This window comes from Cherax quadricarinatus, chromosome 35, assembly GCF_038502225.1.
Source record: "Cherax quadricarinatus isolate ZL_2023a chromosome 35, ASM3850222v1, whole genome shotgun sequence".
NCBI lineage: Eukaryota > Metazoa > Arthropoda > Malacostraca > Decapoda > Parastacidae > Cherax > Cherax quadricarinatus.
Window position 1 is genome coordinate 5,580,164 of NC_091326.1, and position 72,089 is coordinate 5,652,252.

General features: G+C 38.1%; 3 protein-coding genes across 7 annotated transcripts in view; 1 reads left to right on the top strand and 2 right to left on the bottom strand.

Moving 5' to 3' along the window:
• Positions 1 to 10,366: 10,366 nt before the first annotated feature.
• LOC128695165 (uncharacterized) lies at positions 10,367 to 27,120 on the bottom strand. 3 transcript variants are annotated; one of them, XM_053785647.2, is made up of 5 exons: positions 26,975 to 27,120; positions 24,201 to 24,293; positions 21,786 to 22,532; positions 20,727 to 21,683; positions 10,367 to 16,228 (listed from the first exon to the last, which is right to left on the bottom strand). In XM_053785647.2, exons 2-5 carry the CDS (start codon positions 24,279 to 24,281, stop codon positions 15,494 to 15,496), a joined length of 2,520 nt encoding a protein of 839 aa, XP_053641622.2. In that variant the 5' UTR covers positions 24,282 to 24,293; positions 26,975 to 27,120; the 3' UTR covers positions 10,367 to 15,493. The 3 variants fall into 3 exon arrangements, with proteins under 3 accessions (XP_053641622.2, XP_053641624.2, XP_053641623.2); XM_053785649.2 differs by having other exon boundaries at positions 24,201 to 24,297; XM_053785648.2 differs by having other exon boundaries at positions 24,201 to 24,297; positions 26,981 to 27,113.
• A 13,419-nt stretch (positions 27,121 to 40,539) lies between these two features.
• Positions 40,540 to 47,056, top strand: Tcs5 (TP53 regulating kinase). Of its 3 annotated transcripts, XM_053785654.2 has the most exons (3): positions 40,622 to 40,637; positions 40,769 to 40,824; positions 46,222 to 47,056. In XM_053785654.2, exon 3 carries the CDS (start codon positions 46,222 to 46,224, stop codon positions 46,891 to 46,893), a length of 672 nt encoding a protein of 223 aa, XP_053641629.1. In that variant the 5' UTR covers positions 40,622 to 40,637; positions 40,769 to 40,824; the 3' UTR covers positions 46,894 to 47,056. The 3 variants fall into 3 exon arrangements, with proteins under 3 accessions (XP_053641628.1, XP_053641627.1, XP_053641629.1); XM_053785653.2 differs by lacking the exon at positions 40,769 to 40,824 and having other exon boundaries at positions 40,540 to 40,700; XM_053785652.2 differs by lacking the exon at positions 40,769 to 40,824 and having other exon boundaries at positions 40,584 to 40,637.
• Positions 47,057 to 53,793: 6,737 nt separating this feature from the next.
• Pp2C1 (protein phosphatase 2C) overlaps positions 53,794 to 72,089 on the bottom strand; it is a 19,294-nt gene continuing 998 nt past the window's right edge. Inside the window, exons 2-6 of the mRNA XM_053785655.2 lie at positions 68,323 to 68,457; positions 64,309 to 64,521; positions 63,637 to 63,857; positions 60,135 to 60,269; positions 53,794 to 56,853 (exon numbers count right to left, since the gene is read on the bottom strand). Coding sequence (XP_053641630.1) covers positions 55,648 to 56,853; positions 60,135 to 60,269; positions 63,637 to 63,857; positions 64,309 to 64,521; positions 68,323 to 68,457 — 1,910 coding nt within the window. The 3' untranslated portion in view covers positions 53,794 to 55,647. The remainder of the gene's footprint in view (positions 56,854 to 60,134; positions 60,270 to 63,636; positions 63,858 to 64,308; positions 64,522 to 68,322; positions 68,458 to 72,089) is intronic.

Consider the following 72,089-nt stretch of genomic DNA (forward strand, 5'->3'; position numbering starts at 1 on the left):
GAATGGTCATCGGCACCACAGACTGGGCATTCGGCGATAGATCTGCAATACTTCGCTGGATGGCCAAATCGCCAGCAATTTCTACACTGTTGTGGTGTAGGGATCACCTTTCGAACTTGTAACCGATGTCCTGCTATATAAACGGAGGATGGGAGTTCTCGGCTGTCAAAAGTTAAACGAGCCACATTGCTAGGGTATCGTCTCCGCCCACGGGCAGGAAGAACGTAAGTGTCTACCTTGAGGATTGGGAGATCTTGGAGTTCCAGCTGTTCTAGAATGTCGGTGCCACATGTCTGGAAATTTTGTTGAACTATGGTATGGGGCAGAATAACGGTACCACTACAAGAATTGAGGGAATGATGTTTTTCAAGGGTGACAGGAACAGTATCTATATGGGTAAGACGAGAGAGCTCACGAGCCTGGGTAGCATTCTGTACGGTAATGATGCGCGTACCGCTCTTAAGAGCATGAAAAGAAATATCTTTACCAACATGGCGTAGGAGTGCCTTGCCAATACTATGGTCAGAAAGATAGGCAGTAGAGGAAGTTGGTCGTAAAGTGAAGAATTTAGTCCACTGTTCAGTCTGAAACTGAGCGTGGAAAGGTAGTGAAGGACGTGTCGATCGTTTCTGAGAAGAACGAGAAGGTGAAGGTGGAGAAGTATCATCAGCAGGTAATTGTCGTTGACGTTTAGGCGTGGGACCAGAGTTGGTCCGACGTGGAACGGGTCGGCGATTTGAAAATTGCCGCACCGTAGAGGGAGAGGCCGGAAGCATAGTCAGAGGAGAGCGAAGGTCTGATAAATCGAAGGAGTCAGTCGAGGCCTCAGTACCTGAAGCGGGTGAGGAAACAGCACCGGCAATAGGTACAGAGGCATGAGGAATGTCTGAAGAGTGGTCCAAAGACGAGGCGGGGTCAGAACGGGGTGCGGTATCAAGAAGGGGCCCGGGGGTACCAGGTTCATGGACTAGGGCTGCCATGGTTAGGTTACTTCTTTCTTTTTGTTTTTAAGAAAAAAAAAGAAAGAAGAAAAGAAAATAAAAATAAAAAAAAGAAAAAAAAAGGGGGGACCGGGGAGGGATAGTTCCTAGGAGGGATGAAAGGGCCAGAAATCTCCCTCCGCGCCCAAGAGGACTCGACACCGCTAGTAGCGCAGATGCAGCATGGAACCCGTGCCATACCCTACCCTTCATGCCAGTAAACCAGCAATCTGGGATAGCAACCTCACATCTGCCGAGCTACCTCGGTGGACAAAAGAGAGGGCGGCCGGATATCCGCCACAAAGCATACCTCCTTCAGCCACCACCCCCGGAATCCGAAAGGTGGCTTCCAGAGCTACACCCGTCGCCCAAAAGACACCCAAAGCTACTCCGGGATACTGGAGAGGGATCGGGACATCCCTAGGCAATCCAGATTCCACGGCAAACTACGCCACCGCCAAGAAACCTCAACGGAATGGGATGGACCCCGGTGTCCTTTCTCCTACCTAGGAACTAGCGCGCCTGTGGGAGAAATCCCAAAGGACAAAAAGAGGAAGGGCAAAAGGGAGGAGTGGGGAGGAGGAGGAGGAAAGGAAAAAGGGGAGGATGGGGAGGATGGGATAGGGGAGGGGAGATTGGGGGGTAATTAGGTTCGGTCTGAGGAAGACCGATAGGTCTAATTCCTCAGACCAAGAGCCTCTTCACCACGCCAAGGAGCCCCCCTTGAAGAGGAAAGGGTCCTAAGAAGCAAGATCACCACCCATCTAGAAACCCATCAGTTACACAACCCAGGGCAACATGGGTTTAGAACAGGTCGCTCCTGTCTGTCTCAACTATTGGATCACCACGACAAGGTCCTAGATGCACTAGAAGACAAAAAGAATGCAGATGTAATATATACAGACTTTGCAAAAGCCTTCGACAAGTGTGACCTGGAGTTTACCTGGAGAGAGTTCCGGGGGTCAACGCCCCCGCGGCCCGGTCTGTGACCAGGCCTCCTGGTGGATCAGAGCCTGATCAACCAGGCTGTTGCTGCTGGCTGCACGCAAACCAACGTACGAGCCACAGCCCGGCTGGTCAGGAACCGACTTTAGGTACTTGTCCAGTGCTAGCTTGAAGACTGCCAGGGGTCTGTTGGTAATCCCCCTTATGTATGCTGGGAGGCAGTTGAACAGTCTCCGGCCCCTGACACTTATTTTATGGTCTCTTAACGTGCTAGTGACACCCCTGCTTTTCATTGGGGGGATGTTGCATCGTCTGCCAAGTCTTTTGCTTTCGTAGTGAGTGATTTTCGTGTGCAAGTTCGGTACTAGTCCCCCTAGGATTTTCCAGGTGTATATAATCATGTATCTCTCCCGCCTGCATTCCAGGGAATACAGGTTTAGGAACCTCAAGCGCTCCCAGTAATTGAGGTGTTTTATCTCCGTTATGCGCGCCGTGAAGGTTCTCTGTACATTTTCTAGGTCAGCAATTTCACCTGCCTTGAAAGGTGCTGTTAGTGTGCAGCAATATTCCAGCCTAGATAGAACAAGTGACCTGAAGAGTGTCATCATGGGCTTGGCCTCCCTAGTTTTGAAGGTTCTCATTATCCATCCTGTCATTTTTCTAGCAGATGCGATTGATACAATGTTATGGTCCTTGAAGGTGAGATCCTCTGACATGATCACTCCCAGGTCTTTGACGTTGGTGTTTCGCTCTATTTTGTGGCCAGAATTTGTTTTGTACTCTGATGAAGATTTAATTTCCTCGTGTTTACCATATCTGAGTAATTGAAATTTCTCATCGTTGAACTTCATATTGTTTTCTGCAGCCCACTGAAAGATTCGGTTGATGTCCGCCTGGAGCCTTGCAGTGTCTGCAATGGAAGACACTGTCATGCAGATTCGGGTGTCATCTGCAAAGTGCTGCACGGTGCTGTGGCTGACATCCTTGTCTATGTCGGATATGAGGATGAGTAACAAGATGGGAGCGAGTACTGTGCCTTGTGGAACAGAGCTTTTCACCGTAGCTGCCTCGGACTTTACTCTGTTGACGACTACTCTCAAGTATGTATTGGTGTAACCCTTGCCATCTTGAGTAGTTTCGGGAAGGTGCTAGTTTCTAGTGACTTGTTAAAAAGTAATGAAATAGCATGCGAAAGGAGATGGGCCGCTCGCTTGTACAGTAATGGTGGGACATTAGACAGATTCCCTGAGTTGTTTTTAAGTGACACTATAATCTCGGTGACTTCTGAGGGCTCAGTTGGTGCAAGATAGAAGGAATTTGGGAAATTCCCATCTAGGTAGTCCCCGGCATGGGCATTGGTATGTTGGATTTTATTGGCGAGATTAGATCCTATGGTTGAGAAGAAGTCATTTATCTTGTTAGCTGTGTCAGTGGGATATAGTGGTGTTTCATTAGGTTTAGTTAGGACAATATTCTTGTTTTTTTTCAGTTTGTGGGTCCCTAGAATCTGAGAGAGAGTTTTCCAGGTCTTTTTTATATCTCCTCTAGTGTCTGTGAATCTACTGGAGTAGTATAGTTGTTTGGCTTTCTTTATTACTTTGGTGAGAACTGATGAATAGTGTTTAAGAATATCTTTGTGTATTAAGCCCTGTCTATATTGCTTTTCATATTGGTGTTTCTTGTCAATGGATTTCAGAATGGTGCTGGTTAGCCATGGGCAACCAAGCCGTTTGTTTGTGATCTGTTTCGTTTTTATAGGACAATGTTTGTTGTATAGTCTAAGTAATTTGTTAAGAAAAATGTCTGTCCAGTCATCAATACCATTGGCCTTGGAGAATTCTGTAGGCCAGTCAACAATCTCTAGGTCAGCTGTGAACTTCCTTACTGAGGCCTCGTCATGGAGTCTAAATGAGACTTTGTTGTATTCAAGTGGTGGTTTACTAATGTTAGTCAGGAGGAAGGTAGGGTAGTGGTCTGTAGTGCTATCTGTGATTATCCCTAATTTAAGGGGGGCTAGTATATTGGTCCATATGTGGTCTATTATGGTTGCACTTGTCTCAGTGAGCCTGGTTGGTTTAGTTATTGTTGGTATGAGAAGTGTGTTGTTCATATTGTTGATGAAATCAGTTACAGGCTGATCATCTGGTAAGCCAAGGTTGATGTTGATTTTTTTTTTTTTTTTATTATCACACTGGCCGATTCCCACCAAGGCAGGGTGGCCCGAAAAAGAAAAACTTTCACCATCATTCACTCCATCACTGTATTGCCAGAAGGGTGCTTTACACTACAGTTTTTAAACTGCAACATTAACACCCCTCCTTCAGAGTGCAGGCACTGTACTTCCCATCTCCAGGACTCAAGTCCGGCCTGCCGGTTTCCCTGAACCCCTTCATAAATGTTACTTTGCTCACACTCCAACAGCACGTCAAGTATTAAAAACCATTTGTCTCCATTCACTCCTATCAAACACGCTCACGCATGCCTGCTGGAAGTCCAAGCCCCTCGCACACAAAACCTCCTTTACCCCCTCCCTCCAACCTTTCCTAGGCCGACCCCTACCCCGCCTTCCTTCCACTACAGATGTTGAATTATTATAATCAAAAAGAAGCGCTAAGCCACAAGGACTATACAGATGGTTGATGTTGAAGTCTCCAGCTAAGAGGTGGTGGTGCTTATTCATTTGTCTGTTTGTTATTAGTGACTTTAATTTCTCACTGAAATTTGGGATGTTTGTGTGAGGTATCCGGTAAATGGCACCGATTGTTATAGGTGTCTTAAGGTTTTTTACAGTAAAATTAGCAAAAATGTATTCCCCATATTCATCACTAAAGCAAGTGGTGCTAATACAAAATAGTTGGTTAGAGTAATAGATTGCAATACCACCCCCAACTTGGTTTGGTCTGCAGTTGTGAATTGCTGTATATCCTGGTAGTGGGTAGATATCTATTGTGCCCTGCTTAAGCCAGGTCTCAGTAAGAATAATGCAGGAGAAGGGTGTCTTTAGTGATTCAAGGAGTGCTAGGTCATCATAGTGTTTGCTTAAGGACCTGATGTTGTAGTTAAGTACTGATAAACTTTTAGCATTGTTTAGGATAGTGCTGGCTTGTGATGCTGTGTAATAAAGGCAGTTACTTTCCAATAGGTTTTGATTGGGTGTCAGATTATGGAGGTTTAGATCAGGGTCAATGTGATCAATCATCTTCTAGGTTTAAATTATGGTTATTTATATCCTGAGTTGTGTGTTGAGTTCTAGTACTGATATCTGTAGTGGTGGGAAGCTTGGATAAGTATATACCTAGAGTATTTTGGTCATATAGTGTAGTCACTACTACACATAATGAAGTTGATGTTGTCTATGTGTTGTGCTGGAATGAACTAAAGTACAACTAGGTATAAACTAGTAATATAAAAATACAAATTTAAAATAGAACAAGACTCTCACTTGTAATTGCACTAAGGTCTAATATAATGACTTTTGTGGAGTCTATGTTTTGAGCTAGAATGAGCTATAGTACAACTAGATTTAATCTAATAATATAAAAATACAAATTAAAAATAGCACCAGTCTCTCACTAGTAATTGCACTATGGTCTAATATAATGAATTTGGTATTGACTATAGTACAACTGAGTTTAATCTAATAATATAAAAAAGGCACAAGACTCTCAATTGTAATTGCACTAAGGTCTTATATAAGTTGTTTACAAGAATTAGAGTATAACTAGATTTAAATTGACAGGATAAAATATACAAGTTAAGGTAGCAAAAGAATCATAAAAAAAATGATAAAAATAAAAATGGCAATGACTTGGTTATAATATGCTAGTAAGATGGTAGACAGGATAATATAAAAGTTGTAGTTGAAAATACTAGTTTAAAAACGTATAGAATAAAATGGTCAATAAAAGAAGTTTACAATAAGTTTGATCAATATAGTTTAAAGCAAAATTGGGCAATAATAGGGATTTTAGAATAAAATTGGGCAGTTGAGTATTTCTTAAAGTGAGGTAGAATTATTGAGGACAAGTTATGGCTAGTTTATAATAAAATAAGATGGAACAGTGATGCAGTAAGTTGTAAAAAAAGGAGATAGATTCTGTAGATATTAAACAAATTAAGACTGAGGTAGAATGGTCGTTGAATACAACAATGACAATCAAAAGTAGTTGGGGTATTAGAATTTTAGGAGGGCACAAATTTATGACAATATAACACTAACTGTGGAATGTGGGTATTATCTGCACTTTACTCGATTCTGTTAGTCCAGCCTCACTTAGGAATGTTTTAAGGTCATGTTCTGTAGAGATGAAGTATCTCTTCCCAGTGGGCTGTTTCCTAACTGCGATTTTTCCATCCCTCATGAGAATAATACTAAAGCCAGTTAATGCTATCACCACATTCAATTTCAGATCTTAATTATAAAGGAATTGCAGTGTGCTCAGTGTAGATAACTTACACTGACTTAGTAAGTTTATTTAAGTACAGGTACACGAGTACAAATATCATACATCGTTTAACACATGTAAATTACCTAGGCTAACCCAAAAAAGTTTATGCTAAACCCACATGATTTAATACATATGAGTGCTAACACCCGATGTGTACACTTGTAACCATTGTAATTTTTTTTTTAATACATTTTAATGGGGAGGGGCTGGGCATCAAACACGAAGGAGTCATATGCTATGTATTGAGTGTTTCAACAATTATTATAATCAAAACTAAGCACTGAACCCACAAGGGTCATATAATGCTGCAGGGTAGGGTATGCTAAAGGTTTAATATGTTTTATCTGAGATTAGCAAGGGTGAAGAGTACAACAAAGGTAGAGTTAGTAAAGGTGGTGAGGAGTGCTGAAGGAAATACGTATAATCAAAGTTTGTGTAGTAAACCTGTTGCCATCAAAAAGTCAGAGGGAGTCTGTGTCAAAGGTGGAACCGTTAGTGAGGATGGAAGATAAAGTGTGGGTGTTAGAGTGGTGACGACACCGGAGGTAAATTCTGCATGCTTGCTGGTAGGTAAGGCAGTCTAATAGAATGTGGCAAACTGAAACTGGAACTTGACAATTCTCAAGAGTGGTACTGGGCTCCTCTCCATGAGGAGCCAAGAATGAGATGTGTGCCCGGTGCTAAGACAGGAAAGCTTAGTTTCCCAAACACATCAGTAAGACAATGACAAGAATCCTAAACATGGCTTGATAGAATATAATTTATGAATCATTTCAGACCAATGATGTTGCCAACAGTTGCAAAGGTGGCTAGAGATTACAGCAAGTCTGAGAATGGAGTACCCTTATATGAAACATGGAGGTTATGTACCACCGACCGTCTAAGTGAAACCTTAATCTGGCATTTGCTGTTTTTTATTACAATGTTAACTATCCATTCTCTTGACATGCTTGGATCAAAGGGAATTCCCAGATATTTTATTGAAGGTACTGTTGTCATGGGTTCCCCATTACACAGTGGAGCCACCAACATTGTAAGAAGGAATAAGTGTTAAAGCCACCAGTAGTATTGTGTATATAGAATGCCTAATTTGCATGCCTGAATTGCCATCAAGATAAGCAAGGAGGGTGGGAGTAGGAATGAGAATAGAAAATGGGAAATGATTGCTATTGTGGAGGACATTTATTACCATCTTCAAATTCTAGGGGTGTGAAGGAAGAGCAGAGATATCTATATACTGGTGAGTACATGTTTGTGGGTCTGTGTGTGAATGAACGTGTGTTTAATATATGGAGAGGTGAGGAGATTAAATTGGTCACAGTCACAACTGGACCCTCCCCAGTGCAGAGCTGAAATCTCCTAATAAAAGTTATGTAGGTAATGTTGAAATTAAGTACTGCAAATTAGTTATTGACAAGGGGCATCAAGGTAAAAGATATTAAGAGCAGCCCCTATACCATTTATATACTTTTAAGACATGAACGGTTCAAGACATTCAGGGTAACTTTTCAACACAAGTGACTTCTTCAGTCCTAGTCCTGTTTATCTTGTGATATTACTGTTTTTTATTTTGGATTTTCCTGATCAGGGAAGTTGACCCCTTCCCTTTTCCTGACAATGAAGGGAGCTATAATAAATACCATATAAATTTTATGAGATTCTTATATGTGCTTGTCCCTTAATTAAGTTTTTGAAGTGCTGGTTATTACAGTTTATTGTGCATTAGTTAACACAACTACTGTCATGAAATTCTCCAGTGCAGTATTTTTATTTAAGGGTACAATGAAAACAACAACTAAAATGAGAACATTTATATATCATAATGAATAGAATATCAACAAGTACAGTACAAATGCAATGGCTCAAAGTTGTAATAGATGTATGCAGCACAAAATTATTTACTTTAAATACTATCATGGGTGGGCTAGTGCAAAGATGAGTAGTGGGGGGGGTTGAAGAGGGTTGGAATAGTTTTAAAAATGCAGTATTAGAATGTGGGGCAGAAGTTTGTGGTTATATGAGGGTGGGGGCAGGTGGAAAGAGGAGTGATTGGTGGAATGATGAAGTAAAGGGTGTGATAAAAGAGAAAAAGTTAGCTTATGAGAGGTTTTTACAAAGCAGAAGTGTTATAAGAAAAGCAGAGTATATGGACAGTAAAAGAAAGGTGAAAAGAGTGGTGAGAGAGTGCAAAAGGAGAGCAGATGATAGAGTGGGAGAGGAGGACGACCCCTACCCCTCTTTCCTTCCCCTATAGATTTATATGCTTTCCATGTCATTCTACTTTGATCCATTCTCTCTAAATGACCAAACCACCTCAACAACCCCTCTTCTGCCCTCTGACTAATGCTTTTATTAACTCCACACCTTCTCCTAATTTCCACACTCCGAATTTTCTGCATAATATTTACACCACACATTGCCCTTAGACAGGACATCTCCACTGCCTCCAACCGTCTCCTCGCTGCTGCATTTACCACCCAAGCTTCACATCCATATAAGAGTGTTGGTACTACTATACTTTCATACATTCCCTTCTTTGCCTCCATAGATAACGTTTTTTGACTCCACATATACCTCAATGCACCACTCACCTTTTTTCCCTCATCAATTCTATGATTAACCTCATCCTTCATAAATCCATCCGCCGACACGTCAACTCCCAAGTATCTGAAAACATTCACTTCTTCCATACTCCTCCTCCCCAATTTGATATCCAATTTTTCTTTATCTAAATCATTTGATACCCTCATCACCTTACTCTTTTCTATGTTCACTTTCAACTTTCTACCTTTACACACATTCTCAAACTCATCCACTAACCTTTGCAATTTTTCTTTAGAATCTCCCATAAGCACAGTATCATCAGCAAAAAGTAACTGTGTCAATTCCCATTTTGAATTTGATTCCTCATAATTTAATCCCACCCCTCTCCCGAACACCCTAGCATTTACTTCTTTTACAACCCCATCTATAAATATATTAAACAACCATGGTGACATTACACATCCCTGTCTAAGACCTACTTTTACCGGGAAGTATTCTCCCTCTTTTCTACACACCCTAACCTGAGCCTCACTATCCTCATAAAAGCTCTTTACAGCATTTAGTAACTTACCACCTATTCCATATACTTGCAACATCTGCCACATTGCTCCTCTATCCACTCTATCATATGCCTTTTCTAAATCCATAAATGCAATAAAAACTTCCCTACCTTTATCTAAATACTGTTCACATATATGCTTCAATGTAAACACTTGATCTACACATCCCCTACCCACTCTGAAACCTCCTTGTTCGTCCGCAATTCTACATTCTGTCTTACCTCTAATTCTTTCAATTATAACCCTACCGTATACTTTTCCTGGTATACTCAGTAAACTTATTCCTCTATAATTTTTACAATCTCTTTTGTCCCCTTTCCCTTTATATAAAGGGACTATACATGCTCTCCGCCAATCCCTAGGTACCTTCCCCTCTTTCATACATTTATTAAACAAAAGTACCAACCACTCCAACACTATATCCCCCCCTGCTTTTAACATTTCTGTCATGATCCCATCAGTTCCAGCTGCTTTACCCCCTTTCATTCTACATAATGCCTCACGTACCTCCACCACACTTACAGTCTGCTCTTCTTCACTCCTAAAAGATGGTATACCTCCCTGGCCAGTACATGAAATTACCGCCTCCCTTTCTTCCTTAACATTTAAAAGTTCCTCAAAATATTCTCGCCATCTACCTAATACCTCCCTCTCCCCATCTACTAACTCCCCTACTCTGTTTTTAACTGACAAATCCAGTGGTGAGAGAGTGCAAAAGGAGAGCAGATGATAGAGTGGGAGAGGCACTGTCAAGAAATTTTAAAGAAAATAAGAAAAAATTTTGGAGTGAGTTAAACAAGTTAAGAAAGCCTAGGGAAAGTATGGATTTGTCAGTTAAAAATAGAGTAGGGGAGTTAGTAGATGGGGAGAGGGAGGTATTAGGTAGATGGCGAGAATATTTTGAGGAACTTTTAAATGTTGAGGAAGAAAGGGAGGTGGTAATTTCATGCACTGGTCAGGGAGGTATACCATCTTTTAGGAGTGAAGAAGAGCAGAATGTAAGTGTGGGGGAGGTACGTGAGGCATTACGTAGAATGAAAGAGGTAAAGCAGCTGGAACTGATGGGATCATGACAGAAATGTTAAAAGCAGGGGGGGATATAGTGTTGGAGTGGTTGGTACTTTTGTTTAATAAATATATGAAAGAGGGGAAGGTACCTAGGGATTGGCAGAGAGCATGTATAGTTCCTTTACATAAAGGGAAAGGGGACAAGAGAGATTGTAAAAATTATAGAGGAATAAGTTTATTGAGTATACCAGGAAAAGTGTATGGTAGGGTTATAATTGAAAAAATTAGAGGGAAGACAGAATGTAGGATTGCGGATGAGCAAGGTTTCAGAGTGGGTAGGGGATGTGTAGATCAAGTGTTTACATTGAAGCATATATGTGAACAGTATTTAGATAAAGGTAGGGAAGTTTTTATTGCATTTATGGATTTAGAAAAGGCATATGATAGAGTGGATAGGGGAGCAATGTGGCAGATGTTGCAAGTATATGGAATAGGTGGTAAGTTACTAAATGCTGTAAAGAGTTTTTATGAGGATAGTGAGGCTCAGGTTAGGGTGTGTAGAAGAGAGGGAGACTACTTCCCGGTAAAAGTAGGTCTTAGACAGGGATGTGTAATGTCACCATGGTTGTTTAATATATTTATAGATGGGGTTGTAAAAGAAGTAAATGCTAGGGTGTTCGGGAGAGGGGTGGGATTAAATTATGGGGAATCAAATTCAAAATGGGAATTAACACAGTTACTTTTTGCTGATGATACTGTGCTTATGGGAGATTCTAAAGAAAAATTGCAAAGGTTAGTGGATGAGTTTGGGAATGTGTGTAAAGGTAGAAAGTTGAAAGTGAACATAGAAAAGAGTAAGGTGATGAGGGTATCAAATGATTTAGATAAAGAAAAACTGGATATCAAATTGGGGAGGAGTAGTATGGAAGAAGTGAATGTTTTCAGATACTTGGGAGTTGACATGTCGGCGGATGGATTTATGAAGGATGAGGTTAATCATAGAATTGATGAGGGAAAAAAGGTGAGTGGTGCATTGAGGAATATGTGGAGTCAAAAAACGTTATCTATGGAGGCAAAGAAGGGAATGTATGAAAGTATAGTAGTACCAACACTCTTATATGGGTGTGAAGCTTGGGTGGTAAATGCAGCAGCAAGGAGACGGTTGGAGGCAGTGGAGGTGTCCTGTCTAAGGGCAATGTGTGGTGTAAATATTATGCAGAAAATTCGGAGTGTGGAAATTAGGAAAAGGTGTGGAGTTAAAAGTATTAGTCAGAGGGCAGAAGAGGGGTTGTTGAGGTGGTTTGGTCATTTAGAGAATGGATCAAAGTAGAATGACATGGAAAGCATATAAATCTATAGGGGAAGGAAGGCGAGGTAGGGGTCGTCCTCGAAAGGGTTGGAGAGAGGGGGTAAAGGTGGTTTTGTGGGCAAGGGGCTTGGACTTCCAGCAAGCGTGTGTGAGCGTGTTAGATAGGAGTAAATGGAGACGAATGGTACTTGGGACCTGACGATCTGTTGGAGTGTGAACAGGGTAATATTTAGTGAAGGGATTCAGGGAAACCGGTTATTTTCATATAGTCGGACTTGAGTCCTGGAAATGGGAAGTACAATGCCTGCACTTTAAAGGAGGGGTTTGGGATATTAGCAGTTTGGAGGGATATGTTGTGTATCTTTATACGTATATGCTTCTAAACTGTTGTATTCTGAGCACCTCTGCAAAAACAGTGATTATGTGCGAGTGTGGTGAAAGTGTTGAATGATGATGAAAGCATTTTCTTTTTGGGGATTTTCTTTCTTTTTTGGGTCACCCTGCCTCGGTGGGAGACGGCCAACTTGTTGAAAAAAAAAAATATATCAAATCATGGTGTATTAATTATACAAATAATTGTTGGCTGTCAATATTTATATGCCTCCTTAGACTATTACATGTTCACTTTAAAGACAATTATTTTTCCTGCTTCTCTTCAGGAATCTCAACTTTCATATATTTGCTTAGACGATCTTCAACCTGCAGACAAATCAATTTTGTGTCTAAATCTAAATTAATAATAGCATGGTCATCTAATTTAATATTTTTATTTGTCAATGCAAATTTACATGCATACAGTAGTACCTCGGGATACGAACTTAATTCGTTCCAGAAGGCTGTTCGAGTGCCGATACTGAACGAATTTGTTCCTATAAGGAATAATGTAAATTAGATTAAACCATTTCAGACCCCCAAAAACACACATAATTGTTCAAGTTTTGAGCTGTTTGTATCCCAACGTACCATTGTACTGTCTTCCATCCCCTAGGGTGCTGCACGATTCCCTATGGATTTAACATTTTCCCTATGAATGGAATAATACAAATACAATAATTGTACTAAAATTTTGTTAAAGTTGTGATGGTTTACCCCAGAAAAAGAAGACTTTCTTCAGATTACTGACCTAAGCAGTATGGCTTATTTCCAGCTAGGCATTCTTCTTTAGCCCTTGCACTGTCAGTCCTCCAAAATTAAGTTTTGACAATGTCACAATTTAAAAAAAAGTATGAATTGATAAGAGAATGTTTCTGAAGGTGATGACACCAAAAATACAAAATTTGATAAGAAACTTGGGGAATTACACAAATGCAAAGATGACAGTCTGGGCACAATTTATGTACTGGCAATTTTGCCTACCGAGTCCTATTTTAAGCCAATTCCATTGCTCAATTTGACCCATTTCCTAGCTACAGTGGAACCTCAAATTTCGAACTTAATCCGTTCCAGGAGCTAGTTCTAAATTCTAAATTTGAAAAGCAAAGCAATATTTCCCATAAGAAATAATGGAAATACAATTAATCTGTTCCAGAAACCCAAAAATGTTCACAAAAAAATATATTTAATGGAGATTAATTATAGTTTTACATACACACAACAAATATAGTGTACAATTATGTATTAATAAATTTAAATAAACATATAAAATAACATTTTTACTTACCTTTATTGAAGATTGGTGATGGCATCTGGAAGATAGGGAGGAGGGAGAGGGAGTTGGGGGGGTTAGTGTTTGGAAGGGAAATCCCCCTCCATAAGGACTTTAGGTATCAAAGCCCTCTCTGGGGTTACTTCCCTTCTGTCTTTCAATGCCACTAGGACCAGCTTGAGAGTCACTGGACCCCCGTCTCGCAAATTAACTGTCCACAGTCCTCCGTTTCTAGCGCCTCTAAGATTTCCCTAAAATAGGGAAATCACCTTCCTTGATTTGTTCTTTCTTTGCCAGGATAGAAGTGATGGTTGACTTGTTTTTCCCATACATCCTGGCAAGCTCAACAAGTCTCACACCACTGATACTTCTGTATTATTTCCCTCTTCACATCTATGGTGTTTCTCACTTTCTTTACCACAGGAGTACCACTAGCAAGTTTCTTTGGGCCCATGGTAGCTTATTTCACAGTCCCACAAGCACTAAACACAACGAATTAATCATAAAATGTTTGAATGAGAGCGCAGGTTAGTGTTCACTCGAGCATCAACAAAGTCAGACTGACTCATGGCGCCTGCGTGGGGACGCGGACAGAGCTGGCTGGCCGACAGGTCCGGTACCCGGCAGTTCGAAAATAGGGGCGAGTTCGATAATAGGGACAAAGTTGGTTCGAAAAAAGCGGTCGATTTTCAAAGAGTTCGATAAGCGATAAGTTTGAAATTTGATGTTCCACTGTATTTTGCTAGTATGCCTTCCATTCTATCAACTGAGCACAAGTAGCTGCCCATTCGACTATCAAAACCACATGGTAAAATAAACAAGTCGATAATTTGGCAAATTTTACAAAAAATTAAACAAATTCCAATTTAAAAACAAAAATAAACACTATAGGCATTCCAGGCACTAAGGTAATCTTTTTCTGTTCATTATTCACATCCACAGGCATCTCCTATATAATAGCATATTTGAGGCCACTGTCCTTTAAACGTAGATCTACACGAGCTACACTAGCATGTCAATAATGTAAATCTATGTGGAAGACAATGAAAGGGTTAAAGTGAAAGCCACAACAGGCAACTAATTCCTATGTAATTATTTACTTTTTGGTAAACATTACAATACAGAGCAAATACAGTAGACAAGAGGTGATAAGTATAACAATGTAAAAAAAAAAAAATTTTCTTAATTTAAATTTAGATAAAACCAGTGACTCATGACAACAAAGTACTTGTAAAGATGACACACAAAACACTTAGGTTAATATATATTCACTGGTTATAGTCATATTAAATAAAAGTGTATTTTTCATTGTACTGAGATAACATGGCATATAATATGAAATTTTATATAAATATAATAATTATCCCACTGAAATTAAACTAATGTCAACAATTTGTGATTATAAACCAAGTACAAATTCATCAGAAAACCATATACTGTAAATACAACATTAAGAAAAACTCATATATGATAGTCAATTTAAAAAAAAAAAAAGGGCTTTTAAGTGCTGTACAGTATGATGTCTACACTTAAAAATGCAAATAAACAAAATTAATTCTGGAGCTTATAAATTATGAATCATGAAAACAATGATAGACATGGGTTAAAGGATGAGATATAATAATTACTATATCAAGGTTCACTAAAGGTTAAATGAAAAAGTTTTTTGGTATCAGCGAAAGTGTCAAAATTATTTAACTACAAAATAAAAGCATTAATTGATAATGACTGTCTTCAAAGTAATGTAATGGTTAGCCCAGTTTTTCAGGCTTATCCTGCAACCACTGGAAACCTTAAAAATAGTCAAATTAATTATGGAAGACAAGGCACCACAGTCATACATCAACTCTTGTAACTAAAAATAGATAATTACATGAACATGAAAATACTCTTCCAGCATGTTACATACATTTTTAGCATTAGTGACAAATCAGTTTTCCTATTCTGTCAAAATATTAATTTTTACTACACAGTGCAATACAAACTATACTAAACTGCTAAGAAACCATGTACTGTACATGAAATATTATGAAGGAAATGCTTCAGGGTTCTAACTAAATGCTTATTTTTTTTTTAGTAGAGATGTAATTTTTAAACTTTCTTATGGTAAATTCCCTTGAATGCATTTTGCGCTCATGTCTTAGCATGTTATAGTACTGATTTCCTTCATATGAACAAAACCGACAAGAGAAAGGTTTCTCCCCAGTGTGAATCACCCTATGAGCCTTTAAACGGGCATTGGTCTTGCAACGGTAGTAACACTGTTCACAAGCAAAAGGCTTTTCATGAATAAGAGCATGATAAATTAGATCTGAAGCCTTCACTGATTTATAAGAACACTTATCACAAGAGTAAGAATTTTTACCTTTATGAGTAAAATGACTCATTTCTTCATGCGATTCACTGACTAGAGCACAAACAATTGAATGCTCCTTTCTTTTAGTGCAAGCATGTCTATTTGCAGTTTTTAAATATTTTGATGAAAATGAACAAATACGGCATACGTACACATCATCTTTCAAATGAATACAAATATGTTTGTTCAGAGTTTCTTCTGAACTGGATGTATAAAGACAGAGACTACAAGCAAAAGGCTCTTCTTTGTAGCCATTATTTAATCTAGGACCTGGTTCATTAGATACTTCACTTACAATACAAGAGGCACTACTTTCATCATTCTCATTTGTATTCAGCAAGGTGCTGTAGATGGAGTTCTTCTCTAATGACTGATCAGAATCAAGGCAGACATTCTCACAAAGTTCTAGTCTCTTGTCTGCTTTCTCCACAATCTACAAGAATAAAAAAACAGTAAGATATAATCTAACTAAAGCACAAGAAATTTTAATATACAGTATATGAATATTAATAGGCACAGTATTCTACTATCATAACTTTAAAATGTTAATGCTATTGTAGTAATAAAAAAAATTCATTAAATAAAAAATAAAATGTAAAAATATATATACAGGCAGGCCCAACTTATACAGCAGGTTAGGTTCCAGGCTACTGCTGTAAACTGAAACCTTTTTTCATTTTCAAATGCATATAAAAGCTTGGATAAACCATACCCCCGGCCGGGATTGAACCTGCGGTCATAGTCTCAAAACTCCAGCCCGTCGCGTTAGCCACTAGACCTAGCTGGTCTAGTGGCTAACGCGACGGGCTGGAGTTTTGAGACTATGACCGCGGGTTCAATCCCGGCCGGGGGTATGGTTTGTTTGCAATCGTGTCATTACGATTTCTTAAGTCAGCTTGGATAACATGTTTACACTATCAGCTTGGATAACATGTTTACACTATCATATATTATGTGAACAATGCAGCTAGGCCTAAGAAAGGCATATGCAATACACACATTACTCATCTTAAAATATTTGCATCCCTAGCTTACAGTGAGTAGTTACTATATTTATTGTAGGAAGTTTGAATAAATGAAGAATCGGTTTAACTGAACACTGCTACATTAGCAAACCACTGTAAAGCAGGGCCTGCCTGTATTTTTTTTTTTTCAACAAGTCGGCCGTCTCCCACCGAGGCAGGGTGACCCAAAAAAGAAAGAAAATCCCCAAAAAGAAAATACAGTGGACCCCCGGTTAACGAACTTTTTTTCATTCCAGTAGTATGTTCAGGTGCCAGTACTGACCGAATTTTTTCCCATAAGGAATATTGTGAAGCAGATTAGTCCATTTCAGACCCCCAAACATACACGTACAAACGCACTTACATAAATACACTTACATAATTGGTCGCTTTTGGAGGTGATCGTTAAGCTGGGGTCCACTGTACTTTCATCATCATTCAACACTTTCACCACACTCGCACATTATCACTGTTTTTGCAGAGGTGCTCAGAATACAACAGTCTAGAAGCATACACATATAAAGATACACAACATATCCCTCCAAACTGCCAATATCCCAAACCCCTCCTTTAAAGTGCAGGCATTGTACTTCCCATTTCCAGGACTCAAGTCCGACTATATGAAAATAACCGGTTTCCCTGAATCCCTTCACTAAATTTTACCCTGCTCACACTCCAACAGATCGTCAGGTCCCAAGTACCATTCGTCTCCATTCACTCCTATCTAACACGCTCACGCACGCTTGCTGGAAGTCCAAGCCCCTTGCCCACAAAACCTCCTTTACCCCCTCTCTCCAACCCTTTCGAGGACGACCCCTACCCCGCCTTCCTTCCCCTATAGATTTACATGCTTTCCATGTCATTCTACTTTGATCCATTCTCTCTAAATGACCAAACCACCTCAACAACCCCTCTTCTGCCCTCTGACTAATACTTTTATTAACTCCACACCTTCTCCTAATTTCCACACTCCGAATTTTCTGCATAATATTTACACCACACATTGCCCTTAAACAGGACATCTCCACTGCCTCCAACCGTCTCCTCGCTACTGCATTTACCACCCAAGCTTCACACCCATATAAGAGTGTTGGTACTACTATACTTTCATACATTCCCTTCTTTGCCTCCATAGATAACGTTTTTTGACTCCACATATACCTCAACGCACCACTCACCTTTTTTCCCTCATCAATTCTATGATTAACCTCATCCTTCATAAATACATCCGCCGACACGTCAACTCCCAAGTACGTATCTGAAAACATTCACTTCTTCCATACTCCTCCTCCCCAATTTGATATCCAATTTTTCTTTATCTAAATCATTTGACACCCTCATCACCTTACTCTTTTCTATGTTCACTTTCAACTTTCTACCTTTACACACATTCCCAAACTCATCCACTATTTATTTATTTATTTATTTATTTAGTAAACAAATGTACAATATAAACATACATATACACATCACAAACAAAAAAGACATGAAAATAGGAAAAGACACCCGAGCTTTCATGTGCTTACACATTTCATCATAGGAATTGGAAGGAGAGGCAAGAGAAGCACATTTTGTGTAAAACACTGTAGTGATACCTCATTCAGAGCAGGCAACAACTCACCCAGTGAAGTTTCACCTCAGTGTTTAACCCTTAAACTGTCCAAGCAGATCTATGTTCACATGCGTAGTGCTCCAAAAGTAGATCACGTTTTTTTTTTTTACACGTTTTCAAATGTAAAAAAAAAAGATCTACTGTTTTTTACATACTTTCAAATGTTGAAAAAACGTAGATCTACGTTTGGACAGTTTAAGGGTTAACAGAAAATGTTCTTTTCTTCCCTCTCCTTCCAATTCCTCTGACGATGCACGTCTAAGTACATTAAAGCAGTCAGGTGTTTTTACCAATTTCACTGATATTTTTATATATTTGCAATCACTTATTTGCAATTTATTCCATACATACTTTTTTTTTTTAACACACTGGCTGTCTCCCCCCCAAGGCAGGATGAGCCAAAAAACAAACACTTTCATCATCATTCACATTGTGACAGGATCCACAGGCATAACACCAGACACAAACATCTCTATGACATTCCCCGTGTTCGACTAAACCTTCACAAAAACTCAATGTATTTCAAAGGACCTAAAATCTGGAACACCCTACCTGAAAACTCTAGAACTGCAGACACATTCATCACTTTCAAAACTACAGTTAGAAAACATCTTATCTCCCTGATACACCCCGACAACTAACTACATGATAACCACCTGGTGGTTCACAATTACACTCACTCACCCACTGACTATAAACCCAGAAATACTAATCTTAATCTTAAAATAATAAATCCTAACTAGTCATAAGTTTGCCTATGATACTCCAATATAGACATTTGTGCCAAAACAAAAGCATTCACATTGCTACACTCACAAATTATGATGTAGTCACTTAGCCTTAATGCCATAATCTGTAAGGATTTAATGTTAAGAATTAATCTAAGTCTGCCCGAAATGCCTAGCCATGCTAGGTGCCCTAGTAGCCCCCTCTGTAATTAGTATTTTATAACATGTAAACCACACAATACCCAAAACCTGTAAACCCCACATTGTAACCATTATAGAGAATAAACTTGAACTGAACTGAAATGAATTGAATTATCATTGCCTTGCCAGAGGCACACAGATATGACAATTGAAATGCCCCTCTTAAATAGTAAACATCCCAAATACATATACGTATAAAGAAAAAAGACTAACACACCGAACATATCCCACAGAGGCAGGGTGACCTAAAAAAAAGAAACATTTTCATCATCACTCACTCACTCCATCAGTCTTGTTAGAGGAGTGCTAATACTCCAGTTCAAAACTGCAAATATTCCCACCCCTCCTTCACTGTGCAGGCACTGTATACTGGTAGTAAAATCAACTTTAGTACAGTGGTACCTTGACTTGCGAGTTTAATTTGTTCTGTGAACCAGTTTGTAACTCAATTTGCTTGTATATCAAATAAATTTTCCTCATTGAAATTAATTGACATTCCATTAATCCATTCCAACCCCCAAAATACTACCCCAATTTTTTTGTTATGGGTTTTTAAATAAGACAAATGTATTTATAAATAAGAAATATGGTATACTCCACTCACCACCATACCTACTCCACCCACCATTATCACTATTCCACCGACCACCATGACTACTACACCCACCACTATCAGTACTCCACCCACATTAATGTTTCTCGAAAAGCTTTGATTGTTGAACTGGAGGTACCCCTTCCTCAGATTTATACGAGAACCAAACAAGGGACAAGGTGCCTCACTACAATCTGGAAGAGCATGTGGGATGGGACGAAGTATACCTGACATTCCTCTGGGTACAGAGTTGGATTTGACTTCAGATACGCCGCCAATTAGTGGCGGCATATCTGAAGCTCGCTCCTAACTCTGATTTTGGCTTGCAACTGAAAGCCTATAATCAAACGAGCGATGGCTCGTAACTCGGAAAACTCGTAAGTTGGGGCACTAAGTCAAGGTACCACTGTATTTTTCAACTATATAATGTTTAAGGAAAATAAAAACTAGATATGGAAAGCTTATGTTTTTAATAACTGCTGGGAACCAACCACATGACTGCATAATGGAGTAATAGAGGTTACCTACCTTCTGTTCATTACTTATCTGACAGATAAAAAATCATAAAAGAATAGAAGAAAATAAGGTACAGTATGGATGATTTCTTAGCAGCATCAACTTCGAAAAAGCTAGTGTAAAAAAGCTACTAGAAAACAAACTTTATATGTACTGTATCTGGTAGAGTATATTAAAATAAATACAGAAGACAGGACATCAAACATAGCTCAGGTCCTTTAACTATGAAGTAACCACTAATATACGATCAGGAACACACAAGAGTAAATACACAATACCTTTTTTGAAGACGTACTGGAGCGAGTCAATCTATGTGAAGTTTCTCTTCGAAACTGTTGATCAGCGTTTTCTCGTAGATCCACATTTTTAATCCGTGACTTATGAATTTCTATGCATCGAGAGCTTGCAGCTGAAAGGACAGTTTCCAATTTTTTTGTTCGTCCTCTTTCTTTAACTGCTAGTACCATCCTAGGCTGTACTCTTTCTTTTTTAACTACTGGTACAATCTTCGCCCATCTTCCACTTTTTTCATTTTTAACCATTGGTAACTTCCTTGGCCGTCCTCTTCGTCTTTTAACTGGCTCTGGAGTGTGATTTGTTCCAGACAGGGATTTTAGAGCATTTGCATCTGAATTCTTTTTGGATTTGGTAAAAATGTTATCAATAGGTGCTCTATGGCTGACACCAAGTGCTGTATTATTATGGTCATTGTTAATTGTAATTTCAGGACAAGATTGATGCCCATTCTTATGCTCTTGGCAATTGCTACAGTTTGCCGTGTCATCTGGTTCCATATTGTCTTCAGTTGTCATAGAGGGAAAACTGTAACACTCCTCAGGGTCTTGCAAATTTCTGGAGTTGTTGCTAGCAATTCCACCATTACACACCACCATACTGTTTTTGGCAACACCCACATCATTATCTTCATGTCCATTAACAATGCATGTGCCTGATAACTCCTGTTTAAGAACTGCTCTTACCACCTCTGTTTGACAGACATCTCCTGGGGATATGTTTTGAGAGACCCTGTTGTCTTGAAAAGTGGCAGCCACTGGTATATTATTTTGATCCCTGGAGGTACATATTCCTTCCATGTCATTACCTTGGTTGGAAGAATAAGTTCTTGTACAGTGTAAACAATCAATGTTCATAGAATTCCCAACTCCATTCACATTGCATTCTTCTGGCAACAATTCTATGATTTCATTTTTTATGTCTATCTCCTCCACAATACTCTGAAAATAGTGATGTAATTAGGACAATATAATTAGCTTTTATATAATTCTAGAGCAGTCCTTATAAATTAATGTAATCAAGTGGAGAAGTGCCGAACTTACCTTGTTTGAATGATCCATAGCAGAATCAGTGTTGGAAGTTTGTCTCTCATGTGTACTGTCTTGGGATAACAAATTCTCTCTCCACAGCATCAAAGCTTCATGACAACTGTCACCCTTGACAGAATTCAAAGACAATAATTCACCCAAGTTTTGAGAAACTAAGTTAGACTGTACTAAGCTTATTTCAGAGTCTGGTACAATGCTGAGAGTGGATGAGTGGGTCAAGCTGCCTTCACTATTTTCATTAATTTCAGGAGTGCCTTCTCTTACAAGGAAACTTGATACAGTTTGCCTAGATAACTCTGTTTGTCTCATCTGCTTGCTTGCTGCGGGTTGGCTGTCAAAATCTGCTGATCCATTTCTGCACTCTTTTTCTTGCTGTACACTTAGAACCGTATTTTTCGTACTTAATTTCTGATTATACTGTATGTTGGGAATTGCCTCTCCATATAAGTTTACATCTGTATGATCATCTGCATCTTCAGAGAGGCCTTTCACTTTAAGAACTGAAGCAGTATGTAAAACACCAGAAACACATCTCTGCAAAATGGTTGCCTCTCCACTATACATATATGACAGCAAAACTTCTAAATAAGCAGCTTTAATATCTGCCAAAACAATCACTGGATTCTTACAATCAAGCTTATTAAAAATATTTTCAAAATAACTACTACACATTGCCAAAACAATTCTGTGAACCGGGAAGACACGACCTTCACACATTATTGTAGCATCACAGTACTGTTCCTGAAAAAGACAAATAAATGGTGGCATCAACTCCAGTTAAAAAGTTTCAAATAAAACAAAGGTTGGCCATTTCAGTCAGCCAGTATAACCAATCCACACAATATTATAAATTTACAAGAAGTTGGCTTGTGAAAATAAATAAAGCTGAATGCTAATGCTGGGAAGAAGTGCAGTACATGTATTAAACAAAAACTGATATTTGGGGGCAGATGTGTCTGCAGACTATGTATAAAAAGAGGGAAATCACAGACCAAAAATGGAAAAGAAAGATAGGCACTGTGTATATTACTGGGGAGGGGGGGGGGTTAAATGTAGAAAAACACTTTTCGTACTCCTTTACTCATCAACAGAATTTTCCTTGAATATCTCAAAAGTTATTTACCTATTTACTGAAGACACACTATTAATAATGAACAGAATGAAACTTCTTTCAACAAACAGGCCGTATCCCACCGAAGTAAGGTCAGGGGTGCCCCCCCTCCCCCTCAAAAAAAAAAAAATCTCTAACTTTAGCAATGTATACAAGAGCAGGGGTTACTGGCTCCTTAAGAATAAAACTATTTTTATAATTAATATTCAACAATGAATGGGGTGTATGGGGTAAAGGGCAGATATTTTATTAAATGTCCACAACTTACCAACTTCACTTTTTCAGGGGATTAAAATAAGGCATATTACAGTACTGTATTTCCTTTCATAATAAAATTGGTTTAGCATTGTTTTATCAGTAGGCAGTGTTCAAAACATTGTGGAAGTCACAATATGAGTCATGTTGCTGCCAAATCCAATTTGGCAGCAACACGAGTTGTGTGTACTGTATATTCATTTTACTTTTGTACCTTTTTTTTTGGGGGGGGCCTAGCTCTATTGTGCACTTAATATATGATAGTGTAAACATGTTACAACCATTTTATATATTTGAAAGTGAAAAAATTGCTTTCGCTTTACGATAACAGCCCAGAACCTAACCTGTCATAAGTGGGGCCCTCCTGTATTTAGAAAAAAAAAAAGAAAAAGGAAAACTCAAATTACAGGCCTATCCCCATGAAAAAAAAAATATGAGAGGTCAGCAGACAAAAATGAACAAAATAAGTTTCCATAGTGAAGCTGGTTTAATCTTGGTTTTGCTATTATGAGGTTGCCAGTACTTCTTACACAATTTATTACTTTCAAGGCATGGTGAAATTATCATTTTTATTAAAATATTAGATTTCATTGATGGAGTCAAAAATTTACAAGTCAACCCAAATAATAAGAGTGCCAAGGTAAATAAGGCAATTTTTAGCTCAAAGTACAAGGCTGGCATTGGCTTATGTATGGTAGACAATATATGGCAACTCTGGCATAGTTTTGTTTCATTATTGTCATGATCAGCAGATTGATCTTCCAATAAAAAACTGGTTTCCAAAACAACCAATTTTAATGAAATAATTTTCTGAAAACAAATGTTTGCAATTTCCAAGTCACTGAACAGACATTCTCAAGGTATTGTCTGTAAGCCACACAGTGGTAAAAAAAAAAAATTAAAGTAAAAATGATAAAGTATATTCCTTTAATAGGGCTGCCTAATGATTAAAATACTAGGGGTTAGACTTCAAAATAAGACAAGGCAAGAAATTGTTCTCAGCTACAAGTGTGCACATAATATATTTTCTTCTTGTACAGTACCTTGTCTCTGATGATGGACAAGAGGCGCAAAATTGTTAGATGATGGTCACTCCACCGCAGGTACAAAGTCTGATCTCCCATGATTACTTCACACTACCTAGACAAATGAAAAATGTTAACATTTACCTAAATGAACTTTAGTATAAAAAAAAGATGGGGGGGGGGGGGAAGAGGAGGGCTTCCTAATTTTGAAATAAAATATTTAACAAATAAGTACGGCCATTTTAAGACACAAAACAAAAGGCAAGTGTATACTGAACGTATCAGTCCTGTAAAAGTTTGCAAGATACAGAAATTTAGTAAAATTACTGGCAAACACAATTCTGGAAAGATGGCAACTGAGTGAATGATGGTCACCCAGACTTGGCTAACCTAAAATTGTTTCATATTATTGATATACAGGTACTCCTTGACTTACGATGTAGTTACGTTCTGACGAACCCATCATAAGTCATATATGAAAGATTTGCTAAATAAATAAAATAACGACTGTCACTGAGTAAGTACATAAACAAATAATTACTGTAACTAAATAAAAGTAATGAAAAGTAAATAAATGATTACAAGTTACAGACTTGCTGCCTTCAAGCTGGGTTATTATCTTAAGTTTCATCTCCAAAGTAATTGTTTTTTTGCACCACTGTAAAGTTGAAATACGATTAGCTGAACATCATAAGTCGAGGAGCACCTGTACATGTACATACCAGATTAAATAAATTATGTTATTGGACAAGGTGTGGTTATATTTTATTAAGTCACCAAGCCTACTGCTTGTATAACGGGTTCGGTGACTTAAAAATTCAATTGGTGTATACCAAGCTAGGATTACATACAAAGGTTAATGTCTCATAATAAGAATAAATAATAACCGTTATAATGATAATTGTAATAACCGTAATAACCATAATAACTAATAATAACTGTAATTTATTTATTAATTTAAACATGATACAGAGAAGTACAAGGAATACAATTTTTAAAGTGCAGCATGCCAAAGCCCCTTGTATGTGAGCATTATGGGCAGGCTTAAACTTAACTTAAGATTAACTAAGCAATGATATATTCAGTGGTACAAAAATTATTGTAAAACAGATAACAATTTAGTACAAATGAGTATTACAAAGACAGGTCATATGGTCATTTACTGTGTTGCTGTGTAATCAGTAGAATGGAGTATTCTGTTAGGTAATGAAGTTAAATAGTAACAAAGTTTGATTGGGTCACAGGTTGATATTTATGAGATACAATAATGAGATACATATATGATATACGAGATACAATTATTCAGTATTTATTTAGTTGTGGGTGAGTAAGTGATTTTTGAGAAGAGACGAATTTATAAACAGACAGCGTTTCTTTTATAATAACTAATAATAACCATAATAACTAATAACCATACTAATACTAATAACCGTACTAATACTGATAACCATACTAATACTAATAACCTCACTAATACTAATAACCGCACTAATACTAATAACCGCACTAATACTAATAACCGCACTAATACTAATAACCGCACTAATACTAATAACCGCACTAATACTAATAACCGCACTAATACTAATAACCGCACTAATACTAATAACCGCACTAATACTAATAACCGCACTAATACTAATAACTGCACTAATACTAATAACCTCACTAATACTAATAACCGCACTAATACTAATAACCGCACTAATACTAATAACTGCACTAATACTAATAACCGCACTAATACTAATAACTGCACTAATACTAATAACCGCACTAATACTAATAACCGCACTAATACTAATAACCGCACTAATACTAATAACCGCACTAATACTAATAACCTCACTAATACTAATAACCGCACTAATACTAATAACCGCACTAATACTAATAACCGCACTAATACTAATAACCGCACTAATACTAATAACCGCACTAATACTAATAACCGCACTAATACTAATAACCGCACTAATACTAATAACCGCACTAATACTAATAACCGCACTAATACTAATAACTGCACTAATACTAATAACCTCACTAATACTAATAACCGCACTAATACTAATAACCGCACTAATACTAATAACTGCACTAATACTAATAACCGCACTAATACTAATAACTGCACTAATACTAATAACCGCACTAATACTAATAACCGCACTAATACTAATAACCGCACTAATACTAATAACCGCACTAATACTAATAACCGCACTAATACTAATAATCATACTAACACTAATAAATAATTTATTATCAGTCATTGGAAGCACTAAACCCATAGGGGTAAGTAAGTAAGTTTATTTAGGTATACACAAATACAGTTACATAGAATTATCATACATAGCAGCATATGTGTAGAGAACCTAGGATAACCCAAAAAAGTCAGAGTGACTTATTTCCATAGGGGTCATATAGCACCTGGTGGAAATGGCAGATACTAAGGTTTTGTTTGCTTTTTGTATACAGGATACAAATAAGATAATAAAAAGACCCTAATGGAAATAAGTCAATATGTATGATAATTGTATTTTTTATGTACCTGTACCTAAATAAACTAACACACGTAATAGGGGCAAAAAGTACATTAATTAAGCAAATTTAACCTAGGATAATCCCTTGATCCAAGGAACAAGAGCAGATTCAATTCTCTGAATCAAGGAACGCCCTAGAGATAAATTAAAAAAAACCGCTAAAAAGTTTAAACTGTCAGAGGCGCTAAAGACGAAGCTCTCAAACATAGAAAAGTAATTCGTGCCCTGTGAAATACAAGTCCTTACAAGTACTTAAGAGTTTGTAGACATCGACAGGTTCCTCCTCCTCCGGGGTGTAGACAGCCTATGTGATAGGCCTCAGTGGTATAATTGTTGGTTGGGTTGTGAGGTTGTTGAGTCACAGTGATGACTACGCTACTGCTACGGTTCTCAGTGATGGCCGGTCACCCACCTCTACCACCTCACTTATACAAAACTAAGTTAATAAGTAAATAAGTTTATTTAGGTACAGGTATACATAAATATAGTTACACAAATTATCATACATAGCAGTATATATGTAGATTACCTAGGATAACCCCCCCCCCAAAAAAAAAAAATCAGACTAAGTGACTTATTTCCATTAGGGCCCTTGTAATATCTTATTTTTTAAAGTTCATTTCGATAAGTAAGTTTATTTAGGCACAGGTACACACAAGCACAATTATCTTACATAGTATAAATTACCTAGGATAAACCAAAAAGTCATATAGTAATTCATTTAACTAATGAGCTGTATAAAACATGTGGGTTGTACCGCATCACTATGAATATAAGGATAAAATCTCAAAATTTCAGAGAGCTTATTAAAAATCCGAAGTACATTTGCATACCAGTGACTTTCTTTGTGCCTAACAATATTTTGCTTCATGCAAACTATATTATCCTTGTACAGCATAAAAAGAAATAAAAATTTGAATATGAATAATGAGGTTATTTGCCACATCATGTAGTGTTAGTATATAGTGTCTCTAAATTAAAAACTTCAGTCCATTTAGTCCATTTAGAATTGTCTCCTTTATCGTAGGTTAAATTATAAATAATTTACCATATAAAACCATTGTTTCGCCAGAGATGTTACTCATTGTGATCAAGGACACTTTGTACATCTCAGGACATTCATTAGAGGAAACGTTTCGACACGAGTGGCTTCATCAGTCCTTTGTATGGACTGATGAGGCCACTGTGTGGCGAAACGTTTCCTCAATAAAGATACTCAAATGTTGCACATGTGTCTAACTTATCAACTTGTCGGTTCTCTGAACCATTCATCTACATTCCTGTCTGACACAGCAACATCTTGGGATCTTAATACAGGGAATTCTTCACTTGCCTAACCCTTGGGCACGACCTACCTCCACATTGGACAAATAAGAACATAAGAACGAAGGAACACTGCAGAAGGCCTACTGGCCCATGCGAGGCAGGTCCAAGTCTCCTACCGGCTTAAGCCAATGCACCCAACCTAGTCAGGTCAGGTCACATTGACTTAAGGGAGGAACACGGCAACCGACCTGGTAGCACAAGCTATCAGGTCTAACTCACACCCACCCACATCTACTCATGTATTTATCCAACCTATTTTTAAAGCTACACAACGTTCTGGCCTCTATAACGGTACTTGGGAGTTTGTTCCACTCATCCACAACTCTATTACCAAACCAGTACTTTCCTATATCCTTCCTGAATCTGAATTTTTCCAACTTAAAACCATTGCTGCGAGTCCTGTCTAGGCTAGATATTTTCAGCACACTATTTACATCCCCTTTATTTATTCCTGTCTTCAATTTATACACCTCGATCATATCCCCCCTAATTCTACGTCTTTCTAGAGAGTGCAGTTTCAGGGCCCTTAGTCTATCCTCATAGGGAAGGTTTCTGATACATGGGATCAACTTTGTCATCCTCCTTTGTACATTTTCCAGAGAATTTATATCCATTCTGAAATACGGTGACCAAAACTGTGCAGCATAATCTAAATGAGGCCTAACCAAGGATGTGAAAGTTAAGACACATGTGCAACATCTGGATATCTTTATTGTAGACGTTTCGCCATCCAGTGGCTTTATCAATACAGATTCTAGGACATAATATGAAGACAGTAGAACTATATACAAAAGATGAGGTAATCAGTCCCTCGGCCTTGGAGTTAGTGTTCACAGCATCGTGGTGGAGGAGAGTCTGGAGCAAAGGCTGTTGTTGTTAAAGATTCGCCGGTATTTTCCCGGCCCGGGCCCTTCCAAGTGGTGGCCCGGCACTGGCTCCCTGTCTAGGGAGTGTCTGAGACCTAAGTCTCCCATGGGAGGAGGCACAAGTACCCCCCTCATCTTGTAAGGTACAAACTCGGGCTCTGGCACCAACCATGCCCTAGAAGGGCAATGCATGGTGTCGATCGTGCTAGCGCTGTGCTCTCCTGTGTGGAGTGTCGTGTGTTGGTGTTCATTTTCATTCATGTTGATTCGCAGGTCCTTCTGGCCCAGGTCTTCTCCAGATGGTGACCCGGCAGTGGCCCCCCGGGTGGGGGGTGACGATAATCATCTTTCTTCTTTCTTGGCCCTCCGGTTGGAGGATGTCGTCTTCTTCTATCTTGCACTGACAGCAGCAGTTACAGGGTTGATTGGAGCCACACCCCAGCTTTAGCGGACAGCAAAGTGCTGGGTGAATGGTCATGGATAGTCGTGCTAGACGAGGGTACCGTCTTCAAGGTCCCTATTCTGAAGCATCCTGAATTTCCTCTTTGAGGTGTACTTGACTTCCACAAGGTGTTGGGTGTTGGCAGTGAGTAGTCTGGTCATGTCTTCAGTGGTGTATGTAGCAGTTTGGTCGTAGGTATACTTGACTGTTCCGTCCTGGAGGTGATGATGGATTTCTGAAGACAGCATTGTGTTCTTATACTCCTTGGTTGTGTAGAAGTATACGCCCTTCAGATATCGGACCCGTTGTGGTGCAGCAGTGTCAGTGACAGTGGCACCGTGAGGTGCATCCGCAGTGTCTTGTGTTTTTGCTTTCTTGGCTGGTGGCTGAACTGGTGAAGGCGAGATTTCCGACTGGTCAGTTGCTCTAGCAGTGGATGAAAGCGGTAGTGGACTCTCATTGGTGGGTTTTGCCGACGTCTCAGAGGTCTCTGATTGGTCCATCTCTGTGTCTAGTGGAGGTTGTGACAGCGGTGGAGCAGCGGTGATGCTGGTAATATTTGCAGTAGATTTTAGGATCTCAGTGGAAGGTGGTGATGCAGGGAATGTGAGGCCAGGCATATTATTTAGTTTGAAAAGTTCATTGATGGTGGTGTTGAAGGAACCAGGCTCAGCTGCATTCTGTACATGAGCATACATAATGCAACAAAGAATCTTGGTGGAGTCGGCAGTACGTGCTGGCAGGGAAGTGGTGGGAGCAGCTTGCGTGGCATGTAGTATCTTGGTAGTGTCTGCTTGAAGCTTGGCGATAGCAGAATATGTGGTTGCTTGTGGGTTGGGTTTCTTTTGTTGTTGTTGTTTCTTGAGTATGTCTCTTCTGGTAGGGCACCTGGCAGCAAGAGTATGGTGGTCATTCTTGCAGTTCAAGCATTTAGGTGGTGAAGCAGTAGTGCAATTCTTGAAGTCATGACCCTCACGGCCACAGGTGGAGCAGAACTTCTTGTCCTTGGTAGGACAATCATTTGTGGTGTGTAAGTATGAGTAACAATTATAGCACTGTGAGATATGTTGGAATTTCTCTGCTTCGATGAAGGCTGGGTTGATGTGGAAGTAGTGAATAGCCAGGCCCTCAGCGAGAGCTCTGGCTGCCATGTTGACGTCACTGAAGGTGACCTTCAGCATGGATGAAGCATTGGGTATTTTAGTAATGAAGTCCACCTTGGCCCAAGGGTTCTTTGCTTCGATAGATGACTTGATTTCTTCAGTGGCATGTACAGTGATAAGGTTGTCGAGTCGCTTGAGGAACACAGTTCTCCTGGCCCTCAGTGCTGGGGAAGTCAAGACAAGAAATCCCTGGTCTCGTAGAGTGGTAGTAGCAGTGGTGGTAAGTAGTTTCTCAGCCTCTGTGTCGTCTGTACAGACGACAACAAAGGCCTCTTTGAGCGATAAAATCGCATTACATTTGACTTGCAGCCTGCCACTAACGACAGCTGCAAGTGCTAGTTTGGACGACTCATTGGTTGTGCCACTCGCTGGTTTGATCTTTACTCTGTTAGAGTAATGCATCGTGAGTAAGCAGTGCTCTGGTGTAGAATGAACTGTAACCCTACGTTAATGTGGAGCAAAGGCAAGAAGACTGGCGTTTTTATAGGCGTCAGTGGAAGGGACGGGCAGCAGACGAGGGCAGTCACTGGTAGGCGGGATTCCCCAGTGGAAGTAGGTCCTTCCCAAAGAGATGGGTTAGTTGCAGCAGCCGTGAAGAAGGTCTTGTAGATGTCCTCTGAACCAAGATTCCATGATGTTGCAGTGTCTGACAAGTTGTGTAAGAAAGGTATAAAATACCGACAATATGAAAGTTAAGACACATGTGCAACATCTGGATATCTTTATTGTAGACGTTTCGCCATCCAGTGGCTTTATCAATACAGATTCTAGGACATAATATGAAGACAGTAGAACTATATACAAAAGATGAGGTAATCAGTCCCTCGGCCTTGGAGTTAGTGTTCACAGCATCGTGGTGGAGGAGAGTCTGGAGCAAAGGCAAGAAGACTGGCGTTTTTATAGGCGTCAGTGGAAGGGACGGGCAGCAGACGAGGGCAGTCACTGGTAGGCGGGATTCCCCAGTGGAAGTAGGTCCTTCCCAAAGAGATGGGTTAGTTGCAGCAGCCGTGAAGAAGGTCTTGTAGATGTCCTCTGAACCAAGATTCCATGATGTTGCAGTGTCTGACAAGTTGTGTAAGAAAGGTATAAAATACCGACAATATGATGTTGCACATGTGTCTTAACTTTCATATTGTCGGTATTTTATACCTTTCTTACACAACTTGTCAGACACTGCAACATCATGGAATCTTGGTTCAGAGGACATCTACAAGACCTTCTTCACGGCTGCTGCAACTAACCCATCTCTTTGGGAAGGACCTACTTCCACTGGGGAATCCCGCCTACCAGTGACTGCCCTCGTCTGCTGCCCGTCCCTTCCACTGACGCCTATAAAAACGCCAGTCTTCTTGCCTTTGCTCCAGACTCTCCTCCACCACGATGCTGTGAACACTAACTCCAAGGCCGAGGGACTGATTACCTCATCTTTTGTATATAGTTCTACTGTCTTCATATTATGTCCTAGAATCTGTATTGATAAAGCCACTGGATGGCGAAACGTCTACAATAAAGATATCCAGATGTTGCACATGTGTCTTAACTTTCATATTGTCGGTATTTTATACCTTTCTTACACTAACCAAGGATGTATAGAGTTGGTAGGTAAGACACATAGGCAACAGTTAGGCAACTTTATTCCGAAACGTTTCGCCTACACAGTAGGCTTCTTCAGTCGAATACAGAAAGTAGGCAGGAACAGTAGAGATGTGAGGACGATGTAATCAGTCCATCACCCTTGAAGTCGTAGATGGACTGATTACATCGTCTTCACATCTCTACTGTTCCTGCCTACTTTCTGTATTCGACTGAAGAAGCCTACTGTGTAGGCGAAACGTTTCGGAATAAAGTTGTCTAACTGTTGCATATGTGTCTTACCTAACAACCTGTCGGTATTGTATACCATTTTGATGTTCATGTATAGAGTTGAAGAACAACCTGAGGACTCCTATTATTTATGCTTCTTGATATGAAGCCAAGGATTCTATTAGCTTTATTGCGAACACTTATGCACTGTTGTCTTGTGATGAATGGTTTCAAAAACCGACAAGTTGAAGATTGAGACACTTATGCAACTTTAAGGGTGATGGACTGATTACATCGTCTTCAAGTATCTTCTGCTTCTATCAACCTTTCTGTACTCGACTGAAGAAGCCTACTGTGTAGGCGAAACGTTTCGAAATAAAGCTACCTAACTGTTGCATATGTGTCTTACCTAACAATCTGTCGGTATTTCATACCATTTTAATGTTCATGGCAATCTTTATTCAGGAAACGTTTCGCCACACAGTGGCTTCATCAGTCCAATACAAAGAGGAAGGCGTAAGGAGAAGAGGAGTATGAGGTAATCACTCCCTCAGCCTGGAGTCTTGGTTTCAGATTACTGCTAACCAGAACTCCTAAATCTTTTTCGCAATCCGTAATATTAAGATCTACATTATTTAGTTTATATGTGGCATGGTTATTGTCCTGTCCAACATTTAGAACTTTGCATTTGTCTATATTAAACTGCATCTGCCACTTCTCCGACCACTGCATCAGTCTATTCAAATCTTCCTGGAGTGCTCGAATGTCCTCGTCAGAATGAATTCGACGGCCTATTTTGGTGTCATCGGCAAACTTGCCGATGTCGCTCTTTATGCCCTCATCTATGTCGTTTATGTAGATTGTGAACAGCAGGGGGCCCAACACTGACCCCTGTGGAACACCGCTCGTGACGCTTCCCCACTCTGATTTCTCCCCATTTATGCAAACTCTCTGCTGCCTATTTGTCAACCATGCCTCTATCCAGGAAAAAATTTCTCCTCCTATTCCATGTGCTTTAATTTTCCTCAATAGTCTCTGATGTGGGACCCTGTCAAAAGCCTTACTGAAGTCCATATACACAATATCATATTCATTACCATGATCTACCTCCTCAAATACCTTAGTGAAAAAAGTTAATAAATTCGTAAGGCAGGAACGCCCCTTTGTAAAACCATGCTGAGATTCGTTGATTAATTTATGCTTTTCAAGATGGCTACGAACTGCCTCGGCAATTATTGATTCCATAAATTTTCCCACTATGGAGGTTAGGCTTATTGGTCTATAGTTCGAAGCTAAGGACCTGTCACCTGTTTTGAAAATAGGTATCACATTTGACATTTTCCACTTATCTGGCACCATGCCAGTTTGTAGTGATATGTTGAAAAGATTAGCCAAAGGTGTGCTAAGCTCCTCTTTACATTCCTTTAGAACCCTTGCATACAGTTCATCAGGGCCTGGGGATTTGTTAGGTTTTAATTTATCTATTTGCCTAAGGACCATGTCACTTGTGACCCTAATAGTGCACAGTTTATTATCGTCCTGTTCTACATAATTTATCATTACTGGAATATCGCTGGTATCCTCCTGTGTAAAAACTGAGAGGAAGTATGTGTTAAAAATTCTACACATTTCCTTATCACTGTCAGTGAGCTGACCCGAGGAACTTTTGAGTGGGCCTATCTTGTCCCTGATCTTACTTCTGTATACCTGAAAGAATCCTTTTGGGTTAGTCTTCGATTCTTTTGCAACTTTAACCTCATAATCTCTTTTTGCTTTTCTAATTCCCTTTTTTATTTCTCTCTTTAACTGAATATATCGATTTCTTAATTGCCCCTCTCCTCTTTTGATTTGCCTATATATGCCTCTCTTTTGACCAATCAGATATTTTAATCTATTGTTCATCCATTTAGGATCATTTTTGTTTGATCTGATTTCCCTATTTGGAACATAATTTGACTGAGCAGCTAGAACTATGCCCTGGAAAGCATCATATCGGCAACCATCACCACCTACCTGACCCTTAGTCAGGTCATTCCAGTTCAGCCCACCTAAGTAATTTTTCAGTCCTATGAAATCAGCCAAGCGAAAGTCAGGGACGGAGACTTGATTGCCATTATTACGGGTCTTCGTCCAAAGGTTGGACAAGGATGAAGAATTCTTTGTATCAAGATCCCATGATGCTGCAGTGTCTGACAGATTTGATGAATGGTTTGAAAAACCCGACAAATTGAAGATCGAGACACTTACGCAACATATGGGAATCTTTATTTAGGAGACGTTTCGCCACTGTGGGTAAAAAGTCTGAAACACATACTGAGTCTGTTTGGGTAGAATTTACAGAGGGGCACGAAAAATTGATTTTAGGCGTGATATACCGTCCCACAAACTTGGATAGAGACCAAGGAAGACTACTGTGGGAGGGAATTGTTAAGGCCACAAGGCACGATAGTGTTGTAATTCTAAGGGACTTTAACTTTAGTAATATTAATTGGAATTTTCTAACTGGGAATTTAGAATCTAACGACTTTTTAGAAGTAGTTCAGGATTGTTTTTTGAAGCAGTTTGTGACAGAACCTACAAGGGAAAATAACCTGCTTGACTTAGTTCTGGCAAACAAGGAATCCATTGTTAATAATTTAGAAATTTCAGAGGAACTTGGTGCTAGCGACCACAAATCAATTACATTTAGCATTGAATGGAAGTATGATAGTAGGGATAACTCAGTAACAGTCCCAGATTTTCGATTAGCAGATTACAATGGGCTTAGAGAACACTTATCATCTGTTGACTGGGGTAACGAAGAGAGCTATCAGTATAACAGTTTTCTTAACACAATACATGCTGCACAAAGAACATTTGTCCCGTATAAAGAAATTAGAGCCTATTATTCATCCAAAATGGATGAATAATAGGCTCAAATATCTTTTAGGGCATGAGAAAAGAATTTATAGGCGTATCAAAAGAGGTGAGAGTCATCTTATGAATCAGTATATTGACATTAAGACGGACGTTAAAAGGGGAATAAGAAAAGCTATACGGGACTATGCAATTAAAGTTGCCAGGGATTCGAAAACTAACCCAAAAAGTTCTTTCCAGGTGTACAGAACAAAAGTTAGAGATAAGATAGGTCCCCTTAAAAATAACTCTGGGCATCTTACTGACAAAGAGAATGAAATGTGCTCGATTTTAAATAATTATTTTCTCTCAGTTTTTACACAGGAAGACACTAACAATATTCCAGTAATTAATTTTTATAGTGGGCCTGAAGAAGATAAATTATGTAACATCACAGTCACTAGTGAAATGGTTGTGAAACAAATAGACAGACTGAAGCAAAATAAGTCACCGGGTCCTGATGAGCTTTTTTCAAGGGTTATTAAGAAATGTAAAATGGAACTCTGTAAACCATTAACTATTAATTTTAATTTATCTCTTCAAACAGGTATAGTGTCTGATATGTGGAAGATGGCTAATGTAATTCCTATTTTTAAATCAGGGGATAAGTCGTTACCGTCAAATTACTGCCCAATAAGCCTGACCTCAATTGTAGGCAAATTGCTAGAGTCAATTATAGCTGAGATTATAAGAAGCCATCTCGATAAGCATAGCTTGATTAATGATACTCAACATGGATTCACGAGAGGCCGTTCTTGTCTAACCAATTTATTAACTTTTTTCAGTAAAGCTTTTGAGGCTGTTGACCACGATAAGGAATTTGATATTATTTACTTAGATTTTAGTAAGGCTTTTGATAAAGTTCCGCACCAAAGATTGTTAAAGAAAGTGGCAGCTCATGGCATTGGGGGAAAAGTGCTCTCGTGGATCGAATCATGGCTCACTGACAGGAAGCAGAGAGTGTCCATAAATGGGGTTAAATCCGAGTGGGGATCTGTAACAAGTGGCCATTCATCTACAAGTGGCGTTCCACAGGGATCAATGATCTTGATGAGGGAATTACTAGTGAAATGAGCAAATTTGCCGATGACACAAAGAAAGGTAGGATAATTGATTCAAACGTAGATATCAGGGAACTTCACGAGAATTTAGACAAACTCAATACCCGATCAGAAAAGTGGCAGATGCAGTTCAATGTAGATAAATGTAAGGTTCTGAAGCTCGGGAGTGTCCACAACCCTAGCACTTATAAGCTAAATAATATAGAACTTATCCATACAGATCGCGAAAAGGACTTGGGGGTTATGATAAGCAGTAACCTTAAACCAAGACAGCAATGCCTGAGTGTCCGTAATAAGGCAAACAGATTACTTGGATTTATATCAAGAAGTGTAAGCAACAGAAGTTCAGAGGTTATATTACAGCTTTACACATCATTATTACTTACTAAAATTTTATTAAACACCATATTTACTACCAGTCAATTTTACTTTTGTACATTAATCATTATTTTATACTTTTCTTAACCTTTTGTTGCCAAATTTTCAAGTTTGTATATTCAACTTCAACTTTTATATTTTCCTTTGTACCTGTGTACCTGTGTACCTGCGTACCTGTGTACCTGTGTACCTGCGTACCTGTCTACCATCTTACTATCATATTATAACCAAGTCATTGCCATTTTTATTTTTTTATTTTATTATTATTTTGGTACTTTAATTTGTGAATTTTATCTTGTCAATTTAAATTTAGTTATACTCTTGTTCTTGTTAACAACTTATATTAGACCTTAGTGCAATTGCAAGTGAGAGTCTTGTACCCTTTTAATTTGTATTTTTATATTATTAGTTTATACCTAGTTGTATTTTAGTTCATTCTAGTTAAATACATAGACAACACCAAATTCATTATATTATTCCTTAGTGCAATTACAAAAGTGAGTCTGGTGCTATTTGTAATTTGTATTTTTATAGTATTAGTTTATATCTGGTTGTACTTTAGTTCATTCTAGCACAACACATAGACAATATCAACTTCGTTATGTTTATTAGTGACTATACTCTATATGACCAAAGTGATTTAGCTATATGCTTATCCAAACTTTCCACTACTACAGATATCAGCATTAGAACTCACTGCACAATACAGGATATAAATAACCACTATTTAAACCTAAAAGATGAATGATCACGTTGACCCTGATCTAAACTTCCATAATCTAACACACAGTCAAAACTTATTGGAAAGTAATTGCCTTTATTACACAGCATCACAAGCCAGCACTATCCTAAACAGTGCTAAAAGTCTATCAGTTCTTAACTACAACATCAGGTCCTTAAGCAAACACTATGATGACCTCCTGGCACTCCTTGAGTCACTAAAGACACCCTTCTCCTGCATTATTCTTACTGAGACCTGGCTTAGGCAGGACACAATAGATATCTACCCACTACCAGGATACACAGCAATCCACAACTGCAGACCATACCAAGTTGGGGGTGGTATTGCAATCTATTACTCTAACCAACTATTTTGTATTAGCACCACTTGCTTTAGTGATGAATATGGGGAATAAGTTTTTGCTAATTTTACTGTAAAAAAACTTAACACGCCTATAACACTCGGTGCCATTTACCGGATACCCCACACAAACATCCCAAATTTCAGTGAGAATCTAAAGGCACTAATAACAAACAGACAAATGAATAAGCACCACCTTCTCTTAGCTGGAGACTTCAACATCAACCTTGGCTTACTAGATGATCAGACTGTAACTGATTTCATCAACAATATGAACAACACACTTCTCATACCAACAATAACTAAACCAACCAGGCTCACTGAGACAAGTGCAACCATAATAGACCACATATGGACCAATATACTAGCCCCCCTTAAATCAGGGATAATCACAGACAGCACTACTGACCACTACCCAACCTTCCTCTTAACAAGCATTAGTAAGCCACCACTCGAATACAACAAAGTTTCATTTAGACTCCATGACGAGGCCTCAATAAGGAATTTCACAGCAGACCTAGAGACTGTTGACTGGCCTACAGAATTCTCCAATGCCAGTAGTATTGACGATTGGACAGACATTTTTCTAAACAAAATACTTAGACTATACAACAAACATTGTCCTATAAAAACGAAACAGATCACGAATAAACGGCTTGGTTGCCCATGGCTAACCAGCAGCATTCTGAAATCCATTGATAAGAAACACCAATATGAAAAGCAATGTAGACAGGGCTTAATACACAAAGATATTCTTAAACAATATTCATTAGTTCTCACCAAATCAATAAAGAAAACCAAACAACTGTACTACCCTATCACGAGCTTTTACCATCCTATGGAGAGGGAGTATGGACACGGGGGTCGTCCCACAGTTACTAAAAACAACAGACATAGCCCCACTCCACAAAGGGGGCAGTAAAGCAATAGCAAAGAACTACAGACCGATAGCACTAACATCCCATATCATAAAAATCTTTGAAAGGGTCCTAAGAAGCAAGATCACCACCCATCTAGAAACCCATCAATTACACAACCCAGGGCAACATGGGTTTAGAGCAGGTCGCTCCTGTCTGTCTCAACTATTGGATCACTACAAGGTCCTAGATGCACTAGAAGACAAAAAGAATGCAGATGCAATATATACAGACTTTGCAAAAGCCTTCGACAAGTGTGACCATGGCGTAATAGCGCACAAAATGCGTGCTAAAGGAATAACAGGAAAAGTTGGTAGATGGATCTATAATTTCCTCACAAACAGAACACAAAGAGTAGTAGTCAACAGAGTAAAGTCTGAGGCGGCTACGCTGAAAAGCTATGTTCCACAAGGCACAGTACTCGCTCCCATCTTGTTTCTCATCCTCATATCTGACATAGACAAGGATGTCAGCCACAGCACCGTATCTTCCTTTGCAGATGACACCCGAATCTGCATGACAGTGTCTTCCATTGCAGACACTTGCAGATCTTTCAATGGGCTGCAGAAAACAATATGAAGTTCAACGATGAGACATTTCAATTACTCCGATATGGTAAACATGACGAAATTAAAACTTCATCAGAGTACAAAATAAATTCCGGCCAAAAAATAGAGCGAAAAACCAACGTCAAAGACCTGGGAGTGATCATGTCGGAGGATCTCACCTTCAAGGACCATAACATTGTATCAATCGCAGCTGCTAGAAAAATGACAGGATGGATAATGAGAACTTTCAGAACTAGGGATGCAAAGCCCATTATGACACTCTTCAGGTTACTTGTTCTATCTAGGCTGGAATATTGCTGCACATTAACAGCACCTTTTAAGGCAGGTGAAATTGCTGACCTAGAAAATGTACAGAGAACATTCACGGCACGCATAACGGAGATAAAACACCTCAGTTACTGGGAGCGCTTGAGGTTCCTAAACCTGTATTCCCTGGAACGCAGGCGGGAGAGATACATGATTATATACACCTGGAAAATCCTAGAGGGACTAGTACCGAACTTGCACACGAAAATCACTCACAACGAAAGCAAAAGACTCGGCAGACGACGCAACATCTCCCCAGTGAAAAACAGGGGTGTCAATAGCATGTTAACAGACAATACAATAAGTGTCAGGGGCCCGAGACTGTTCAACTGCCTCACTGCATACATAAGGGGGATTACCAACAGACCCCTGGCAGTCTTTAAGCTGGCACTGGACAAGCACCTAAAGTCGGTACCTGACCAGCCGGGCTGTGGCTCGTACGTTGGTTTGCGTGCAGCCAGCAGTAACAGCCTGGTTGATCAGGCTCCGATCCACCAGGAGGCCTGGTCACAGACCGGGCTGCGGGGGCGTTGACCCCCGGAACTCTCTCCAGGTAAACTCCAGGTAGACAGAGGAAATAAGACAGTCCCTCGATGACGCACTGACTTTCTTGGGTTATCCTGGCTGGCTAATCCTCCGGGGTTAAAAATCAGAACAAAATCTTATAATAATAATGATAATATAATAATAATAATAATAATAATAATAATAATAATAATAATAATAATAATAATAATAATAATAATAATTATTATTATTATTATTATATCTTTATTTACTACAAGTACATTTACAAGGTATACAATCCTAGCTAACATCAATGACATACTATATGGAAAGCCACTTGTTATGCAGAGCATTTCGAGCACATTATGTCAGTGTCCCAGGATGCGACCCACACCTGTCCACTAACACCCAGGTACCCATTTACTGATGGGTGAACATAGACAACCGGTGTAAAGAAACACTCCTAATGTTCCTACCCTGGCTGGGAACCGAACCCGGACCCTCGCCGTGAGAGCTTTAGCCACCAGATGGAGGGAGTCAGGGCTGACTACGGCTCATGCTGCAGCAGCCCTTAACTCATCTACTACAACACTGGGTGGAAATACTCATCACTTCTTGCTAGTTTTATTGTTGTTGGAGTAGTTAAATGTTAAATGGGGTTCGTATATAATTAAGCATCATTTAGATACTATAAGTAGGTAACAAGTAATGGTAAATATTTTACAGGTGAAAGATGGCAGAGACAATTTGTGAATTATATTCTGTTGGATGGTGTAGAATAAGTAAGTTTATTACACTATACAAAAGTTTACTAACACTATTTTTTTTTTTTGGGGGGGGGGTAATAACTCCCCAAAAAGTTCAGCTTGATGGACTTTATCTTCAGTGAGGACCTCAAGTCAAATTCAAAACGAAGTAGACATTTTATTCGGATTATTAAAATAGAAGCTTAGTTACTCATAAATATAACAAGTAACAACCCCAGTGGAAATAAGTCGCTGACTTTTTTGGGGTTAATAAGTAAGTTTATTCAGATACAGGTACACATAAATACAGTCAAAGTATCATACATAGCAGCATATGTGTAGGTTATCCTAGGTAAGTTACATTATGATAGTTGTACTTACGTGTACCTGTGCCTAAATAAACTTGCTTAACATAAATAAGTTACTTTTTCAGCTTATTTTTTGGTTCTCCTAGGTAATTTACACGTTATCTAACTTATGTTAATTATACTTGTGTGCTCGTGACTTAACTTATTAACATAGAATAACCCAAGGAAGCTGCTGTGTAGCAGCGTTGTATGACACTTAAAGTTCAGTGCTTAAATTGATTTTAATAATAATGGTACTATGTTTAGCTTATTTAAATTGGGTGACTTTGTAAATGGTCCAAGTCGGACCGAAACGTCGTCGTAAGCTTCTCTCTTCTATGTGCGAGTTATTTGTGTATCGTTCCAGTCACGGTATTGTGCCTTTTTTTATTTAAATTGGGTTCCTCTGATTTTTTCCTAAGATGCCACCCACAGCAGTCACCTAACATCTTATCTTAACATTGGTAAGGAAACATACACAAATTGCGCTTGGATCCAACCCATGACTTTTAAATGTGAACCAAAGCTGATAAATTAGACACATGTGCAACATCTTGGGTATCATCAATCTTTTCAAGATTGATGGACTGATTACATCGACTCCAGGCTGAAGGACTGATTACCTCGAACTCCTTCTGATCTTCACCATTCTTTTTTGTATAGGACTGATGAAGCCACTGTGTGGCAAAATGTTTCCTCAATAAAGATATTCAAATGTTGCACATGTGTCTAATTTATCAGCTTGTTGGGTCTGTGAATCATTTTTTTTACATTAGCTGAGTGCTAGCACTTGGTTAAATAGAACATAAGAATTATTAGCTCCAACTGTAGAACATGTATTGCATTTTTCCAAACCTTAAGATTAATCTACAATGTGTTAGTGTATTAACAAAATTGCTAACAATTTAAAAGTAAATATTTAACGAAAATTGGGAAAATGAAACAATAATTAACAGTACCAGGGAATCCAGGTATTGTAATAAAGGCAAGAAGTGCCAGGTTAAGATTCAGCCACTTCAGGGTGGCCCATGGCCTGGTAGGCAAAGCTCTCACTTCACGTGCTGAGGGTTCGGGTTCGATTCCTGACAAAGGTAAAAACATTGGGTGTGTTTCCTTACATATGTTGTCCCTGTTCACCCATCAGTAAAATGGGTCCCTGGGTGTTAGTCAACTGATGTGGGTCACATCTTGGGACAAAATTGACATAATTTGCCCAAAATGCTCTGCATAACAAGGGGCTTTCTATATAGCAGTATGTCATTGCTGTCAGCTAGACCTGTACACCTTGTACATGTACTTGTAGAAATAAAAATATTGACTACTAAAATGGTATAAAATACCGACAGGTTGTTAGGTAAGACACACATGCAACAGTTAGGTATTATTCAGACTATGGAACAATACTCTTCTCCAGACTGAGGGACTGACCACCTCAAAACTTCAAGGGTGATGGACTGATTACATCATCTTCACGTCTCTTCTATCAACTTTTCTGTACTCGACTGAAGAAGCCTACTGTGTAGGCGAAACGTTTCGAAATAAGGATACCTAACTGTTGCATATGTGTCTTACCTAACAATAAAAATATTAAAATAGGTTGGGGGAAGGGGTTCAAGTATGCACTGTATACGGTGATACACTTCAGAGTACATTGTGCTAGTAGAGTAGGATGAAATAGCATACATAAAGTGTTTGATCACTGGAAATAGGATGTGCAGTACAGTACTGTACAGTATAATAAAACTCAAGAGACAGTGTGTGTGGACTGTGGATGTTATTGGATTGCAATAAGTAGCCATCATTCTCTATCATTGATTTACTCAGTTAACATAAGAACATAAGAAAGGAGGAACACTGCAGGAGGCCTGTTGGCCCGTACTAGGCAGGTCCTTTACAATTCATCCCACTAACAAAACATTTGCCCAACCCAATTTTCAATGCCACCCAAGAAATAAGCTCTGATGTGAAAGTCCTACTCAAATCCAACCCCTCCCACTCATGTACTTATCCAACCTAAATTTGAAACTACCCAAAGTCCTAGCCTCAATAACCCAACTAGGTAGACTGTTCCACTCATCAACTACCCTATTTCCAAACCAATACTTTCCTATGTCCTTTCTAAATCTAAACTTATCTAATTTAAATCCATTACTGTGGGTTCTCTCTTGGAGAGACATCCTCAAGACCTTATTAATATCCCCTTTATTAATACCTATCTTCCACTTATACACTTCGATCAGGTCTCCCCTCATTCTTCGTCTAACAAGTGAATGTAACTTAAGAGTCTTCAATCTTTCTTCATAAGGAAGATTTCTAATGCTATGTATTAATTTAGTCATCCTACGCTGAATGTTTTCTAACGAATTTATGTCCATTCTGTAATATGGAGACCAGAACTGAGCTGCATAATCTAGGTGAGGCCTTACTAATGATGCGTAAAGCTGCAGTATGACCTCTGGACTTCTGTTGCTTACACTTCTTGATATAAATCCCAGTAATCTATTTGCCTTATTATGTACGCTTAGGCATTGCTGTCTTGGTTTAAGGTTGCTGCTCACCATAACCCCCAAGTCCTTTTTGCAATCTGTATGGCTAAGTTCTACATCATTTAACTTATAAGTACTAGGGTTATGGGCACTCCCAAGCTTCAGAACCTTGCATTTATCTACATTGAACTGCATCTGCCACTTTTCTGACCAAGAATAGAGTTTGTTTAAATCCTCCTGAAGTTCAATAACATCTACGTTTGAATCAATTATCCTACCTATCTTTGTGTCATCGGCGAATTTGCTCATATCACTAGTAATTCCCTCATCAAGATCATTGATATATATTATAAACAACAACGGGCCCAAGACTGATCCCTGTGGAATGCCACTTGTTACAGATCCCCACTCGGATTTAACCCCATTTATGGACACTCTCTGCTTCCTGTCAGTGAGCCATGACTCGATCCACGAGAGCACTTTTCCCCCAATGCCATGAGCTGCCACTTTCTTTAACAATCTTTGGTGCGGAACTTTATCAAAAGCCTTACTAAAATCTAAGTAAATAATATCAAATTCTTTATTGTGGTCAACAGCCTCAAAAGCTTTACTGAAGAAAGTTAATAAATTAGTTAGACAAGACCGGCCTCTTGTGAATCCATACTGAGTATCATTAATCAAGCTATGCTTATCGAGATGGCTTCTTATAATCTCAGCTATAATTGACTCTAGTAATTTGCCTACAATTGAGGTCAGGCTTATTGGGCGGTAATTTGACGGTAACGACTTGTCCCCTGTTTTAAAAATAGGAATTACATTAGCCATCTTCCACATATCAGACACTACACCTGTTTGAAGAGATAAATTAAAAATATTAGTTAATGGTTCACAGAGTTCCATTTTGCATTCCTTAAGAACCCTTGGAAAAACCTCATCAGGACCCGGCGACTTATTTTGCTTCAGTCTGTCTATCTGCTTCACAACCATTTCACTAGTGACTGTGATGTTACATAATTTATCTTCTTCTAGCCCACTATAAAAATTAATTACTGGAATATTGTTAGTGTCTTCCTGTGTAAAAACTGAGAGAAAATAATTATTAAAAATCGAGCACATTTCATTCTCTTTGTCAGTAAGGTGCCCATAGTTATTTTTAAGGGGACCTATCTTATCTCTAACTTTTGTTCTATAGACCTGGAAAAAACTTTTTGGGTTAGTTTTAGAATCCCTAGCAACTTTAATTTCATAGTCCCTTTTAGCTTTTCTTATCCCCTTTTTAATGTCCCTCTTAATGTCAATATACTGATTCATAAGATGACCCTCACCTCTTTTGATACGCCTATAAATTCCTTTCTTATGCCCTAGTAGATATTTGAGCCTATTATTCATCCATTTTGGGTCATTTCTATTTGATCTAATTTCTTTATATGGGATAAACGTTCTTTGAGCAGCATGTATAGTGTTCAGAAAACTGTCATATTGATATCTCACTTCGTTACCCCAGTCAACAGATGATAAGTGTTCTCTAAGCCCATCGTAATCTGCTAAGCGAAAATCTGGGACTGTTACTGAGTTATCGCTATTATTGTACTTCCATTCAATGCTAAATGTAATTGATTTGTGGTCGCTAGCACCCAGTTCCTCTGAAATTTCTAAATTATTAACAAGGGATTCATTGTTTGCCATAACTAAGTCAAGCAGGTTATTTCCCCTTGTAGGTTCTGTCACAAACTGCTTCAAAAAACAATCCTGAACTACTTCTAATAAGTCGTATGATTCTAAATTCCCAGTCAAGAAATTCCAATCAATATGACTAAAGTTAAAGTCTCCTAGAATTACTACATTATCGTGCCTTGTGGCCTTAACAATTTCCTCCCACAGTAGTCTCCCTTGGTCCCTATCTAAGTTTGGGGGACGGTATATCACTCCTAAAATCAGTTTTTCATGCCCCTCTGAAAATTCTATCCAAACAGACTCTGTATGTGTTACTTCAGACTTAATACCCGTTTTTATGCAACAGTTCAAGCGGTGCATATTTGTATGTATTGTACTATACTGTAATACTCTACTACAGTATTCTGTGTACAGCATTCCTTAAAATTGGCAAAGGGGAGTATTTAACTAGGCGTGTAATCTTGAGGCATTTACATAAAGAACAAAGGTATACGAGTTTTCAGTAATGTATCGTGCATATCTAAATTTCTCACTTGTAAATTTTATTATATTCAAAACTAAGCATTAAACCACCTCCCTTGTGAAATCTTTTTAAGTATTTTACACATGCATGATAAAGTACAGTACAGAGAAGCTTGTCTCGTTAATAAGGCGCTTGCTTTAGAGTGCTTCGCTAATGTGGCTTTGATTATATTCATGTTTATTTATTATTTTTATTCATATTTATTATTTTTACTTTTGCTTTTTTAAGGGCCTAGTGCTATTGTACACTTAATAAATGACATTAAACATGTTTTTAGGCTTTTATATACACTGGCAAGTGAAAAAGGCAGTGATTCACTTTAAGGCAGTAGTCATATTAGTGGGGTATGCCTGTACATACTGTATAATGAACTTTTTCTCATACAGCTCATTATATATTTCAGATGGATCGTGAACTTGTAACTCAAGGAGCTGAGGGTCGGTTGTATGCTACAGAGTGGCTTGGACATTCAGTTATAGTCAAGCATAGATTTTCCAAGCAGTATCGCCATCCAGACTTGGATATTTACATAACAAATGAACGGATGAAAGCAGAAGCTCGTGCCCTGACAAGGTGTCGTAGTTATGGTATTAAAACTCCTGCTGTATATGATGTTGATTTCAACAAAAGTGAAATTGTTCTTGAGAAATTCACTGATAGTGTAACAATCAGAAATTTTATATATGAAACTGTGAAAAATAAGCTTACAATGGACAGTCCAGTTATGTTGAACATGGCAGAGAGAATTGGTAAACTCTTGGTTAAAATGCATTCTAATAATATTATCCATGGAGATCTGACAACATCAAATATGTTATTGGTTCCTCCATATGACTTATCAGATATAATTCTTATTGACTTTGGTCTTAGCTCAGTTGATGAACGTGCAGAGGACAAGGCAGTTGATCTGTATGTGTTAGAGCGAGCTATATTGAGCACTCATCCCAATACTGAACATTTTGTTGCTCATTTGTTGGCCACCTATGAAAACACAGGTGGTGAATCTGCAAGAGATGTGATAAAACGTCTGAATGAAGTTCGACTTCGTGGAAGGAAGAAACTGTGCTTTGGGTGATTTATGTTCAAAGTGCCATTCTAGGAGACCATAGGAAGTTTTACTGGGATAAAAAAAAATGGTATCAGCACCTTTTGTATCATTTTCTGCATGATCCACTCAGGTTAAGCATTTATTTTTTAATGTAATAATACATACTATAATAAAACTATTTAAACATTCACCTTAACATTGTATTAATAAACCTTACATGAGATATAAAGAAAAGTTGCCTTACAGTCCCTAGTGTTTTATTTACAGTTTGTGAAACTGAAAAAAAAAAACTTGAAAAGCTAATCTGGAATCAGATAGTGCAAAGTTTTGCTGACATTTACTGGTTTATAAATCATATTGTTTCCAAACTCCACTCCCAATTGCAGTGCTGTATGACCCTTGTGGGTTTAGCACTTAGTTTTAATTATAATAATAATTCACTCCCAGCTAACATAAAGTTTTAAAACTCACATTAAAAATCCACTTCATAGTTATATTTATGGGCGTATCATTATCCTCAGTGCTAAACCTGTAGGGATCATAAATTGCCTGGTGAATGGAAAGTACTGTAATTAGATTTGGTCTGTGGAATTGGGTTTCTCCTTTTCCTTGGATCATAAGGCTGTATAGTCCTTGTGGCTTAGCACTTCTTTTTGATTATAATAATAATAATTGGATCATAAGCACTTCAATGTCAAGGCATCCACCCCTGCCCCACTTTCCTTCCTTGAAGTGGTGTGGGAAAATATGGTATTGCCAACTATGATGAGAGGGCTCTGAACTGAGAAATTGGTCTTATTTTTCTCTTTTCACTTCCTCAAGGTGAAATGATGTTTTTTTTTCCAAATTTTTCTTTGCATTCCTTCACTATACTGCAGTCTTGACAGAAACTGATTTACTGCACAAACTGATGATGCATCTAGCAATCCTCACAGCCCTTTCTACCTCAATCTCTTGTTACCCTCTACCCCTATATATATTCCACTGCCCTGCTGCACTCCATAACCTAATAATAATCTCTCTCCCTCTTGCTACCCAATACCCCTGCACTATTCCCTGCCCTGCTGTGCTGTATGACCCTTGTAGGTTTAGTACTTCTTGTTTTATTATAATATACTGCAATCTACATTTATCTGAACAAACAGTACAGTCTGCAGCTTGTATGTCAACTTTGTGCCTTTTGTCTGTAATTCCTAACCTTTGCTTTATAATCCTTCCACTTCCTCTACAGACAGAGCCATTACATCTCTTCACCTCAGTAATGCTTAGAGGTATGTTTGCCATTTAGACCTCATGGATACATTTTTATAAATGTGTTACCTGATGGTCTACCACCTGCATTTGCATAGTTCGCTTGAAGCAATCAGAATGGGCTAGCTACTGTTACAAACATTACTTAGCTTACAAACAAGAGCAAGCACATGCCAGGGGGAAATTCAGATTCAATTCAAAGGGGGAGGATAAATAGTTCTTTGGATCAAAATCTCACCATCATCATCATGGGAACGTCAAGTGATGAAAACCTGTCTTCATGTATCAATCTCTTGCACACAATCATTTTAAACACTAAACTTGTCGTGCTTACAGAAACCTACTGTATGCTCAGGCCTCTGAGCATTCAAAAACCTCTTTTACTCCTTTATATTTACACAATGCATCAAGCCCATATGGGCCTTAAAGTGTTATAAGGCTGAAGGAAACTATTGGCAGAGGTGGTAGTGCGATAAACTAACAAGCTAACAAGGAAAATCGAAGTGTGTAAAAATCTGAGAAAAAAAAAATGCTGTCAAAGGGCTTTCTATATAGAAAGTAGGCAAAGTAAGAGCTCCCAGACCAGAAATTGCATTTTGAAGTAAATGGTACAATCAAAAAGGGTTTGAACAGCAATGAAATTTTCATGAGGCGGTGGGCATTTCTCAATGTGGTAGCTGAGCAAGTTATGTGGCCAATGTGCAACTGCAAGATTTATATTTAGGGGTGTGTGCTAAATACATAGGGGCCATACTACACCTGGTAAATGGCAGGCACTGAGGTTTGATCTTAGCAGTGGTGCAAGGACCGTTTCCCCAGTGAGATCAACGAAGTCAACTATCCCTCTCCCTTGAACCTTTCCTTGGATGATTCCCTATCCCTCCTTCCTTCACATCCCATTTATACACCTTAGGTGCATGTACAACTTGATGGTATTATAAAAAAGAAGCGCTAAACCACAAGGGCTATACAGTGCTGCAGGGCATGGAAGGATGTGAGGGTATTGGGTAGCAAAAGGGAGAGGGACGATTAGTGGGTTATGGAGTACAGCTTGGCAGTGGATAGTGTAGGGGTAGAGGGTAGCAAGAGATTGAGGTAGAAAGGGTTGTGGAGAGTGCTACAGGTATCATCAGAGTTTGTGGAGTAAATCAGTTGTCCAGAAAGTTAATGAGAGAGTCCGGATTATAGGAGGGTCCATCAGTAAAAAGGGAAGGTTAAGAAAGATTATTATTATTATTATTATTATTATTAGGTAGTAGGTTGGTAGACAGCAACCACCCAGGGAGGTACTACCGTCCTGCCAAGTGAGTGTAAAACGAAAGCCTGTAATTGTTTTACATGATGGTAGGATTGCTGGTGTCTTTTGTCTGTCTCATAAATATGCAAGATTACAGGTACGTCTTGCTACTTCTACTTACACTTAGGTCACACTACACATACATGTACACGTTTATTTATACACACTCATCTGAGTTTTCTTTGATTTTATCTTAATAGTTCTTGGTCTTATTACTTTTCCTTTTATATCCATGGGGAAGTGGAATAAGAATCTTTCCTCCGTAAGCCATGCGTGTTGTAAAAGTCAACTAAAATGCCGGGAACAATGGGCTAGTAACCCCTTTTCCTGTAAAGATTACTAAAAAGAATAAGAAGAAGAAAATTGTCAAAGTGGGAAGTCTGAATGTGCGTGGATGTTGTGCAAATGATAAGAAAGAGATGATTGTGGATGTTATGAATGAGAAGAAACTGGATGTCCTGGCTTTAAGTGAAACAAAGCTGAAGGGGGTGGGAGAGTTTCAATGGAGAGGAATAAATGGGATTAGGTCAGGGGTTTCAGAGTTAGAGCTAAAGGAGTAGCAATAATGTTGAAGGATAAGCTATGGCAGGAAAAGAGGGACTACAAATGTATAAATTCAAGGATTATGTGGAGTAAAATAAAGATTGGATGTGAAAAGTGGGTTATAGTAAGCATGTATGCACCTGGAGAAGAGAGAAGTGTAGAGGAGAGAGAGAGATTCTGGGAAATGTTGAGTGAATGCGTGGGGAGTTTTGAATCAAGTGTGAGAGTAATGGTGGTTGGGGATTTCAATGCTAAAGTGGGTAAAAATGTTATGGAGGGAGTAGTAGGTAATTTTGGGGTGCCAGGGGTAAATGTAAATGGGGAGCCTTTAATTGAGCTATGTGTAGAAAGAAATTTGGTAATAAGTAATACATATTTTATGAAAAAGAGGATAAATAAATATACAAGGTATGATGTAGCACGTAATGAAAGTAGTTTGTTAGATTATGTATTGGTGGATAAAAGGTTGATGGGTAGGCTCCAGGATGTACATGTTTATAGAGGGGCAACTGATATATCGGATCATTATTTAGTTGTAGCTACAGTTAGAGTAAGAGGTAGATGGGAAAAGAGGAAGGTGGCAACAAGTAAGAGGGAGGTGAAAGTGTATAAACTAAGGGAGGAGGAAGTTCGGGCGAGATATAAGCGACTATTGGCAGAAAGGTGGGCTAGTGCAAAGATGAGTAGTGGGGGGGTTGAAGAGGGTTGGAATAGTTTTAAAAATGCAGTATTAGAATGTGGGGCAGAAGTTTGTGGTTATAGGAGGGTGGGGGCAGGAGGAAAGAGGAGTGATTGGTGGAATGATGAAGTAAAGGGTGTGATAAAAGAAAAAAAGGTAGCTTACGAGAGGTTTTTACAAAGCAGAAGTGTTATAAGAAGAGCAGAGTATATGGAGAGTAAAAGAAAGGTGAAGAGAGTGGTGAGAGAGTGCAAAAGGAGAGCAGATGAAAGAGTGGGAGAGGCACTGTCAAGAAATTTTAATGAAAATAAGAAAAAATTTTGGAGTGAGTTAAACAAGTTAAGAAAGCCTAGGGAAAGTATGGATTTGTCAGTTAAAAACAGAGTAGGGGAGTTAGTAGATGGGGAGAGGGAGGTATTAGGTAGATGGCGAGAATATTTTGAGGAACTTTTAAATGTTAAGGAAGAAAGGGAGGCGGTAATTTCATGCACTGGCCAGGGAGGTATACCATCTTTTAGGAGTGAAGAAGAGCAGAATGTAAGTGTGGTGGAGGTACGTGAGGCATTACGTAGAATGAAAGGGGGTAAAGCAGCTGGAACTGATGGGATCATGACAGAAATGTTAAAAGCAGGGGGGGATATAGTGTTGGAGTGGTTGGTACTTTTGTTTAATAAATGTATGAAAGAGGGGAAGGTACCTAGGGATTGGCGGAGAGCATGTATAGTCCCTTTATATAAAGGGAAAGGGGACAAAAGAGATTGTAAAAATTATAGAGGAATAAGTTTACTGAGTATACCAGGAAAAGTATACGGTAGGGTTATAATTGAAAGAATTAGAGGTAAGACAGAATGTAGAATTGCGGACGAGCAAGGAGGTTTCAGAGTGGGTAGGGGATGTGTAGATCAAGTGTTTACATTGAAGCATATATGTGAACAGTATTTAGATAAAGGTAGGGAAGTTTTTATTGCATTTATGGATTTAGAAAAGGCATATGATAGAGTGGATAGAGGAGCAATGTGGCAGATGTTGCAAGTATATGGAATAGGTGGTAAGTTACTAAATGCTGTAAAGAGCTTTTATGAGGATAGTGAGGCTCAGGTTAGGGTGTGTAGAAGAGAGGGAGAATACTTCCCGGTAAAAGTAGGTCTTAGACAGGGATGTGTAATGTCACCATGGTTGTTTAATATATTTATAGATGGGGTTGTAAAAGAAGTAAATGCTAGGGTGTTCGGGAGAGGGGTGGGATTAAATTATGGGGAATCAAATTCAAAATGGGAATTGACACAGTTACTTTTTGCTGATGATACTGTGCTTATGGGAGATTCTAAAGAAAAATTGCAAAGGTTAGTGGATGAGTTTGAGAATGTGTGTAAAGGTAGAAAGTTGAAAGTGAACATAGAAAAGAGTAAGGTGATGAGGGTATCAAATGATTTAGATAAAGAAAAATTGGATATCAAATTGGGGAGGAGTATGGAAGAAGTGAATGTTTTCAGATACTTGGGAGTTGACGTGTCGGCGGATGGATTTATGAAGGATGAGGTTAATCATAGAATTGATGAGGGAAAAAAGGTGAGTGGTGCGTTGAGGTATATGTGGAGTCAAAAAACGTTATCTATGGAGGCAAAGAAGGGAATGTATGAAAGTATAGTAGTACCAACACTCTTATATGGATGTGAAGCTTGGGTGGTAAATGCAGCAGCGAGGAGACGGTTGGAGGCAGTGGAGATGTCCTGTCTAAGGGCAATGTGTGGTGTAAATATTATGCAGAAAATTCGGAGTGTGGAAATTAGGAGAAGGTGTGGAGTTAATAAAAGCATTAGTCAGAGGGCAGAAGAGGGGTTGTTGAGGTGGTTTGGTCATTTAGAGAGAATGGATCAAAGTAGAATGACATGGAAAGCATATAAATCTATAGGGGAAGGAAAGAGGGGTAGGGGTCGTCCTCGAAAGGGTTGGAAAGAGGGGGTAAAGGAGGTTTTGTGGGTGAGGGGCTTGGACTTCCAGCAAGCGTGCATGAGCGTGTTAGATAGGAGTGAATGGAGACAAATGATACTTGGGACCTGACGATCTGTTGGAGTGTGAGCAGGGTAATATTTAGTGAAGGGATTCAGGGAAACCGGTTATTTTCATATAGTCGGACTCGAGTCCTGGAAATGGGAAGTACAATGCCTGCACTTTAAAGGAGGGGTTTGGGATATTGGCAGTTTGGAGGGATATGTTGTGTATCTCTATACGTATATGCTTCTAAACTGTTATATTCTGAGCACCTCTGCAAAAGCAGTGATAATGTGCGAGTGTGGTGAAAGTGTTGAATGATGATGAAAGTATTTTCTTTTTGGGGATTTTTTCTTTTTTTTTGGGTCACCCTGCCTCGGTGGGAGACGACCGACTTGTTGAAAAAAAAAAAAAAAAAATTATTATAATCAAGGGGGAAGAGCTAAACCCGGAGGATTATACAGCGCCTGGGGGGGGGATGTGGAAGGCATTCAGGCTTAATTCAGGGAACTGGAGCACAGATCCAATTCCCTAAATCAAGAGCCCCTCACCAACATCAAGGAACCTTCCTTGAGGGGAGGTTAAGAAAGAGCAGCAGAGCGGAGACGATGACGGAGGTAAATTCGGCGTGCTTGTAGATAGTGGGCAGTCCAACAGAATGTGGCTAACAGATACTGGAATCTGACAATTCTCACAGAGAGGAACAGGGCACCTCTCCATGAGATACCTGTGAATAAGACGAGTATGGGCGATGAGAAGACAGGAGAGAGTAGTCTCCCAACCTCGACACTGATGACAAGAAGGCGGCCAGTAACCTATACTCGGTTTAATAGAATGAAGTTTGTTATAGAGCAGATCAGACCAACGTTGTTACCAATGGGTGCGAGGTGGGTAGCAATTGCAGCAAAATAGTCCGTGAATGGAACACCTCAATGAAACTGGGAGGTCATGTACTGCTGACCATACAGCAGTGTCTGCCTATTCATTGCCCTGTACGTCAACAAGACCAGGGACCCAACAAAAAACAATATCTTTGTGCTTAGTAGAGATACGACATAACCAAAGTTGGATATGGAGAACAACTTAATGGTAAAAATGTGTTGCAAGGGTGTACAGATTCTGTTATACTAATTGAACTGTAAGGCTGGTAAATCAATAAGGCAAGTATTTAATTTACATATATTTACATTCCATGATTCTAAGTTACACCTATGTACATTCTTAATTTTTAAACTTTAATACAGGCCATACTATCAGAATAACTAATTTCTGAAAACTTAAGAAGCAAGTTTTCAAGCAGATATACTGATAGATCACAATTTATCACAAATATATATTTTCAATACATCTGATAATAAGAATTGTACTCTTCTTGTGATGTTTCTGCCCTCAAATTTAATTAATTATTGTAAGCTAAAAATTAAATATATTGTAAGTAGTCTGATCTCAAGAAAGATTTAATACACAAGAATGTACAGAAATGATGATAGAGCATATACAATAAAAATAAATACTATAAAATAAATCAAAATATTCACACAAATTTTAGAGTTCAGTTACAAATTCCTATACTTAATTACTAATAATTTTGTACACACAAGTTGCAGAAGAACTTTGGCATTCACTGAATATTACAAAATTTGCTTACTATTTTTGAAACAAAACACTGATCTAGAATTACCTACTAAATTGCAATTTAAATCCTTTAAAATATTAAACTTTTAATTGGCATTCATACAATCAAAATATGCTTTATAGGGTATATTCTTTACTTTTATCTCAAATATATATTTTTCAAATTTGATACCTAATATTGTTTAGCTGTGAAATTATATAAAAAATGTGACACAGCTTATGTATTTTAAAAGTTGCTACAACTGTTTTGTTGCCATCTCTGAGCAAACATATTTTGTTTAAAAAAAAAAAACACATTACTAAATTTAAAATGAGAATTTTTTGTTTTTCTTTTTGAGTCACCCTGCCTCGGTGGGATGTGGCCGGTTCGTCAAGAGAAGAGAAAAAAATCCACCCACAATGATTAACATTAATGGAAAGATACTTAAGTTTCAAAAGAAAAAAAAAAAACTTTCAATAGAGGATTTATTGCCATAAACAAGTCAGCTGAATTAGTAATAAAAAAAAAAAAAAAAAAAAAAAAAAAATGTATATGTATGTATGTATCTACATATACTATATATACATACACTGTCTAGTATAAATTTTACTTAAATATTCCCATTTTGATAAATACTGTCAAAAGTGACTTTTGGTTATAAAATTAGGCAGCTGCATCATAAACTCATGCAAAATTTAATTGTAAATTAACAAATTTTGTTTAAATTGCAGCCACCATGTTATATACAATAAATACAAGCTTTTCAACTGATAGCTTACTTATGACCTTCCATATATAAAAATATTACCTCTTTAAAACCAAGAAAAATATGAACAATTAAGACAAGTAATTACAGTCTCCAAGCTAAAGTTATTTGCAATAACCATGCAATAACTCCTTACAGTAAGGTTTGCTCCTTTACAAACACTTATACCAGAACTTGTACTTTTACCTACCAAATGTGACAAACCAGTGAATTCTAATCCAATCATTTCTGCAAGGCACTCCCTTTTAATTCCTCTCACACATGAGGAACTATAAATCTTGCCCAATCCCAAACACTGCAGTTCAACCTAATTTCTGCTGGGGCATTTGTCTGTATTCAGATACAGTAAAAAGGTGTAATAATTACAAATTTTCTGAACACACTGCACGTTACTTGAATTCTACACTCAATATAAAAAGAATTATATTCGGATGTTACTAAGAATACCTAGTAACAATTAGCTTAAAATAGGCAACAGTTTTAGCACCTCAAAGAACTGGACACAAACTCACATCTATCTCATGAGATCAGTCAGAATGTGGAACAAGTGTGTATACTGCAAGTTAAAAAATAAAAAAATTTTCCTTCCAGTCTGTGATAATTATTCTGGGGTTTACGAAAATACTTTCATCTATATTTCATTTCTTTGGGGTAGAAGACAATTTAGCTGGGGTTTTATGTATCTTTTCCTGACTTCTGGTTACCATAGGTTTGTGACTCCACGTGTGAGAGCGTGTGTGAACCCTAGCAGATTTTGGTGAAGGTTCCTCTGAGGATTCGGTTTCAATATCTGAAGTTCGCTTACGTTTAGATGTCGGCACCTTTGGAGGACCTTGGCTTACCGTTTCTGTGGTGCCACGATTTACAGATTTCAACACACGATTAGATGAATCCATTGTAGAATTACTTAAAGTTTGCCTACCCTTGGTACTTGATCCCGCCTTTTCGTCTGTACACTGTTCTTTCCACTCATTGTTATTGTTTGACGCAACAGGGTTTTGCTCTTTATTCTCAATCTCCATTCCTAATTTTACAAGAATATTAGATCTTGTTCTTTTGTTATCACTTTTTTCTGTAGAAACAGTTACTGTCGAAATTTTTAGCCTACCATTTATTCCCCTGTGTTTCTTCCCTCTACCATCTGTTCCTGGACTTAGCGTACTGCTCGACACAACTGGTATCTGTATATCATCTTTCGCAAGTCTAGATTCTGTCCTGCCATCAGGTTTGTTCTCTGGTACGATTTCTGACCTGTTCTCAGAGTTTCCTTCCAGCTTGCTTTCGGATCGGCTTTCTGGTCTGTTCTCTGATCTACTGTCTGGTCTATTTACTGACTCATTTTCAGACATGTTATCGATATCACAAGGAGATGATGCTGGTAAATTCTGAGTAGTTGGTGGTAATACCCTAGAAGGTGGATTATGTGCATTATGGCTAGACAAATTGTCACCTGAAGTACTAGGAATTGAATGTATACCAGCACAACCACATTCTGAGCAACCCACTTTAGTTGTTTCAGTATTAATCACTGTATGATTATTATCACCCTCTCTGTTATGATCCCCACAACCCACACTACCACCATTCTGGTAACTATCCGTACACTCTTGGAAACTCTCTTGTACACCATGCTGGTTAACTTGTTGACTAGTCTGCCATTTTTCTGGGAGACGTTCTTTTATGCGAAGAACACCTCTGCTACCTTCAAGTCGTGTTGTTTGGCTTTGGTTGTACATGTGCACTTGCACTAGTGCATCTCTGTTCCTGTCCTCTTCGGTTGATGGTAGTCTAGTGGTAGGTTTAGGGGGAGACCCTTTCTTCATTCCCTTCTGTTGTAGCAACACCTGAAAAAAAAAATTACTACAGTAACTTCTCTCAAGTTTGAGGTTAAATTCAAAAAGCTTTTAAAACTTTGAAGCATGCATTACATCAAGAGTGAATATAATGAAATGGTCCAGATAGGCAGAAAAAAAGAGAAAAGGGTCATAAGCAAGCAATTTTTACATTATTATAGCAAATCCCAGACAAATTTCAAGTACAAGAGAATGTATTAGTATGGTAGGAAAATAATAATGACCTTCATTAGACAAATTAGAATAGAAATTCTAGCCAATAACTTCCTGGCATGAGATACACAGAAGGAAGTGTTGAATAAACCCAGTGAAAGGCAGGGGTGCCACTGACACAATCTGAAAAAACTTACTATCCACAACTGATAACTCCTTAACCCTCCACCAGCAGACACAGTATAAAAAATATTATAACAACCAAGACAGGCATGAGAGGCCTGGTAAAACTACATATGAGAGAACTGAAGTTCACAATGCCAGTGAACTTCAATTCTTTTGAATTATTTTTTTTATCAATTCCTGATGAAAATTTTCAATGTGTATTTATCACTTCCTAGGTAGTAGGTTGGTAGACAGCAACCACCCAGGGAGGTACTACCGTCCTGCCAAGTGAGTGTAAAACGAAAGCCTATAATTGTTTTACATGATGGAAGGATTGCTGGTGTCCTTTTTTCCGTCTCATGAACATGCAAGATTTCAGGTACGTCTTGCTACCTCTACTTACACTTAGGTCACACTACACATACATGTACAAGCAGATATATACACACACCCCTCTGGGTTTTCTTCTATTTTCTTTCTAGTTCTTATTTTTGTTTATTTCCTCTTATCTCCATGGGAAAGTGGAACAGAATTCTTCCTCCGTAAGCCATGTGAGTTGTAAGAGGCGACTAAAATGCCGGGAGCAAGAGGCCAGTAACCTCTTCTCCTGTATATATTACTAAATGTAAAAGGAGAAACTTTCATTTTTCCTTTTGAGCCACCCCGCCTCAGTGGGATACGGCCAGTGTGTTGAAAGAAAGAAAGATCACTTCAAGAACCTTATCACTGATGAGTCTTTCATACTTTTCAAGGGTAGACTGAGGTTCAAGCAGTATATACCAAGCAAAAAAAAAATGCAACAAACTAATTAATGATCACTTTTGTTTGTCACTAGGTAAATAATACAGAAATACGAGGTCACAACACCTGCAGTGCACCTGTGCCCCCGAGCTGATCACCAATTACCCTTTCATTTAAGGAATGGCAATCACTTTCAGACAACAAATCCTGCTACAGACAAGAAGAAATCGATTCATAAATGTTATGTCCGTGCACACACAAGGCAACCAGCAAAGTGCAGAGACACTCGTTTTATTTATGAGGAGTGTAAAACGCTGCTGTGTACGAGCCGTGCTTCAAGGAGTTCCAGACTGCAAGTTCTAGGAACATGACCAGTGCCTGTACATATATAAATATTAGAATGGTAGTAATGTGAAGCATCTGGACCTCTTTGTTTATGAGGTTATTAGAGTGGGTAATGGGTTGCATACAACAGGTGGATACAAGTACATGTATGTACACTGTGCATTACAGGGATCTCGTGGGCCACAAAACTTGTTGGAAAATATAAAAAATTAGATTTTTTTTGTTTTTTAAGAAAAATGTGTAGCATGCAGCAGTCAACAACGTTGCTATCGGCGGACGAGTACAAAAAGGAATCGCATGTCTCACCCTCAGCAGACAGAGGCTCAAACCTCCACCATGTCTTGCACCAAGTGACCCATATGGGTTTAACACCAAATACGAATTAAAAACACACTGCTATATCTCGGTATGTACTCATGGATTTTTTTTTTTCAATACCACCAGGAAAATATACTTTTAATCTATAATTTTGGGTACTGAGAGCAATTTTAATTTCAGGGGTCTGGATAGTGAAATGGTTAAAATTACATATGTACTATAATGGTGCACAGCAAATGATTAAAAAGGAACAATGTGCAAGACACAGGCCAAATTATTTTTTTTTTATTTTTTTTTTTATCATCATACTGGCCGATTCCCACCAAGGCAGGGTGGCCCGAAAAAGAAAAACTTTCACCATCATTCACTCCATCACTGTCTTGCCAGAAGGGTGCTTTACACTACAGTTTTTAAACTGCAACATTAACACCCCTCCTTCAGAGTGCAGGCACTGTACTTCCCATCTCCAGGACTCAAGTCCGGCCTGCCGGTTTCCCTGAACCCCTTCATAAATGTTACTTTGCTCACACTCCAACAGCACGTCAAGTATTAAAAACCATTCGTCTCCATTCACTCCTATCAAACACGCTCACGCACGTCTGCTGGAAGTCCAAGCCCCCTCGCACACAAAACCTCCTTTACCCCCTCCCTCCAACCTTTCCTAGGCCGACCCCTACCCCGCCTTCCTTCCACTACAGACTGATACACTCTTGAAGTCATTCTGTTTCGCTCCATTCTCTCTACATGTCCGAACCACCTCAACAACCCTTCCTCAGCCCTCTGGACAACAGTTTTGGTAATCCTGCACCTCCTCCTAACTTCCAAACTACGAATTCTCTGCATTATATTCACATCACAGATTGCCCTCAGACATGACATCTCCACTGCCTCCAGCCTTCTCCTCACTGCAACATTCATCACCCATGCTTCACACCCATATAAGAGTGTTGGTAAAACTATACTCTCATACATTCCCCTCTTTGCCTCCAAGGACAAAGTTCTTTGTCTCCACAGACTCCTAAGTGCACCACTCACCCTTTTCCCCTCATCAATTCTATGATTCACCTCATCCTTCATAGACCCATCCGCTGACACGTCCACTCCCAAATATCTGAATACATTCACCTCCTCCATACTCTCTCCCTCCAATCTGATATCCAATCTTTCATCACCTAATATTTTTGTTATCCTCATAACCTTACTCTTTCCTGTATTCACTTTTAATTTTCTTCTTTTGCACACCCTACCAAATTCATCCACCAATCTCTGCAACTTCTCTTCAGAATCTCCCAAGAGCACAGTGTCATCAGCAAAGAGCAACTGTGACAACTCCCACTTTATGTGTGATTCCTTATCTTTTAACTCCACGCCTCTTGTCAAGACCCTCGCATTTACTTCTCTTACAACCCCATCTATAAATATATTAAACAACCACGGTGACATCACACATCCCTGTCTAAGGCCTACTTTTACTGGGAAATAATTTCCCTCTTTCCTATGTACTCTAACTTGAGCCTCACTATTTTATTACCTCTACTAAAACAACATACCTCTCTCTTCGGTCGTCCTGGTGGATCTAGGAAAACTGTAACAGCACTAGTGTTGTCAGCACGAAGGTTAAGCTTGATATAACGACCAAGGGCTCCCAACACAACAGATCGAGATGGATTCACCCACAGCCGTTGCTACAATACATTTAAATTAGGTTTAGTACATACATTAATACACAGACATATATAGCCTCTCCTCACTTAACAATTTACTCGTTTACCGACAATTCGGACTTATGACGGGCTCTCTGAACAGTAAGCATACCTCTATTCTGTTTATTACAATATACAGTACACTACTGTATAAACATTTAAAAACATACCAAAAATATTATAATGGTGCAATGGTGACAAAAACAATATCAAAGATGGTTGATACAAACCCACTACCCTATAGCATGCTCCTCACTTAGTGATGAATTCATTTACTGACGTGGTCTGGGAACAGAACTCCGTTGTTAAGTGAGGAGATACTGTACAGTAAACTCACTCAAAAAGTGAAAGATATGCTCCTGAATATCAGAGCCCTGTGAAAATTAGCGCTGTGTAAAATGAAGAACGTGTGGGAATAACAGGGTTACTTTTCAGTCACTAAATTTGCCAAAAAACTTTCCTTAACTCTTTCTTTCACTGTCTCATCTGTAGATCTACGTTACTGACATCAGGATCGCTTACAAAGACTTATGTTTTGAGCTCAGCTTCCTCAGGTAAACTGAGCAGTAAATTTTGGCTAAGACACAAGAGAATGGGTCTGTGCAGCAAGCATGCACAGTATATAAAAAAAAAATTCCTACCCCATGCAGTGCATGATGATAAAAGCAAAAATCTTAACCATGTTTTTGGTTTGAAATAGCAAATCTGAGGCATTTTCTAGGGTGGTGTTTATGGTTTTACTGGCTGTTTCTTGGTATTGATAGAATGGAAGATGTGCTACTAAAATAGAGATGATTTTGGTTGGTTTCAGAAATAGCTTGAAATCGGACTTGAGTCCTGGAAATGGGAAGTACAATGCCTGCACTTTAAAGGAGGGGTTTGGGATATTGGCAGTTTGGAGGGATATGTTGTGTATCTTTATATGTGTATGCTTCTAAACTGTTGTATTCTGAGCACCTCTGCAAAAACAGTGATAATGTGCGAGTGTGGTGAAATTGTTGAATGATGAAAGTATTTTCTTTTTGGGGATTTTCTTTCTTTTTTTTTGGGTCACCCTGCCTCAGTGGGAGACGGCCGACTTGTTGGAAAAAAAAAAAAAAAGAAGCGCTAAGCCACAAGGGCTATACAGTGTCAAATTAGCAAAAATATTAGATTTTTCATGATCTTCCTGAGAACAGATAAGGCCCCCTTGGTCTGTTTTGCGGGTTTTTATGTCTAACTCGGTTAATGGGATCAATCATTCCTGGTTATATTTTTTTATTCAAGAAATAGGGTACAGTAAATCTCAGATTATTTGTAACGAGTACAAAATGGAGGGCAAGTGTAATATAGGATGGCTGCGGATGTGATTAATGAACAGAAGAAATGTTGCTTTAGTGCCTGGAGTGTCTATGTTGTTTATTTTGGAATTTTTTATAATATTTTAATTTTGTGTAAAATTGGCCTAATTACAGACTCCTGTGCACTTTATAGGGCAGTTCTAGTAGTTGAATGGGTGGTTTCTTATGCACAATTGATAGACTGGAAGGTATACTAGCAAAATAGCTAAGAATTTGGTCAAGCTGAGCAATGGAATTGGCTTAAAATAGAACTCAACAGGCAAAACTACCGATGGGTAAACTGAACAGATCGATTTGTGCCTGTGTAATTCTGTAAGCTATCTAATCTACTAAGAAAAATTACTAATCTATCTTACATTTTGTTAAGTCATTATATTGTTAACAGAAGCATTTCAAACCTGTGGGGAGGGTTAACATGGGACAACTGGGTAAGTTGGATGCAGGTTTTTCAGCTGAAACACTCATTACATCTCAACTTACATTAAGTCACATTTCCTAACCAAACTCTACCACACATAGCAGCTCCCAGCACCTACACCAAACAAACATATAAAACAGAACTCCCATATCCACAGATTTGGCTTCTGAGGTATCACTTATCCATAGTTTACAGTGGCCCTAAAATAACCCTTAATTTTGCTTAATGGTGCCAAAGCACAATAGTAGTAATGGTGGCACTTCTTCAAATCCTAAGAGAAGCCGTAGGTGCTTCCCATCAGTGTAAAAGTGCTAATTCTCCGCTTACTATGCGTAATTTATCAATTAAACTAACATAGGAATGTATATAAATGAAAAATGATATAAATATATAGGGCTTGCTACTATCCACGTAGGTCTTGGAACGTATCCCCCGTGGATATGGGGGGACTACTGTACCTTTAATTAATTTGAAAAATAACCTAGAAAATAAAGCAGGGGTAATAATAACAAACATTAAGAGGCTGTGTCAGGGAGAAGTGGGGAGAGCTACCAACTCTGGCTTTTGCTCTCAGCAGTAGTTTAGGACCGTGGGTTCTATGCTTAATTTTTCAATACGTATATAAATTGTCTGCATAACTTTAGGGACAGCAGCTGGCAGAAGATTTGCCAGTATATCTTCCTTCCTTTTATTAGCCAAATAAATACTATTGTGTGGAGGAATTTCTGAAAAAATGTCCATGTTTGGGCAGTCAGCTTGTGTTTTCTGAGCTCCAGTCGATTCCGACTGTACCTTCACAACACAAATTTCTCATATAAGCATTTATTCACTATTTATCAATTACTCATATTAAACAATTATTGAAATACAGCTAAGTAGGTTAGCTGTTGTTAAACACATGTAAATGTGAATATAAATTATAAAAATGGGTTACTAACGTTTGGCGTTAATTCAAATAAAATCTTTGTCTTCCACTGAACTTTTGTGAACTCTTTGTATTAATGCACTGAATACTGTACCCTCTTCAAACCTTTTCTACATGTGTTTTATGTCAATTAAGTTGTATAAGTTCTGGAAAATGTTTACTGTCTAGTGGACATAACTTTTACTTGCTTAGCAGAATGGTAAAAGGCCAGAGAACACTTGTGACTTAGCCAGCAGACAAACAACTTACTGAGGTTGCTACCCAAAATTCAGTACTTTTTTTTTATTTATGATTCACTATCAAGGTTTTTAGTACCTGAAATTTTTGATGTATGGCAGCATACTCTTTCAATTATGTTTAGGCAAAATTGCATTGTGTGATATTTCTTCAAGAGTATTTACTATACGTCTTTTTATTATTAACACATCGGCCGTTCGGGTCACCCTTCCTTGGTGGGAAATAGCCGATGTGTTAATGATAAAAAAAAGTATAGTAAACCCTCTTAAAGAAATATCACAGAATACAATTTTGCATAAACATAATTTACTATACATGTATATAAAATACTTCAAGATTACAACTTTCAACATTAAAAAAAAAAAAAAACAGTTAATCAGTTAACTTCAGAGCTTATCACCTTCACTAGTGATAAAGTAGATTTCTTACCTTACCGCAAGAGTTAGGGACACCAAGATAGTGTTTTTCATTGTTTCTCTCTGCTTGGTGGGCTACATTGACAGCAGCATCTGGAGTCAAGACATTCCAGAGACCATCAGTACCAAATATAAGACATCTATGACGGGTTATGTCAATTGGCATGACGCAGACATCAGGCTCAGGTGAAACTACAAACTGGTCATTCGTTGCATTGTAACTCCAAAGGTCCCCTGTTATAACAATTGATTTATACTTAAATCTTTTATGAAAAGGTATTTCATTATTGTCAAATATAAATTTACACCCCATCAGCTTCACAAACTATATACTACAAGCAGTTTCATAATGCTAAACTAAAACTCCAATGAGCATATTAAAGTTAAAGAAAAAAGCTTCATTGTCCATTGTTTGAATAGGAGACATACTCAACTTCAGTATTCTAAAACAATAGCAAACACCTGGGGCTCTAAACTCAGATACAGTGCAGTACTTGCATACAGCAAACAAATTGTTATAGTAATTACTATTCAACAAATGTTAGGATATTTATTGGTGGGAACAACAATGTACTAGAATTTTATCTGGGATAACTCAATGTTTTCAAGCTTTTCCTGAGTTTTACTGTATAAATCATCTCTATATATCTTGCAGTCAAATAAAGACAATAGACTTTTAACTTGCCTAAAGATCGGGCTACTGCTAAGAATGGAATTTCATCCATAGGTGTCGATCTACGAACAGGACCTTGGTGCCCAGACTTGGGTCTGTTCCATACAACACGAGGAACACCTGATTTGTTGATAACTTTCCCTCCACATTCTGTAATGCGTGTTTTCTCTAATACACTCTCTGGCTTGTGATCACGAGTCAAGGCTTCACCATGCCAGCTTCCATCTATAAAGAAAAATATGATTGCTGTAAGATAAAAGGAAATCTTAAATTTGTACCAAAAGCATGAATAAGCTAACAAAAATCATTCTATTATTGATTTGTAAATCCATTCTTGAACTATTTAAGTGGTTCCAAAACAAAGTAATCCCCAGATGACTTTGTATCACAATGGTCAAAGCAACTAGATAACAAATAAAAGAATCTGGGCACTGAAAAACATTAGCAAATGCTCTTACACTTTAAACCTGGGTGTTAGTCTGCTACTGCGAATCACATTCTCATGCAGAAATAAGGATGTGGTCCTTATGAGGCCCCATAGGAAATGGTAAATCCCACAATGATTCTAATTTGTAAAAATGATTTGCCAGAAGGAATAAATTAAAATTAAGACATCAACTATATCTCACCAAGGCATGTGTGAGGAAAAAGCCTTTAAAAGGGGGGAGGGCTGTGGTTGTTCAGACTACAGGAAACCATTAACATGTTACCGCCTGCACTATCATCTATCGAACTGGGACTAAACTTGTTTCCTCAGGTCTGATTTGCTTTAATTTCTTCTCCTGGTAGTATTAACTTTACCTGGTGTGAGTTAAAGTTTGGAGAATCACTTCACCTCCACTCTTCTCTTGATAAAGTAAGGTATTGTTATTCTTTGTTACTGATTTACCTGGGTACTAGTAATGACACTGAAAAAGAATATCACCCTTTGCTTTTCTTCAATGTTATACTTATTAACCCTTGTGTAACCAGTGTTGTTTTTTTATCAGCTCTGTTTCTGGCCTCGTCAACCTGGGTAGACACTAACATTGGAGCAAGATCCCTGTCTACAGGACAAAGTGGGACATTACAACTCCTCATCTCTTTGAAATCTGAAGTGTGGTACTATGACCAAGTAACAATAGGAATTCCAAAACATCGGACGAACACCGCCACCCAGGATAACCAACACCATTTCTTCTCAAACATCACAGAAGACCATCCTGGGCATAAGATACTCCTGTCTCAACATCCAACTGGAACCACAGCGGCCAATTTTTATTTTTAATTAAAATTCTTAGAAAATTATCATAGTTATTATCCATCATTTATTTTTCATACATCTGTTCAGGTGGAAGGCATTCCCCTGACAGCATGGCTACAAAAAAAATGACACATTCACCATCATTCATTCAGTAGCTCCACAGTAATTTTCCTTATGCAAGAAAGAAGTGCTAAAGACTTTTGCCCTGTACACTTACCGAATTTTATCATTCTTAGCACCATCTGCCGTCTGTCTTCTCATATGAAGTAGCTACAGTAATTCCAGTGTGCAGATTTGAAATCAGATTCTCCAGTATTTTTGAGGTACAGAAGATGCACCTTTCTTGCCTGTATTTCAGGGAATACAATCTCAGGGATTTTAGGCATTCCCAATAATTTAAGTGTCACTGAATTTATAGACACTGAAAGTTCTCTTACATTTGAATAAAAATGTTTATTTACTAAGACACTTAAAAGAGTGAATTTATACAACTCCACTTATCGTACGTCATGTAAAATACTTATTTTGTCATAACCAAGGTTGCCTCATGACTGGCTATTTTCAGTACATACATAAAGTGGAACCTCTACTTGCGAGCGCATCCACGTGCAAGTTTTTCCAAATACGAGCAGTTGGTGGGTCGATTTTTTGCTTCCATACGCGAGCAAAATTTCCATAAGCGAGCAGACCTCAAGGCAGATTCCTTGACGCTGGTGAGGGGCTCTTGCTCTTGATCTAGGGAATTGTATTTCGTTTGTTTGTTGGACTATCTTATTGAAACTTGGGCAATGTATGATGGAAAGATGCTTCTTAATGCACACCAAAAATGAAAGAAATCTAAGAATAAATAATGGAGTTCACTTCTCAGCAATTAGCCACCCCTTAGCAGTATTCTTGTATGGTTTTTATGGTTGTATTCTAGTTTTTTGGTCTCATTTGATAGAATGGAAGATATATTACAGAAATAGATATGATTTTGACTCCTTTCACGACGAAAAGTACCTTGAAATTGATCTCAACGTAGGAGAAATGTTTGATTATTTTAGCTATGTTCAAGAGTAAACAAATGACGTCACTGTCCATTCCAATACGCAGTCATGAATGGGTTGGCATTTATACAATTATTGCAATAAGGCATAACAGTAAATCTTATATTTTTTTGTGTGAATAAAAATTACAAATTATTTACATTCTAATAATAATAATATGTATGATAATAATAGTATAATACAATAATAATAATAATAATACATAATAATAATGTACTACATAATAATTATAATAATACACGGCTTCAAAAGGCCATCACTAGATGGCAGTGTTTACCACAACAAAGAGGGAGCGGTTGTGGCCGCCTCCACCTGTTACATAATGACATATTTTATTCATTCTAGAGTATATATCAGGTTTCTATGTTATTTATATTGTTTATTATTTCGTATTAGATGAACTGTGATAGATAAATAAGCCATAGAGTTAATGATAGTGAGATATTCAAGGAGTATTTTGTCCTGTTTCCAAACAAACTCTCGTCGGCCGCTGCCACATACATGACATTTTATTCATTCTAGAGTATATATCAGGTTTCTATGTTATTTATATTGTTCGTTATGTCATATTAGATGAACTTTGATACATAAATAAGCCGTAGAGTTGATGATAGCGAGATATTCAAGGAGTATTTTGTCCTGCCTCCAAACTCTCGTTGGCCGCCGCTGCCACATATATAATGACATATTTTATTCATTCTAGAGTATGTATCAGGTTTCTATGTTATTTATATTGTTTATTATGTCATATTAGATGAAGTGAGATAGATAAATAAGCCGTAGAGTTGATATTAGCAAAATTATTGAAGTACAGAATTCCACTGGAATGGATTAATTGCATTTCAATTAATTTAAATTAGGAAAATTGACTCTGCAAACGAGCAAATCCGGTTGCGAGCAAGATCATGGAACGGATTAAACTTACAAGTAGAGGTTCCACTGAACTTCTGTTCATGACATCCTATAATATGCCATGACTTGTAACCCTTCAACGAAATACTGGCCTTCATGCTGGAGCCATACAACAGGCCAATAAAGGTTCTTCACAGATATTTTTTAACTACAATTAATTAACATTTAAAGCTTACTTCTGTACATTAAAGTTTCCTTTACTTTATAAACTTGATCATGCCCCATGTGTGTGGAGTTTTCCAACAGATCCATCCTCAGTCTGTGTTGAGTGTATGACCAACTCAAGATAATTTCCATTCTGGGTTCCCAAAGGCAAGCTAGGATTTAGTGCAATTTGCCTTTCCAGTGCAATTAAGTTTCATGTCTATGTTTATGGCATCCTGTCTTATTTAATATGATTATTTAAATGTTTAAATTTTAAATGCATGTAGCAATTACTACTGGTACTTCCTCCTCACAAATATGTGATTAAAACAATGTGTGGTTTTCAGAATTTTTTCTTAAATTTATATCTACGGGTTCTCGTTATCCTTGTTGAAAGTCTTAAATAAGCTTATCTGTTCTTTCATATTCTTTTAAACCTTATAGGTTATCATATCAACCTTTTTCCTAACAGCCAGTGATTCCAGCTTTTCATTACAATCACATCTAACTCTAGAATTCATTTTGTGGTTCCTCTCTCCTTTGGAGTTTGCTATCTGATCCACATGCTTTTTAAGGTGTGGACACCTCCCACCAGTTACATGGGCTTAATTAATGTAAGTTCTATACAATTTTTTATCAAATAATAAAACATGTGGTTTGAAAAGTACTACGACTTACTTGTAGCTTCACATCCAAGGACAATTCCCGAATCTCCCACATGGCCAATATATATTTTCTGCCTGCGAATGAAAGCTACACTTGCTGTTGTTCCACTTGTGCTTGGCCAACCTGAAGCAGTTCTTGGCCACTGATCTGAAATAACAAATGTCAGGTTAATTATTACTAGTATATTTAAGGTAAAATTTGTGGGGGTCATACAGCATCTGCAGAATGGGAGGCAATCAAGTTCAATTCCTTGGAACAAAAGTCCTTCACCAGTATTAAGTAACCTCCCTAGAGGGGTTCAGGGGGTGGAAACACAATGAACCCTTTTCAGACAATTTAAATGAGAAAAGAAGAGAAATTGGGAATGGCATTCCACCTAGGGGAAACATGTAAGATTAACAGGTTGCCAGAGACTATTATAAATTTAATACCCAATATTATCAGTAAAAATATGAAAAAACAGTAGCAAAGAATTTTACCCTAACAAAATTTTTACAGAACGCTTTCAAGTTTTATGACGTGCTATGCAAATCTACGTTGCAATTTTTCAAGAGTTATCACAAAAACAAGTTCGCATTTGTTTTATTTGAAGGTCTACCTTATGTGATTAATTAATCTTTACCATACCAGCCAAATGGAAAGCAAAGTATGCAGGCAGGTTAGTGAAAATGATATTCAATACCTGGGAAGAGCAAAACAGATGCCATGAAACAAAGGTTGTCATTTACCTAACTGGTGTACTTCTGTGGTATTCGGAGAAGTCACAGATTACAAATTACAGACATCAGGTGGAAAGTTTAGTAACTTGTTACTCAACATTATTTACTTGAGGTTAATTTTTTGTTTGCTGATAATTTTACTAAATTTATGTACGCGAGGACTTTTCACGAACTGAAAATTATCAGGCTGACTGGCAAAGTCACCAACAAATCCTTATATATGGCATTCATTCATTAGTGACACGTTTATAGAAAGGTTTTTAACCCTTTGAGGGTCGCCAGGCCCTCTCAGAGACTTGTTCTCAGGGTCGCAAAAAAAAAAAAAAAATTTATGAAAAGATAGAGAATCTTTTCCCAATCATAATGACACCAAAAGTATGAAATTTGATGGAAAACTTACAGAATTAGGCTCTCACGAAGTTAGCGGTCTCGACGATGTTTACACATCAGCGATTTTGCCCACTTTGAGCCCTATTTTCGGCCAATTCCAGTGTACTAGTTGGCAAAAATCATACCTATTTCGCTAGAACTCCATTTTTTCTATCGAATGAGTACAAGAAACCACCCATTTACCGATTTCAACTATCAAATAAAGTGGTCAGAATTTAGCAATTTTGCCAATTTCACACAAATTTCAAAAGATGCCAATTTTCAAATAGGGTCCAGAATAAACAGACATTCCTGGCACTAAAATAACATTTCCTCTGTTCATTAGTCACGTCCCCAGGCCCCTCTTACATTTCTTTTGCTTTCCACTTTGATTTTTTTATTCTCACAAAAATAACAAGATTTACTGTTATGCAGACTACTGCATTAGTGTAGAAATGGTATAAATAATATTGGCGCACTTGTGAAAGAATATTAGACTCGCCAGTTGACATGTATTGGACGCTTGGCATGATTTGTTTACTTTTGAACTTTGGTAAAAATCGAACATTTCTGCTATTTTGAACTCAATTTCAAGGTACTTTTCATTGTAAAACCAGTCAAAATCGTCTCAATTTCTGTAATATGTCTTCCATTCTATACAATGAGACCAGGAAAACTAGAATACAATAAATACCCTACGAAAATACTGTGCAAAGTCGCTGTTTTAAACCAAAAACACAGACAAAGCTTTTTTTTCTTATTATGCACTGTGCTGCAGGATTTTTTTTTTACTGCGCACTGACCACACAGACCCATTCTTTCATATGTAGGCCTACCAGCTTTCTCTTGCTAGATTTGAGGGCGCTAGAATTTATGCGTACTAGTACGTCAAAAACCCTGGCTCGTAAGCCGTAATAGTACGGCTGAAACCCCGAAAGGGTTAATCAAGTTGCTGAATGCAATATGAACCCAACTTAACCTAACCTTCCCCAGTGAAGCATGGGTGGGAGAAAAGAAATTTTGAAATACATACTAAACTAGGTATTATTATTTTCACATTCAAGTTCACAGTATCTGCCCTGCAGCCATGTAATGTATAATTTCTTTAAAGTAATTAAATGGCAATTAGGTAGTGACCAGTCTGTAAGTTGTATAAACCTATAAAAGTGTACATATAAGAAAGCTATAGTATCTGTGATCTGAAAGATGTTCCCAAGCCAAAAGTTTCCAATATTTTCCTACAGGTAAAATTCTCCCATATGTAAATTAATTAGATTATTGGCAAGGATTAACCTAATATAAAATATCCTTGAATAAATCTAAATTATGCTGGATAACTCATTGTTATATGTCATCAAGTCATTGAGCCTGATGCTGAAATAACTGCTGACATCAGTGACTTGGATGTTCAAAGAATTCATTGGATATCATTAACTATAAATATTGCTGTACTGAAATAGAAAAACCCAATAAGTCTGGCAAAGGGATTCAGTATCTCTTTATGGTTGATCACCCAATTACCAGTCAAATAGTCTTGATCATTCAAAGCAAAAGTTTTATGCCTAAAAGATTAGGAAAAAATATTCTTATACACTAAGTTAAAAATAATTCAAACAACTTCAACACACTTTATAAAATCATAAGGTAGGTAAAAACAGAAAGTAACAAAAAACACTAAACGTGACAAACTCAAAAGAAACAAATTTCTGGAAATTAACAATGATGGACAGCTATGCAAATGGAATATCAGCAATCTCACCAAAGTTCTTATGCCAACAATCAGTCATGACAAGTCTGATACCTTCCTACAACCAGTCCTCCTCTCACATACAAATTAAATAAAACTATCAGCAAGCACAAACCTAATATAACATAAGATAAACTTTAAATATCTAAATTACCAACATCAGCAGGCCTGATGCTTGCTGATGCTGGTAATTTAGATATTCAGTGACTTTCTTGGATATCATTTAAATGTAGTCAAGAAGGCTCTTTTGATTCTTAATCCTTAAATGGTCCAAACGTATATATACGTTTTTTCAACATCTGAAAGTATGTAAAAAAATGTAGATCTTTTTTGTTTTACATTTGAAAACATGTAAAAAAACTTTTATCTACATTTTTTTTTTGTTATATTTGAAAATATGTAAAAAAAAAAAGTAGATCTACTTTTGGAGCACTACGAATTTAAACGTCGATCTGTTTGGACCGTTTAAGGGTTAATCCTTGATAACATGAGAAAGCCAAGCAAGAGCTGTCACTGAGGTTCTTTTGGATTTGGATAAGCAGGTTGCACTAGATCTACGTAAATTTACATTGAATTCAGGTTTTTTTTGCGCCAATATTTTTGAGGTAGTTGACAGATACGAAATTAGTGTATTTTAGGGTCTTATATTCGCATGGAGCTTCTACTGGTGTGGATCGCATCCTGGGGGACAAGCTTGAGGACCCCAATGGAAATAAGATGTATGCTCCTTCAATGATGCACTACCTTTCTTGGGTGGCTAACCCTCCAGGGTTAAATATCCAAACAAAATCTTATTTTACTCAAGTTTAATCATGCACGTGGCATCTCAGATGTTTTTTCTCGTATTGTGTTCGTACACTGTGTTGCAGCTCTGAGAAGTGTTAGGACATTAATATTTGCACTGCATGTAATGTAGTACGTATGCGGGGATATTTTGTACGAGT

What these genes read in the sequence shown, in the direction of transcription:
- Tcs5 (XM_053785652.2), top strand. Translation starts at nt 40,599, where the DNA reads ATGCTGCAGCAGCCCTTAACTCATCTACTACAACACTGG. An exon ending in CTCATCTACTACAACACTGG is followed by an intron (nt 40,638 to 46,221) that starts GTGGAAATACTC and finishes TATATATTTCAG; the next exon opens with ATGGATCGTGAACTTGTAAC.
- LOC128695165 (XM_053785647.2), bottom strand. Translation starts at nt 24,281, where the DNA reads ATGGGAGATCAGACTTTGTACCTGCGGTGGAGTGACCATCATCTAACA. An exon ending in CTATGGATCATTCAAACAAG is followed by an intron (nt 21,684 to 21,785) that starts GTAAGTTCGGCA and finishes CACTATTTTCAG; the next exon opens with AGTATTGTGGAGGAGATAGA. An exon ending in CCAGTACGTCTTCAAAAAAG is followed by an intron (nt 16,229 to 20,726) that starts GTATTGTGTATT and finishes TTATTCTTGTAG; the next exon opens with ATTGTGGAGAAAGCAGACAA.